We start from the raw sequence: 60889 nt of genomic DNA, 5'->3' as shown, positions 1-60889 counted from the left end.
AAACGGTGTAAGAATCTAAATCTAAAGGTCGCTATGCAAAAAACAAATTGTTATCCATCAACTTTGAAGCTTCATCATTGTCATCCCTGAGCGGTGCTTAAGTTCCGACCTGCCGCAACAGTTTGCCAAATAATATAAGGTCTATTTCTTGCTGGAATGTCTGTTCCCTTCATCTGTTCTGACAATTAAGGGTTTTCTTAATTCATGTTAAGAAAAGAAGAGAATCCCGCCGTGATGGATCATGAGGATGTGTGTTCCATGGAGGACACATTTTTTCGTCTTCTGGACAATTAGATATATTATTTCAGAAAACACTCAGTGTTGATAGAGAAACCTCTTCACATCAAACAAAGCTCGTTCCCTTTGCGGAACGACCCGTGAAGGTCCGGGTTAGAATATTGATCTTCAGTAACCCATGCTTTTCGTAAGAGGCGACTAACGGGATCGGGTGGTCAGACTCGCTGACTTGGTGGACACATGTCATCGGTTCCCAATGCACAGATCGATGCACATGTTGTTGATCACTGGATTTTCTGGTCAGACTCGATTATTTACAGACCGACGCCATATATTTGGAATATTGCTGAGTGCTGAATATGCGAGTTTGTTTACAAATAAGACTGACTGGCTGAGTTTAGTTTTACGCCGCTTTTAGCAATATTCCAGCAATATCACGGCGGGGACAAAGAAATGGGTTTCACACATTGCGCCCATGTGGGAATCGAACCTTGGTCTTCGGCGTGACGAGCCAACGCTTTAACCACTATAGGCTACCCACCGCCCCTTACAAACAAGAGAAAAGTTCGGTCACGTGATATGCAAGTTAGCCTGTGGCAGTGATGTTATGCTAAGTCATCACTGCGCCGGACACTCTCCTACCCAGAGTTCCATGCGGCAAGCCAGCATAGTACCTCTGCCACAGGCCAGAAAAATGTGACGATTCGTCACATCTTGCAATCCATTCAATATAATGTACAGATTTCTTTTACTCTTTTATTTTTGACGAGTCTACACATCTAACTATTTTGACGAGTCTACACATCTAACTTTAAGAAAATATCCAAAACATGTAACACTATTTCGATTTGCGTAGCGATTCTTTGTTTACATAGGTTGTACGGCTCCACGTGCTGTCATCGAAGCTGATGGAGAGCAAACGATGCAACCAGTTTGATATCTAAATATGTACTGTCATAGACCTTACTGTCGCAGTTGTGGAAGGATATATATGTAACAATGTAAAACGTTATGAAGAGCTTGCGCCGAAAATATGCTTTCGTGAGTCCAGTCTCTTCTTATTATGAATATGCGCGTTTGTTTACAAATAAGAGAAAAGTCCAGTCACGTGATATGCAAAATTAGCCTGTGGCAGTGATGTTATGTTAGTCATCGCTGTGCCGGAGTGTGCGCCGGGTGTGGTACTTTATCAGACGATAATATGCACTTTTGCATTACGTCACAATGTAATGCCATTTTAGTCTGCCCCCTCGTAATCGAACAATTTTGCATTACGTCACAATGTAAGCGACGTCTCATGCATTTCTGTTTTCATCGCCTCGTATGGTTAGCCTCCTACAGTAAACTACTCTGTTGCATCCCGTTTCTTGGTTTGCAGTTGCTTCACGCAGCTAACATCACTGGTGGATTCATTACGTTTATGCTTTCCGACGTTTAATATGTCGCAATTCGACTCACAAGTTTTCAGCGACACGGTAACGTTCGCAATGTTTACATTCCGACAATGCAATCGTGGAATGTCGCTTGACTACTCAGCTTCATCTGGATGTACTGATCTAAACTTACGTTGGTAGTAGAAATGCGACGTTCATATTGCCCCATATGGTTTACGTTAATCACAGAGGTAATTAAAATAATTTAGAGAAGATATTTAATCCGAACGTAAACCGTCATCAAACTGTTTATCCTTTTTTTCTGGTAACGTGCGTCTTAACGTAGGGGCTGATACATCAATAGAACAGCGCCAGTTAGCCCTGTGCGAGGAATCTTAATTTAGGTCACTGACACCGTCGTTTGTTTTTCGCCTTAGAGTAATCGTAATTATCCTCAGAAAGTATTGAATTTGGCATTTTAGAAAAGAAATACAGTTCGCGCTACCACCATGTATAGTGTAATAAAGCACACTTTCGCCCTGAACAACTGTGTTATTTAAGGAATAATAATAGTTCAGGCTTACTGATCATTCTTTTACAAACACCAAAGGCGTTTGCAAAAGGACATTGTGTTGACCCAGCTCCAAGCATGCCTAGGAGGGTAAATGGTTTAATAACAGCTAAAGTCTCTTTTTTAGGCTATTTTCCCACTTTTTTTATCTTTATCGAATCGCTCAAAAATTGTTTCATTTGAAAATGAGTACGTCAACACACCCTTCAACACACCCGTCAACACATCCATCACACTCACCGTGATAGAAACAGTTTGATGTTACTCCGCTTTTTACAAAATAAGATAAACTGTGAAGATCGTGGTTAGATCTTCAGCAACGCAAGCTTGTCGTCATAGGCGACTAACGGACACGGGTGTTTTTGGTTGAATATGGGTGTCGACCTCACGCTATCTCACGTCAGTTGCTTCACCTAAGACGATTAGGTCACTTGTGATCACATATTAGGAAGTATTTCACCCAAATCCTCTTTGTCCATACAATTGGCTAATGTGTGTTACATGGACTGCGATGGCGATGGAATGACCAATGTTCAGGAACTGGGTGACCCCCAGTGCATCTGGACACCTTGAGCCACGCCCACAAGGACCGCTGTTCTGACACACCCAGGTATGTCCTTTTGTGCCATGGAACTTGAATGAAGACAATGTTCCTTTTAGGAGATTGCTGGATTTTATACATCATTATACATCATAGCGAGTTCATACTTGTATCTGCTGAAAATCACGACCACTGAATGATTTGTTTGGCAAACATCATGGTTTTTAAACCATATGAAAGCCGGTATGCTCGTAACACTGCCACACTGCCACAAGCAGGGTCAGCCGATATGCAAACAATCTGGATCCGCTTAATTACTTATAAGTAACTTCGACAACGAAAACATGTGCTATTTACAATAGTTTAATCAGCATTAAGTATATAAATCAAAGCTGACAATAATGGCAATAACATTGATCAACATTCCAACACAGGAATCCATATTGCGGGGAATGCAATTGCTTTAAGGTATGCACATGACTTGACACGCCAACAAAGCATTTAGCCACAGAGGGTAGCATCAAACAACGTACATTAGACCTGTCATTTAAAGCAAGTGGCGAAACGAATTTCAACTGACAGAGTGAACGAACCAGAACAAAGATATCCTGGAAACGACGGCTGTTGCAGATGACATGGTCGATAATCGACTGATGCAACCATTGGTTTCCCAAGAATGGAAACACATATATGGAAAAGTGTAAGTTAGAAATAAAACCAGACAACACGAACTTTGTGGAAAGAAGCGAGCCTGCATGTTTGCTTTTCCAAGCCTTGGTTCAGACGCGTGGTCTAGACGACGAATGAATTTCGCCAAGACAGGCGAGCAGAAAAGAAATACCTCTCTCTAATTGAAATTTCTCGACATTCCATCGTGACGAAAGTGCTCAGCGTTTGTTTTCTTAGCTTAAAAATTTACATTTATTTGGAAATGAATTGAATTACACGTATCCAATTCAGCTAATCAGAACGCGAAAATGGAACTGAACACAACAAAATATTTATTGGTGTTTTTTTTACACATTTGCAAGTAGCAAGCTAAAACTGAAAAATATGAAATGTCTTGATTTCAATTGCAAATCGTTTCCCAATATGGTTATTGTATGCAAACGTGTCACTATTTCCCTGCAGACCTTAGCGATATTGCTTCTTATATTGTAAAATACCATCAACTAAATTGTCATAATAAACCAAATTTTGTTTTAAATGGGAAGAGATGAAAAAAACAAGTACATCGCAGCGTATCGATTGAATATTCAAGCGCCACTGATACTTATGCAAATAGGGGAACTGAAAAACTTTTTATACAAGGAAACAGAAAGGATAAGGAAACAGAATCGTTCCTTCTCAACACACTTTAAATGAAATACAGGCATTTCAACACCATACTCAACAACATTCAAACTACATACCAGAAATTATAGTCTTATGGCATGTAAATAATCGAGGCTGGACTAGACAATCCAGTGACTAACATCATAAGCAACGGTCCACACAGTTTGGCTGCAATGTCACACAAGGCAGCCAACCAGTGCACGTCATCCATTAACTCTCATTAACTCGACCGTTCATTAGGTTACCTGGAATCTGTTTCATCCCAGCGTCACAACGGAACACAACAGACTGGGAAGAAAGTTTAGGAACACCTCATCAAGGGGGAGGAAGTCACGGAACACCTGACCAGGCCAGGTAGGAAGTCACGGAACAACTCACCAGACTCGACAGGAAGTCGCGGAACACCTCAACAGGCCAGGCAGGAACTTCCGGAACACTTCACAAGACCGTGGAGGAAGTCCCAGAAGAGTTCACCAGACTGAGTAGGAAATCTCGGAACAACTTACCAGACCGGGCAGGAAGTCCCCAAAACACTCACCAGATCGAGCAGGAAGTTCCGGAACACCTCACCAGACCGGGGAGGAAGTCCCAGAACACATCACCAGACCGCTGAGGAAGTCCCAGAAGAACCCACCAGACTGAGAAGTAAATCTCGGAACAACGTACCAGACCGGGCAAAAAATGTCCAAAAAGAACTTACCAGACTGACGAGGAAGTCTCGGAACACCTCACCAGAACGGAGAGGAAGACCTCGCTAGTTCGGGAGGAAGTCCCCGAACACTTCAACAGACTAGGGAGAAATCCCGGAACACCTCATCAGACTCTAGAAAAAGGCCTGGAACATCTCACCAGACCAGGGAGGTAGTATCGGAACCACTCACCAGACCTGGAAGGATGTACAAAACATCTCACCAGACCGGCGAGGAAGCCCCAGAACAACTCACCAGACCGGGCAGGAAGTCCCGGAACACCTCACCAGACCTCGCAGGAAGTGTCAGAACGCCTCACCAGCCTAGGGAGGAAGTCCCGGAAGAACTCATCAAATTGCAGAGAAAGTCCCGGAACACCTCACCAGACCGGGAAGGAGGTCCCGGAACAACTCACCACGCCGGGCATGAAGTCTCGGAACACCTCACCATACTGGGGAGGAAGTCCCGGAACACCTCACCAGACTCTAGAAAAAGTCCTGGAACATCTCACCAGACCGGGGAGGTAGTGTCAGAACACCTCACCAGACTGGGAAGGAAGTCCCGGAACGTTTGAACTGTCTTGTGACGACGTCCCGGAAACCTCACTAGTCCGGGCAGGTAGTCCCAGAATAACTAACCAGACTCGGGAGAAAGTAGCGGAACACCTCACTAGACTGGGATGGGAGTCTTTGAAAACCTCACCAGACTCGGGAGAAAGTAGCGGAACACCTCACCGGACCGGGGAGGAAGTCCCAGAACACATCACCAGACCACTGAGGAAGTCCCAGAAGAACCCACCAGACTGAGAAGTAAATCTCGGAAAAACGTACCAGACCGGGCACGAAGTCCCAAAAGTATTCACCAGACTGACGAGGAAGTCTCGGAACACCTCACCAGAACGGAGAGGAAGTCCAGGAAGACCTCGCTAGTTCGGGAGGAAGTCCCCGAACACCTCAACAGACTGGGGAGAAATCCCGGAACGTCTGAACAGTCTTGTGACGACGTCCCGGAAACCTCACCAGTCCGGGCAGGAAGTCCCAGAATAACTCACCAGACTGGGGAGGAGGTCCCGGAACACCTCACTAGACTGGGGTGGGAGCCTTTGAAAAAGACACCAGACTCGGGAGGAAGTAGCGGGACACCTCATCAGTCAGGGGAGGAAGTCTATGGACACCTCACCAGACCGGGAAGGAAGTCTCAGAAGAACTCACCAGACTGGAGAGGAAATCCCGGAACGCATCCCCAGACCGGGGAGGAAATCCCAAAACAACTCACTGAATCAGGGAGGAAGTCCCGAAACACTTCGCCAGACCGGGGGGGGGGAGTCCCGGAACAACTCACCAGACTGGGGAGGAAGTCACAGAATAAATCACCAGACCGTGTAGGAAGTCCCAGAAGAACTCACCAAACTGGGTGAGGAAATCCCGGAACAACTCACTGAATCAGGGAGGAAGTCCCGAAACACTTCCCAAGACCGGGGAGGAAGTCCCGGAACAACTCACCAGGCTGGGCAGGACGCCCCGGAACACCTGACATCATCGAGCATTGACTTTGGCTGAACATTTTGTCTTTGAGTTAGAAAGGATGTCATCTAATGTATTTAAATTTCAAAAGCTACGTCAGAACCACGATGTTCTAAGGGAATACACGAAGCTAGGAGAAGGTAAATTTATTCCAATGGAAAGGAAAGTTGTACGTCATCGTCACAGTTTCTTGATTTCGGTCCTGTCCGTGTTATTGTTTCGACGGGATCGATTCAACTTTTCATACAAGTTGCCATTGTTATTACCAGATCTTTCTGCTAAAATAGGATTTGGCTGATGATCGACATGCATATCTGGAATGGTAACGTGTGAATGTGTCCTGGACTCTCTTGCCTCGTCTTCTCTTCTGGTGGAACTCTGATGGTCACAAAGCTCAATATCGCACGTGGAGCCTCTGTAACATATACAATATCTTTAGTATTTACAGTATAAACAGAGACACCCGATGATCCAGACAGGTTTCTGCACAGTGAAATCGTCAGGGTCAGGATATTCTGGATAAGCAGACACTGAGTATACATTGCTGTCTGTATGTATACATGGATGCGTTTTCTGTCCAAAAGGGCTGCAACTGTGCGTGATATCATGCAAACGTCGATACGTGCCACGAATGATTAACGAGTGTGATAGGTGCGTTAAGTCATCACAGGCCGATTAACGAGTGTGATAGGTGCGTTAAGTCATCACAGGCCGATTAACGAGTGTGATAGGTGCGTTAAGTCATCACAGGCCGATTAACGAGTGTGATAGGTGCGTTAAGTCATCACAGGCCGATTAACGAGAGTGTGATAGGTGCGTTAAAGTCATCACAGGCCGATTAACGAGTGTGATAGGTGCGTTAAGTCATCACAGGCCGATTAACGAGGTGTGATAGGTGCGTTAAGTCATCACAGGCCGATTAACGAGTGTGATAGGTGCGTTAAGTCATCACAGGCCGATTAACGAGTGTGATAGGTGCGTTAAGTCATCACAGGCCGATTAACGAGTGTGATAGGTGCGTTAAGTCATACAGCAAGGATCATTCACAGTATTCCAGATTATTATGGAAGTCCCGGAATAACAGCAGTGACGTTAACACACTTCTTGATTTGTGATGTGTAACACACAGATCACTGTGCATATATATAAGCGCGTACAACCAGTAATGAGAACATAGCCAGGCAAGCCCAAAACCTATTGTTTGTTCGTCCCGATTGTCAGCACTAAAGCCGTGCTCTAGTGTTTCTCCAGACTGGTGACCGTTTGACACATGTATCACTTGGAGCCTGTAGAAGTAATTGGACCACTCACCCACGTACTCACTCACTCACGTACTCTCTAACATACTCTCTCGCTCGCTCGCTCGCTCCCTCAGTCACTCTCGCTCGCTCACTTACGTACTCACTGCTAAGCGTACTCACTCCTCCTCAGTCACTCACGTACTCTCTCACTCACTCACTCACTCACTCACTCACGTACTCTCTCACTCACTCACTTACTCACTCACGTACTCGCTCACTCTACCTGTGAAGGTCCGGGTTAGAATATTGATCTTCAGTAACCCATGCTTGTCGTAAGAGGCAACTAACGGGATTTGGTGGTCAGGCTCACTGACTTGGTTGACACATGTCATTGGTTCCCATTTGTGCAGATCGATGCTCATGCTGTTCCTCACTGGATTGTCTGGTCCAGACTCGATTATTTACATACCGCCGCCATATAGCTGGAATATTGTTGAGTGCAGCGTAAAACTAAACTCACTCACTCACGTACTCTTTCGCTTGCTCGCTCGCTCGCTCCTCAGTCCCTCAGTCACTCACGTACTCACTCGCCTAATATACTGACTGACTGAATATGGTTTACGCCGTTTTTAGCAATATTCCAGCAATATCACGGCGGGGACACCAGAAATGGGCTTCACACATTGTACCCATGTGGGGAATCGAACCAGGCCATCGGCGTGACGAGCGAACGCTTTAACCACTAGGCTACACCACCGCCCCTCGCCTAATATAACTATATAAACGTATGTTAAGACACATGAATAATTTCATCAATTGCATTTAGTTCTTTGAGCAGGGATTTCTTAAAAGTATGGGATTTGTTTAATAGCTGATATTGCCAACTTTGAACATGCTGATGATTTAATCTCTAAAAGCGTAAACCATTCTCTTGAGTCGAGTTCATGACTGCCACTATCAAAACCTACTTCATATTATCTATGTAAGCCACCTTCATTAGCTTTTAAACTACTTCTTTCATCAACTGACCAACATGTAATAATAAAACTGTTGCTCTAAATCAATTATGCTCTTATAAAACGTAACAATCTGATAAAACGTTTTGTAGACCCATCGTATTTCACTACTTGTACATAATTTACTGCCTGTATCATGATTTGCTGTTTAGATCACTAATTACTACTTATTGACCATATGTATATTAATAATGTATATGTATAACTCCAATGTATATGGGCCGGAGGCCTTTTGTACAATAAACATCTTTAAACTTTTGACTCTGATTGCCACTATCAAAACCTACTTCATCATTCAATAAAATTCAGTGAAATTAAAAATGTCATAATGACGGAATAAGACCAGTGGACTCAATAAGTTCTAATTTCCTTGTCAGTGGAGAAGATACACACGATAAGGTCTATCACTATTACCTTTCCTCGCGCCCGAACTTCACTCCTGCCTTATATGCAAGTCCAGCAACGCACAGGAGGGCGAGAACTGCAGCAGTTACACCGACAGGTATCATAAGCACCGTCCATATGTCTGTCTGCTCTTCACCATCTGTCAACACATCGTTTAACAGCGTACATTTGTGATCACGTCTCCGTTTATATCTCTGTTTATTTATTACTGACATGGAAATGTAGAGGGATCGTCGTCCAAAAGCGGACACTACTCTGTATACAGTTTGTAGCTGCAATTCTGTGAATATTGATACAACTGGATTGTAACTGCATGTGTTATATTGCTTGTTAAGAACAGCACAATTCCTATTCGAATTAATAATTTGAAAATTTAAACATTTATAACTTTATTTCCATTTTTTCTGACTGAAAAGCGTGTCAAGATCAAAAGGAGTTTGCAAACTTATATTTCACCAGGTTCTGAGGGGACTCATGTGAGATCGTGTTCTACAGTATGACATGATGCATCACCATGTAACAAGGTAAACAACAGGTATTGCGTCCGGTGGGATGTGGCGTGCTCGACCAGTTGAGGTACATGTCACATTTAGATACATAGTGCCTTTTAATACTTTCAATAATTGGTTATATTTAAGATTCGAACCCACACTTTCAGTGTTCATAATGTTGACAACGGGAGCCGTTACAGTCGTTTTGTGTACAGAGGGGTACACAAAATACGTGATCTGGACTACAAGTTGTCCGATGTCATTTTTGTGGAAGCGCGCTGGCTGAGTGGGTTAGATCGCTGAGTGCTGGCAATTAGGTACCTTACTCTGTGAGTGTGGGTTCAAATCCCAGCTGGTACCCATCCCCACAAAGTACTAAAATGTGTGCGTAACAGAAAATGTAATTTAAAATTATATAACATATGCAGCAAATGTCAAGTTATGGGGATGAAGACAAACAGTTTACATTATGTTGGGGAGATGTGTTCCTACTGCCGTGGTGGAATCGTGTATCATGGAAAGAAATGGATGCATAAACTGATACCTTCATTTTGGGGATCGGGGCCGTCGGTGCAGATGTTCGTCTGGTTTCCCGTGATATATTCGAGTGTACTGTTGTGCGATGTCACACCCGCTGTTAATGGAGGTGTTACGCAATTTTCAGCATTATCTCCGCATGAAGTACAGTTCAACGAGAACTGGTCACACGATCCGGTTTTGCAGCTTTGAGGACAATATTCCTGGCAGAATATCCCTGCAAATCCACTCCTACATCCTTCAGAGCACTTGAGTTGACCTTGAAAGTACTCGCAAATTCCGTTTTTACACCTCTCACTACAAACAGATTTACACTTATCTGCGCGCCATTCCTTGCCACATTGTCTCGGACACCTGAAGCATGCCTCATTGCCCATCTCGCACGTGTCCCCACATGGCTGACAGTCCACCTGTACGTCATCTATGGAACAGTATTGATGTCCTGTAAGTATAACAACATTGATTCACTGTCAAAACGGGACCCAACACTTTACTCGTGAAGGAATATATACATTTCGTATGATTACTCGACTGATATTTTCCCAGTATTTCCTTCATACTGCTATTGCAATGCGAAGTGGTTAGAAAGTTAACGATGTGGTTTGAAGTAAACGATCTGTTTATAAGATTATTGCACTTATGTGTGTGTGTGTGTGTGTGTGCGCGCGCGCGCGTGCGTGCGTGCGTGCGTGCGTGTGTGTGTGTGTGTGTGCTTCTGGCTTCTGTGTGATCGTTCTTGTGCGTTCATGCGTGCTTGTTTGTGGGTGAGTGTGGGTGGGTGGGTGAGTGTCACATTTGATATGTAGGTGGATATCCACATTTGGCCGATACACTGATACAAGTAAAATACGGGCGGAAGCTACCTTCTCATTCACTCATTGTCTTGATGACAAAATTCTGTTATTATGTAGTTTCTTCTTCCGTTTGAATATACATGTACATAGGACAGCCACGGATGAGCCTATCGTATTAGTCTACTTACAGACAGACAGACAGACAGACTGACACTTTATTCGGTAATATACGGCCTTATGGCCCATTTTACAGTTAATATATGACGTATTTATAATGTCACGTGAGTGCAAATTGAAGTAAGTAACTAGCAATGAAATATATGTTTTAGCACTGCTGCAACTGAATGTATAACAAGAGGATTTTGAAAGTTTAAAAACTTTACCATTAAGATATTGTTTTTATGGACATGTTTAATATGTGGAAGATATTTCTATCTCAGATCTTTTTCACAAACTAATAATACATGAAATTCATCTTCTATAAGGCCCAATAAACTGTTTGTACATTTAATTAGATCAATATAGCGTTGTTTATACCTTCTAGAAAAATTGACATTTAAATTGTGTTGGGAAAGTCTAAATTTACACATGGCTCTTATCAAATCCTTATTTTCTAATGATGTTAATATTTCTTTGGTTCTATAGCTGACTTAATCGAATTATAATAACATAACAAGGATGAAGATGAAATACTATTGTGCCAGTTTTGATACATATCTTGTAATTTATTTTTAATGAAAATAGAAGTAACTCTTTATCACCGAAGTCTTGCGCAATAAAAAGCAAAGATCCAACATTTGAAACCCACATACAACTGGTTTTACATTATCATCAAGAGTTTTTGATATATTATACCATTGATAAGGATATCGTTGTCGTTCCATCTTTAATAATTTACTTCACTGAGAATGAAAAGAGGATAACGCCCTGTTTGGCCTAAAAAGGCCTTGTTAAAAGCGAACTTCCCAACCCGTAAAAAGCCTTTAAAATAAGATGATTGGACTTTCTCTGTTGCCTAATTATATTTAGTGCCCCATATCCCTGCACCATATCACAAAATCGGTGCAATTTTTCCATCAAAATAGAACATGCTGTAGAAAATGGAACATTTACATTTTTTTTTTTAAAATGTATATACTGGAATAACAGCTTTAGAAGCTCGACAAGCTAGACAGACACGGTTGGGCCTATCGTATTAGTCTACTTAGCTGGACAGAGTTGCGTCCCTTAGGCCAGCCAGAACCTGTGATCCTATTCGTGATAGAGAATTCGAATAGCCGATGCCCCCTGATTTTGTTTCCAGTTTTGTCGGAGCCATACCCATGCCCGTTGGTGTGACCCAAGTGGTGAATACACCTAAGATGTGTAATACTTTGAGCTTTCTTTCCACCCCGAGAAGTCTCACCGTGAGAACGAAAACACTATTTCAAGGGTAGTAAAGTAGAATTCGCTTATAAAACAGAAAACTTTATGGTTTGCAAATTCTTGTTTATGAGAAGTTGTCATGCACAGACAAGAAGCTGTGAGGTCGTATTATTGACTCATTAGCTGTTAGAATGTGGATAAAGCAGTTAGGGTTTGTTACTTACTCAATGCAGGATTATAGCAGATGTATTAAGACTTACCAGTTACCCACTGCAGGAACTGCAGCAGAATCAGCACCTCAGACAGAAGCATTCTTGTTTCAAAGACTTCATTCCACTGCGAAATCAGTTACAACCGGAATGGAATACAGATCCCGTTATAATTTCCTGTTTGGAATTCACAGACTACTGATTTCATCATTAACATAATAAAAACTGCAAACGGCCATTCCAAATCAGTGACACATTCAACGCAACGCAGCATCACAAGGCCTATCCTTTCTCTATCAACCAATCAAGAAATGCCAGTCCGTTAGAGGGCGTGGTCTATTTAATATGTGAATTGTTGGGTTAGCCAACGAAATGATATTTAATTCTTTACAATATATTTACGAAATGCAACTATTTGTTGTACCGATATTTTTAATCTTACTTGGGCGTTATTTGATTTGAACTGAGATAAAGAAAAAACAATGTAATGTATGTCCAATACAATTGACCTTACCACAGAGTTTTTAATTGGTTATGATTCTGCTATGTAACTAAAAAATCACAAAATATAATTCTTGTCATTGAAAAACTTGAGATAATCAGGCGCATGTGTTTTGGAATGGTTCACATCCTGCATTAGTAATGAAAACAACATTGAGAGATCGTAACCAATGTGACAATCTTAAATCAAACCACAAAACGAACATTCCATCACATCAAAATACCGAAACATCCCAGGTTTTTCTGGTATATGCGCATTAACACCTTGTTAGGTGCTAGTTCCCAAGGACAAAGATTAGTCCGCTGCATAGTGAAAATAGACAATATAGTTCCAACTGAAAGTTGTATGTTTGGAGTCGCATACTTACAATATTGCCTTTTACTATTGTTTTCACTACACCATGGGGGACACCAGAAATGGGCTTCACACATTGTACCTATGTGGGGAATCGAACCCGGGTCTTCGGCGTGACTGGCGAATGCTTTAACCATTAGGCCACCCCACCGCCCCTCAACATGTGTAGAACGCCTTAACAACACCCTTTTTGTTGGGGTGTCGGTATCGTACGCCACGTGGTATTTATTTCCTGGACGTTGTTTCCCATTTCCCCTTCAAATATTTACTTCAAATATTTAGTTTAATTCTATGACCTGACAAGTACTCACAAGTCGAGGTCCATACAGATGAGAACTGAAGTTAAAGAACTCCTTTAAGGAGTATAGTTGCGGGACATTAACAAGCTTTATCGACGAGTGACCGAGGCGGTTGGCCCTTCGGTAACCGATGACCACTATTTTTAAAGTGCCAAAAAAAATTGATATTGAAACCTTCGGCGATCAAAATATATATTTGTATTATTACTAGTACAGGTAGTGTATGACGAGGAAACAAACACAAAGAGACTGATAATATATATCTTTACCGTATGAAATTCTCAAAATTATCCTTTCTCGAAACCGCGCACGATTACAGTGCAAGAGCAAACCGCCGTGTTTATCGAAGAATAGTACAAACTGACTTGTAGTAGTATAAGGAAACACAGCCAGACCGAATAGGAGGGTCAAGGGTGTGGGGTGGGGGTGTGCGGTGTGGGCATGGCTTACAGGGAGAAAGTTTATTATATGACCATTGAAACTCTCGTAAAAACGGGAGAAGGTGCAGTGTGTGCACCCCTACGCTATTAGTTGTGTGGTCATTACAACCCTGTGAGTCCTTTATGATCAAAACATCCAGACAAAGTACCGTTGTCAGTGTTCCAAGTTTCCCCTTGTATGCATTCTCTTCCCACAGAGGTTACTCAAGTCATGTATTTCCACGTACCATTCTCTTCCCACAGAGGTTACTCAAGTCATGTATTCCCACGTACCATTCTCTTCCCACAGACGTTACTCAAGTCATATCTTCCCACGTACCATTCTCTTCCCACAGAGGTTACTCAAGTCATGTCATCCCATGTACCATTGTCTTCTCACAGAGGTTACTCAAGTCATATCTTCCCACGTACCATTCTCTTACCACCGAGGTTACTCAAGTCATGTCATCCCACGTACCATTCTCTTCCCACAGAGGTTACTCAAGTCGTATCATCCCACGTACCATTCTCTTCACACAGAGGTTACTCAAGTCATATCTTCCCACCCACGTACCATTCTCTTCCCACAGAGGTTCCTGAAGTCATATCTTCACACGTACCATTCTCTTCTAACAGAGGTTACTCAAGTCATATCTTCCCACGTACCATTGTCTTCCCACAGAGGTTACTCAAGTCATATCTTCCCACGTACCATTCTCTTCCCACAGAGGTTACTCAAGTCATATCTTCCCACGTACCATTCTCTTCCCACAGAGGTTACTCAAAGTCATATCTTCCCACGTACGTACCATTGTCCTTCCCACCATTCTCTTCCCACAGAGGTTACTCAAGTCATATCTTCCCACGTACCATTCTCTTCCCACAGAGGTTACTCAAGTCATATCTTCCCACGTACCATTCTCTTCCCACAGAGGTTACTCAAGTCATATCTTCCCACGTACCATTCTCTTCCCACAGAGGTTACTCAAGTCATATCTTCCCACCCACGTACCATTCTCTTCCCACAGAGGTTACTCAAATCATATCTTCCCACCCACGTACCATTCTCTTCCTACAGAGGTTACTCAAGTCATATCTTCCCACGTACCATTCTCTTCCCACAGAGGTTACTCAAGTCATATCTTCCCACGTACCATTGTCTTCCCACAGAGGTTACTCAAGTCATAACTTCCCACGTACCATTCTCTTCCCACAGAGGTTACTCAAGTCATATCTTCACACGTACCATTCTCTTCCCACAGAGGTTACTCAAGTCATATCTTCACACGTACCATTCTCTTCCCACAGAGGTTACTCAAGTCATTATTGATTTCTTCATCCTGACTATAAGTCTATCCTGACGATTCGTTTTTATTCCATTCTTACCAAATAATCTAACCGAGTAACCTCTGTGGGAAGAGAATGCTTGTATCATTGCTGTTGGGCTGTCCCCTGAGATCACATGGATACACCCTTAAGGCCTAGTGCTGGCACATGGAAAATAATGGTTTTCTTCTCTTTATTCAGTTATATAGATGTGTATTCACTGAAGTGCTCATTGTTATGTATTGTTGTACAGGACCCTGAATCAATATAAAACACGAGAACTATAGAATTATCAGTAACTTCTTTGAGTGGCATTTAGAATCTGGAGTGATGAACAAAGGGGAGAGTTCTATGGATATACAATTAACTTCTTTATTATCAGTGTGAGCGAAGTTTCGGTGTAGCTGCTAACATCGTTCTCAGGCACGTGATCCCCGTTGTTCAGAATTATCAGTGCCGAGTATCTGCAGATACCAATGGTCGTACGAGGCAAACATGGTGGTACGTAAAAAGTGTCAGGCAAGCGATAAATTATGTTGGATTTTAAACGTCCGTGTGAAACCGTGCATGAGGTTCAAAACTGAGATTCAGATCTGGGTTTTTTTTCAGTTTCGGAAGAACAAAAATGAATATATAAATAGTGTGCTGGATAATAGGTTATGTGAATTGATGTGTATTAATTAATTATTGGAGGGAAGTATTTACAGCATCTCTAATATTTATCATATTCTGCGACACCAGAAATGGCCTTTACTCATTGTGCCCATGTGGAGAATCGAACTCGGGTCTTCGGCGTGACTAGCGGACGCTTTAACCACAAGGCTACCCCGCCGTCTTATGTATTTTCAACTCATCGACGCATCAGTATTGGAGTGAGTGATTGAGTGAGTATGGTTTAACGCCGCTTTTAGCAATATTCCTGCAATATCACGGCGGGGGGACACCAGAAATAGGCTTCACACATTGTACCCATGTGGGTAATCGAACCCGGGTCTTCGGCGTGACTAGCAGACGCTTTAACCACAAGGCTACCCCGCTGCCCTGGATATTTTCAACTCATCGACGCATCTTGTTGGAACTCACGGGGGCAGCTGAGAAGTCTTGTGACTCATATCTACATCTGTGCCTAAAACTGGACCCGTGAAGATCCGGGTAAAAATATTGATCTTCAGTAACCCATGCTTGTCGTAACAGGCGACTAACGGGATCGGGTGGTCAGACTCGCTGACTTGGTTGACACATGTCATCGGTTTCCAATTGCACAAATTGGTGCTCATGCTGTTGATCACTGGATCCAGACTCGAATATATTATTTACAGACCGCCGCCATATAGCTGGAATATTGCTGAGTGCGGCGTAAAACTAGACTCACTCACTCATTCACTCGCCTAAAACTGGAGGGTAGCGTCTGTACCAACAGTGCGCCATGAGGACAATGTCTGTTCACCAGTGGTGAATGTTCCAAGCATGTTGAGGTATACAGGTTTCAGCTTGTGTTTGCTACGTGTCTCTTGTAACTGCTCCGAACTTTCACTTGTTTATGTACAATTGCAAGTACATCAAGTTATATGCATAAACACAGGCTGCTCACAATTAAGTTATAAGCCAAGGTTCCACCACCACAGCCCAAGTTTCATTTCAGTAACAGTATGGTGGACAATCGGAGGAAATGACACGTGGCTTGTCAACGGAACCTTCGTTATTATACCATAATGTATTATGGGGGCCAAGTACAATAAACATGATGTTTAATGTACCAAGCATAATCTACGGGGAATGAGATCTGCACTCCTGCCAGGCCAAGGTGGAGGTGATACCGCCTCTAGACGTAGGATATCACCAACGACACGTGCACGATGTGGCCTTGCTTTGTCACCTTGTGTTCAGAGGATGATTATCAAATTGCGGTGACGCATCGTTGTCCATTGAGATTTTGTCTGGTCGCCACAAAGTCATGTGATGGTGTATGGTCATGTGATAGGCACACCCACACCACAAATGAACCTCCACCGAACGGCACTTGCTCCAAGATATTCCGCTGTGCCAAAGTATTGTTTATGCGGCATCAGTTATGAACGAAAGAAATCGAGTTTCGTCCGCCCAGACGACTCTTCCCAAATGGCCTCAAATTCCAGTGATGTCAAGCTTGATACGATGTAACAACGGACGTCTGATAGCTCGTCTGGTCCTTTTCCCGGCCAGTTATTCGGACCGTTCTGGTAGACGAACGACGATGTGGAAGCCACTGTTTTTAACACCCCACCTGACATGAACGGATGAAGTGCTGTGAATCTGAGAGGGACTGTATCCTCTTGAAATTATCACTTACTGAATTTTCATGTAACAATCCTTTTCGCAGATAACAGCGTCCTACATGTAACATTGTGAAAATACTTCCAAAATGAAAACTAACCCAGACAATTGGTTGATACATACAGAAGCAATTTCTTAGAAGTGATATAACAGTACATCACCGGGTGTGATTTGATTTAACTCAAATAAAACTACATATCAATGAAATAACATGCGTGTTTCTCTTTTCATCATGACCCCTTTGGTATCCACAGTAAAATGACTATTTCTATCAGTTGGTCATAATGTCTGAAACAGGACAGGATTTGGGTTAGAACTAGTAGCAAGATGTGACCAAAGGGATCCAGAGGTCACGCTCAGTGATGTCTTGTCATGATACCCTGACGATGCGGATCCAGAGGTCACGCTCAGTGATGTCTTGTCATGATACCCTGACGATGCGGATCCAGAGGTCACGCTCAGTGATGTCTTGTCATGATACCCTGACGATGCGGATCCAGAGGTCACGCTCAGTGATGTCTTGTCATGATACCCTGACGATGCGGATCCAGAGGTCACGCTCAGTGATGTCTTGTCATGATACCCTGACGATGCAGATCCAGAGGTCACGCTCAGTGATGTCTTGTCATGATACCCAGGCGATGTGGATCAGAGGTCACGCTCAGTGATGTCTTGTCATGATACCCTGACGATGCGGATCCAGAGGTCACACTCAGTGATGTCTTGTCATGATACCCTGACGATGCAGATCCAGAGGTCACGCTCAGTGATGTCTTGTCATGATACCCTGACGATGCAGATCCAGAGGTCACACTCAGTGATGTCTTGTCATGATACCCTGACGATGCGGATCCAGAGGTCACGCTCAGTGATGTCTTGTCATGATACCCTGACGATGCGGATCCAGAGGTCACGCTCAGTGATGTCTTGTCATGATACCCTGACGATGCGGATCCAGAGGTCACGCTCAGTGATGTCTTGTCATGATACCCTGACAATGCGGATCCAGAGGTCACGCTCAGTGATGTCTTGTCATGATACCCTGACAATGCGGATCCAGAGGTCACGCTTAGTGATGTCTTGTCATGATACCCTGACGATGCGGATCCAGAGGTCACGCTCAGTGATGTCTTGTCATGATACCCTGATGCAGATCCAGAGGTCATGCTCAGTGATGTCTTGTCATGATACCCTGACGATGCGGATCCAGAGGTCACGCTCAGTGATGTCTTGTCATGATACCCTGACGATGCAGATCCAGAGGTCACGCTCAGTGATGTCTTGTCATGATACCCTGGCGATGACGGATCCAGAGGTCACGCTCAGTGATGTCTTGTCATGATACCCTGATGATGCGGATCCAGAGGTCACGCTCAGTGATGTCTTGTCATGATACCCTGACGATGCGGATCCAGAGGTCACGCTCAGTGATGTCTTGTCATGATACCCTGACGATGTGGATCTTTGCTCACAATGTCAACCACTGAGTTGTCTGGTTCAGGCTCAGCTATGTATAAGCCACCATCATTTGGATGACTGCATTATTTACATTAAAACAAACAAACAAAACAAACAAATATTTAAGTTTGAAACAAGAGTTCTTCTGCATCAAGAAACTAAACTGCTTTTGCACAATGTTATCATTTATGGGAGGAGGGGTAGCCTAATGGCTAATGTGTTTGCTCATCACGCTGAAGATCTGGGTTTGATTCCCAACATGGGTACCATGTGCAAAGCCCATTTCTGGTGTCCCCTGTCAGGATGTTGCTGGAATAGTGCTAAAAGGGGTTTAAAACTAGACTCACTCACTCACTATTATTATTCAACTGTCCAGTTTTCTCATAAAACATTTTGGTATGCTAGACTATGCTGACAAAGCAGAAACAACATCACACATGTTCATGCCTTTGATATATTGATATGACATCCATCACAGTTTATGTACATATAATACAAAACAGAATAGTAAAATAAACAAGGACATAACCAAGTGAAATATGCTCAATATTCTTCTCAATATCTACTAATAATTTCATTAACCTAAAGATTTGGAGTCAAAGAAAATATTCAGATAAATCATTTTCATTACAAAATTCCTATTGCAATCCAGTGAATACAACATTCATGATTGTGTTTCATACAGTACAGCAGAGTGTATAAAAAATAACAATAGTTTTTCTTGATACATTTACCGGTCTGAGACGGCTGACAGCATTAATGCAACTGAAGGAATTCTTTGTCACAGAAATGTGCTGTTAAAAAGGTAAAACTTCCAAATATTTTAATTTGAACACAAGCATCATCCATGCGTTCCAGATGCAAGTTTAACAAGGAGTATCACAGCTACTTGGTCAAAGTGTTATGGTTTCAGCTAGGTCTTGGCCGACCTCTTCCTCCGGTTTGATGTTCTTTTGCTGTTTTGCCTGTAACTCTGCCTCCAACTTCCTCTGTTCTTCTTCTGCTTGCTTTGTCTGAATGTCTGATACTTGCTCCAGAAACTGCAAAGCATATCATTAAAATAATGTATATATGAAAGGCAAGCCTTTGTTATTTTGTTGGTTTTCATATCAAGCAGCCACACACGCACGCACACACACACACACACACACAGAGATGATTTGAGCATGGAATACTGTTGTAATATCGACATTGTTTACCTCCGGTTTCCTTGTATTCTTCTTGTCTATGAATTCCATGAAAGCATTGGAGCCATGCATCTGTGACAACTCGAGGTTCTGGGGAGACAACAGAACCAGAATAATCATCATGGCTTACACGTTCTGCAGAACAACTGGTGTTTTCAGGGTGAAGTATCGGGTGTACTTTTGAAAGTAAGAAACTTGTTTGAATGAAGATATAAGAAATCATCAGTATAACAAATGTAACTCCTCACAATCGTATTACGACATACAATTACTAGCCTCAGTTAAAGACAACAAGAAATGGCCTTAGCAAAAACAATTTCCACTAATTATTAAGCATTGATATAATGGTACACAGAAACTTCTCATTAATACATAACCATTAATAGGTAGCTGGATCAGTGCAACCCAAGAAGATCTGCGTTAGAATTGATCTTCAGTAACCCATGCTTTTCAGAACAGGCTTAATTAACGGATGCTTTTCGGGATCATGTGGTCACGCTCACTGACTTGGTTGACACATGTCATTGTATCCCAATTGCGTAGATCGATGCTGTTGATCACTGGATTGTCTGGCCCAGGCTTGATTATTTACAGACCGCCGCCATATAGCTGGAATATTGCCGAGTGCGGCATAAAACTAAACTCACTCACTCACTGGATCAGTGCAGGAGTTTGTGAGACACACAGTAGTAAATCTGACCTGTATGTAGGACATTTTCAACATGTCTCACATACCAAATCATGGCTTTTCTTCTTGGCCTCAGACATCTCCTGGTTCTTTAGTTCCTTGGGGTCGATGAGAGCATCGTCCCACTGCCGCCTCTGCCATGACTTGGGGTTGAGATACCATGCCCCGTATTTGAACTTCACCCAGCTGGGTTGGTATGTTCCCGTGTACAACTGTCAAGAAAACACTTAACATCAAAACTGACAGTGTTTTTTCAAAGTAATTTCAGTCAAGGGGAAATGAACAACTTCAGCAGTGGATCTACTTCTTTTGAGGAGAAAGAATTCATAATACATACCACATAATCTCATCAATATCAGATCTTTTACTCTACTATCATACTTCTCTGCATGGAATTCTGATTTGGACGAGGTCTCATCAAGCGTACTTTCAAATCAACCAATCAGTGTTTGGGGTTCTCAACTCTCGGTACATGGACCTCCAATTGCAAAATATAAAGATATGATGGTATATTGTTGTTGATATTCTATGTTGTTTTATGTGCATCTCCATCTTTAAGGGTTTATGATCATGGGTGTATTTGTGCTCCATGATGGATTCAAAATATTACAACTGAGGAAGCAAAGAAGCTAAACTGACACATTTGAGAAATCTGACATTTGACTGGAATCTTCTCCCGAATCACTGAGTTTTCACAGTTAACACATATTTCACCTTCTGTGGAGGTATCCTCATGCAGCAAGGTATTGCATCAGTGACAAAAATGGAGTCATAGAGAATAATTTGAATTTACTACCCACGTGGTCAAAGTATGGGTAACTGCATACTAATCTCAGACGTCACACAAGTGTCGTATCACATTGACCTGTGTCGTAACGATTTCATTGATTGATTGGATAACCGATGACTTCTCAATTAGGTCACGTCGTAACAGAACTACTTTTCTCATTCATAACAAACATGTGAATTCCTTCATTCTACAACTTATATGCATTGTTGGAATGTAAACATTGCGAACGTTGCCCTATCACTGTTTAATTGTGAGTCGAACTGAGACATTATATCCGTCGAAAAACATAAACGCAAAGTTTCCACCAGATGTTACCAACTCGTGACCTTCCTATGGTTTTTGACATCGCTTTCGCTCAGTCAGATACCATAAGGAAAGACACTTGTTTCGTATAATTCGTATGTAATGAGACCTCGTGTAGTATTCTCTATGTATGTCTCACATCCAGTAAACTTTATCCATGCCACTTATGAATTTGGAGGAACATTGAACAAAGCATGGGTATTATGTTTACCCTTGCCTTTTCTCCCAAATTTGAATTTTTGGGAAGAGTTAAAGACATATTTCATGGATTCAAACAACATTATATAACAGGAGTATCAGTGGAACCAACCCATCTCTTCTCCTTCTCCTCAGACTGGGGCAGGTTCTTGTTGGTCTGCTGCTGTTGAGGTGCTGCAGCTGACATTCTCAGCTCCTGTGGCACGTTGGTCAGCTCGACAACGTGAATCGGAACAGACAGAGCTGGCTTGGTTTCGTAGCCGCTGGCAAACAGACTGGTGATGGTCGATTCTTCAATGTTGTTGGACTCGCCGCCCAGACTTGCCACCCAGTTGCAGAAGTCATTGGTGACATTGGTGATGTGCTCTTCCTGTGGAGAGAAGGGAGATAATCAAATAAAATTGTTCATCCTCCAGCTTCAGCAGTTTGCATCCCAGGCCTGTCCTTCAATCCACTTCCAGGACAGGAAAATATTTTGCAAACCAATTTTATGGCTATTGGCCTGAAATTATGGTAATGGCAGATTCTGTTGTTAGTAAGGCATTTAATCGTTTAAGTGTGTTTGGTGCTAAACAAATTTACAAGAGATGATTAGGATCATACACAGCAACTTAAATTTGTTGTCAGAGATCATGCAGGAATGAACAAACTCAACATAGATGAATAGATACAAGGCAATAATCTGCTGAAATATTGCAGTTTTCTGTAAAACAAACCTATGATAATATCATTACACTGGGCTTCTCTGGTCAGTGCAAGCGTATTGGAGGAGGATGATGATTCTTACGCTCAATTCAGTAAATGAACTACACAGGCTTACTAGAAACAGTGAACACTGGTTATAAAATACACCCGGGACTCATCATGGATACCCAACATTTTACAAATGCACATAAAGCAATAATATAAACTAAGGATTGAAGCATCTTCTTCTTCATTGGTATTTCTATCAGTGAAAAACAAGTCAGCTCTAGAAAGCCACACCATTAGTTATAACTGTACTTTATCATTAGTTATAACAGCTGTTGTACCATTAGTTATAACTGCACTTTACCATTAGTTATAACAGCTGTAATGTACCATTAGTTATAGCTGGAATTTACCACTAGTTATAGCTGTAATTTACCGTTAGTTATAACTGTAATTTACAACACTAGTTACAGCTGTAATTTACTGTTAGTTATAACTGTAATTTAACACTAGTTATAACTGTACTTCAACGCTAGTGATAACTGTACGCTACCATTAGTTATATTTGGACTATACCATTTCTAATAGCTGTACTATATTATTAGTTACATCTGAAATATACCATTAGTTACATATGGACTATACCACCAGTTATAAATGTACTATATCACTTGTTATATCTGCACTACACCATTACTTACAGCTGGACTATACTATATTAGCAAAAATGTACTTAAATGTAATTTTTTATTGCCAGTTTGAGAAGTCTATTGTCAATTGCTGCAGACTTATATCTGCTGAATATCAACGTTTGAGCAGGTCTAGATACATCCCTGGTTAACATGTAACAAGAAAGTTGATGTTACATAAGCATAAAGGACAGTCACAAGTTGTACTGATCAGATATAAACTTGGTGACAACCCTTTGCAGTCCAAACATTCAGAGTTTGCTCACATGCCAGGGAGGCAGACAACCTACTTGAGAGGGGGAACTGGACCTCTTCTCATTTGTTTTCCTCTTGTCCTTCTTCTCTTCCTTACGAGGCAGCCATCGGTAAGGGTTCCTTACGGCCCCCTCCTCCAGCCTGTACAAACAACACACTCGTCTCAGTGGCAGGTGATGCCAGGAATAGATATCCTCAGGAATATAAAAAGGGGCATGTTTTACAGCTGGTGATTATTGACATAACGAAAGCCATCATTCCTGAATCTATGAGCGCAGGTAGTGTGCTTACTGACTGACTGACTGACTGAGTTTGGTTTTACGCCGCTTTTAGCAATATTCCAGCAACATCTCGCCAGGGGACACCAGAAATGGGCTTCACACAATGTGCCCATGTGGGGAGTCGAACCCGGGTCTTTGTCGTGACGAGCCAATGCTTTAACCATTAAGCTACCCAACCGCCCCTAGTGTGCTGACAGTAAATCTGTACTTGTAAAAGGCTGTAATTTAACCCATGATCATATTCAGCCATTCAGCAACATTGTCCAAGGATTTCATGTAATTATATGCACTATGTTGTATTGAGCTTTCCCTTCAAATATGAGGTGGTCTGTCAGCTAAGGGAAGCAACACTGCACAGCAAGTTGTGCCCCCATGTTGACAAGGCACTGAAGACTCAGAACACAATCTCTGACTCACTCTGTGTCCACACGCTCAGTTGTAGCTGGCTCAGTTGACTTGGGCTGTTCTATCTCTTGAGCACTCTGGGTTGATATTGACCCCTCTGTGACCAGTGACCCTTCCTCCGACCCCATGTTCATTTCAGGGTCAAGGATGTCAACGATATCCTCAAACAACTGTTAAATATTCAAAAAAGATGAAATCAAAAAGCAAATGAAAAGTGAATAAATTTCCATTTAAACAGGTTGCTTACTGCTAATGGCAAAAGCGAATGACACTAGTGATCACACTAAAGAAACACTGTTCGGGAACCTAATAATAATATTATATAATATTTTATAAAAACAACTACAGTTATTTTTTAATTATAAAAGAGAGTCATTTCCATGTGTAACTATAGTAACAGAAGAGGTAATTCAATTGTTAAGGGGGGTCACAAAAACATTAAGTGTCATGTGTGCTGACCTCTGGAGGTACACTCTCCTCCAGATGAGGATAGAGAGCCAGTGGATGCTGCAGCAAGCCATACTCTATCTCCTCAATGTGTTCTCTCCTCTGCTGCTGTTGTGGAGTAATCTGAGAGTAACACACTTGGTACTTGTCAAAGCGGTTCCGCATGGCTGGCTGCTTGACTGGGGAGACATTCTCACTGCTGCCTGTCACATTGGGACCAGGTCCTTTCTCACCCTGTTTAGAACAGAGTTCAGGGTAAGGAGTCAGTTTGGAATTTATCTCTGATTACTTGACAAAACTGGCTTCTTGTTGATAAGCTGTTAGTTGATATTTTTTTCCATGTCAATAAAATGTATAAAAAGCTATTTTAACCATTTCTGGTTCCTTAGAAAAAGAATTATATAACATTGAGAATGAATGTGTTTGTAAGTAACTATTCATCAGGACTTGCACTGGGGCATTCTGAAACTGCAAAATGCAACCTCATTTATGTACCTACTTGGACTCAAAGCATGTTATTAAGTTTCATATTCTGAAAAACTACCTTGTGGTCATGGCAATACCTTTATGAAAACATCGCCTTCGACTGCAGGAGGTAGACCATCTCTGAAATCATCAAGGCCATCCTTGAGAAACACCCAGTTCCTTCCCACAAGGCTCTTGGATGTGTCATTTGGACTTAGTGACTTGATAAACTTGGTTCTTAGTCGCTCCTTGTACCTATTTTATTCATAAAACAAATTTTATAAAACCAATACATGAAAATGTGTAAGTTAGGTTCATCTTTGTGAGGATTCAAAGCCCATTGAAGTAAAGAAAATGACACAGGTCTTACCCGTTTACCTCTTTAGTGAGGAAGGTAGGGTGCTGACTGCTGAGAATGTTTAGGAAATATGTTCATCATCAATGGAAACACATTGAGCCCAACTAAGACATACATGTATTTAGTTGTATCATCAATGAAAATAGGAACAATTACATACAAAAACAATGCTTTTAATCCACCCCCAGGATCAGCCATGAACACAATGTATTACACCCAAAATGTGTCATTTCATTTATATAATCGATACATTAATCAGTGGAATATTCTGTGTGTGCGGTGAATTGCAACATCCCCAGTAACTGCATGACATTATAGGCATCCTAACTACTGCTACATCGATAACAACAAGCGCCTAAAGTTCAGTTTATGCACATTTACAGGGGTTATAGCTAAAACGGCACCACAGCAGAACGGCACCAAAATCGTTTGGTGAAAACGGCACCGTATTGGCGAAAACGGCTACTGATTTCTGAGCTAAAACGGCACCATATACAAAACACAGTATGATGTTGACTTTTATATTTTAGTTTGTTTAATTAAAACATTAGCAATCAACATATATAAAACACAGTATGACGTTGACTTGTGGTTTTTATTTCATTTCATAACATTAGCAAGATTATATCACGTGATATAGCTGGAATATTGCTAAAAGCGGAGTAAAATCATAACTCACTCACTGACCCATTGCATTAAAATAACAAGATTATAAAGACGATAACAAAAGCACCGTCAACATAACACATAACACATGTTCACACGTCAAAGTCCATATTTGGCCGGATGCTTATACAGTGTATATCCCATGAATGTCTTCAGTTTGGGCGATTTGAGTTGAGTAAATGTACTTAAATCATCAAATGTTGTGATGTTTTCACGCTAAATTGGCATGCTTTTCCAATCACTGTCGGCACAGTAGATGTTTTGACTATCGAAACATTCTACAAGCCGATTATCGGCTATGGGATTCACTTTACAATCACTGTCGGCAGGATAGACTCATTCATTATCTAACCACACTGGAATCCGATTATCAGTTAACACAAACTTTCCAATCACTGTCGGCAGAGTAGATGCATTCCAAAATTCTGTATTCAGATTATCTAATGACAAATAAGATTTTCCCAATAATTAAGATTATTATTTGCTGCCGTTTTCGCCATAAGATTTGTAGCCGCTTTCGCCAAGTCGAGGTTCCGTTATGTCCAAATGGTGCCGTTTTCGCCAGGTGCCGTTTTGCTGTGGTGACGTTTTAGCCTGATCCCCATTTACAGTGATTCAGCTTGCTTGTGATTTACCTGTATAAAGCAAACAGGAGAACGCCGAATTCATGTTATATATGTACATTTTTCTGATGCACATTTCGGAAAGATAACCCCCGGAATTTTTTATCATTCTATGCCTAAAATCTATAGTAAGAATATATGGGTTTTTTTATAGAAAGCCTGCACTAACCCTAACATAACGATAAATCTAAAGGTGAGGTGAGGTGAAATTGGGTTCAACGTCGTGCTTGAGAATATTTCGCTCATATGACGATGTGCATGCATGTGTATGTGCGGCTTCTTGTACTAGCCCAGACTTAAGCTGGTTTTATGCTAGCCCACTGAGATACCACGCCGCAGTGAAGCATGAATACCCCACACAGAAATATTATAGTCATACACATTATGCTGACTCCGAGCCGACCAGTCCTTGTTGTACCCATTAATGCCGAGCGCCAGGCAGGGACCAACAACTACAATATTTTAACGTCTTTTGGTAAGATGCGGTCGGGGATCGAACCCGCGACCTTCCGGGCGAACGCTCTAACCACTACACCACGGTGGCGGTCCTATATCTAAAGCTTAAACCTAACCCCTTGAAATAATCATAATAAATAAAATATACATTTCAAGCGGGGGCTACGGGCGAACACTTACCAGGAACCCTTTATAATTCATTAATGAAACAAGAAACGATGAACATCCGAACATTCACCTATCCTGGAGTCTGACTCCAGAGATGACAGAAGCACTAGCTCTTTCGTTTAATGTAGCAAAATCCAAAAACATAATAAAAATTGACCCAAACATGTCAGCGGCTTACAAAGAAAATATTTTACCAGGTCTGATGTTGTATCTTTTTATCTTTTTGGGTGTCGACAAGGGCTAAGTCATATTTAAGTTCAGCCATCTTCAGTTGTGTACTCCATCAGCCATTTGTTTACAGCCTGCTCACTGAAACCGGAAATTGGTAAAGTTGAAATGTAGTCCTTACGCATAAGATGCACTTCAAGGTACTTTAACCATACACTATACTATTCAATGTGTACGTACTATTAAACAGTTGAACTTTATCTCGTCATACGTATTTGTATCGTATTAGATCGTTTATCACTGAAAAATACACCGTGAGTAATTGTGTTTCCATAACAACAATTCATCCGCCAGTACTTCCGGTTAACTTTTCAACCAGAGTTTTGTTAATGCGCACAACATGTATACGCTTAACATTTTCATTGTAGACGGAACCAGGTCTAATATTATCATGACCGTGCACTTCCGTATTTTGAGGTCTCTCGTTCAACATGGTGTAATCAGCAAGTAATGTAAGTCACACGAACCTTCAAGGTGTTTGTCATCAGTAGTCTTTAATGTTTTCAGTCTGTTTTAGTTGGAAAAGTCTACTCTTATCGTTTTTGATGTTCCAAAGATTAACTAATGGACGCAGATTCAGTCGTAAATCACTTCTTTTGTCCTTTTTTCCAAGTGAACATCTAGACAATGCTAGGGTAGTTCAACGGCAAGTTCCTTTGGTTGACAGTCAAATCGGCCCAGCTACAAAATGCCCCAACAAATTTGGTCAAATTACCCCAATTTATTTAAAATGATTAAATATATGCCATAAATGCATAGTTTTTGTGGTTTTGTCAACTTCGATATTATATTCTGCATATAATAGTATCCAGGGTATATAGTAATACCTTAGTATATACCATACTTGTTGACAAAAACTATGCATTTACGGCCAATAAACATATTATACAAACATTTCGTTTTATTCTTGTAATTCTTTACACGTAAAGAAAATAGTTAAAGAATACCTTTTTTTGTAAAAGCATTAATAACATGCAAATAATTGGTATTACAGTGTTGTCTATACAGGAATATTACTTTTGGTCTTATCAATTTACCAATGGAACATTTATCAGAAATATTACTACGTAATATTACATGAAGAATATAAGTCGAAGCTGACAAAAACTATGCATATATGACATATATATAATCATTTTAAATAAATTGGAGCATTTTGACTACCCCCTGTGACAATTTTACCAAAACTCAGGGGCATTTTGTAGCTGGGGCGATTGGACTGGCACCTGTTCCATTTCACCAGCTTTTTCCTGCTTATTTAGTACACATTGTGAATGAGGGATGACAAACTTCTTCAGGTCAGCTGCAGAATATGGGATTTATATAATGAATGTGTCAACCATCTATAAGATCCAGGCTTTTACTTTCATGACCCATAATATTTGATATTCTATTAAAAGTTTCTGAACATTGGAACTTGGAATGGATTCTACCACAGCTACCGTTGAAAAACAAACCAATGGATATATTTGGGATTCAAAACGAAGTTCACTGAGCACTCTAATAATATTTTAATTTACAATTGGGATATGTTAGGAGAATACAAATTACAATGTATATCAAAATGTGTTTATGTCAAACAAAAATAACAATCATCCAATATAATAATGTTGCATAACATTGTGGTTTATAGACACATATTTATTTATTTACCCTCAAGTTGAAATGATTACCTCCCTCTGAATGTAGAATGAGGGCAGTTTTATGGATATACAACTTCTATATTCTGTATAGGCGACATTTTGACACAGATTCTAATGTCGTTGTCAATCATGGATTCTAATGTCGCTGCCACAAACGTGTGTCTCATGTCAGATTCCAGTGTAGGAATGCTATTTGAACTGCTTCTTGTACAGTGTAGAAAATGTAATATTTTCACTTATAATTGGTTCGGATTATTCCAATTGTACTTTATCTTCTCCACTCTACCTTATGTCTATCAAACACCAACTTGACATCATTGTATTGTAGAACCTACGACAAAGTAAATGTCTATGTGCCTTGTTATTTCCTTGCATTTTTTGACCGCCTCCGTGGTATAGTGGTTAGAGCGTCCGCCCGGAGAGCGGAAAGTCGCAGGTTCGATCCCCGACTGCGTCATACCAAAAGACGTTAAAATATGGTACTTGTTGGTCCCTGCCTGGCGCTCGGCATTAATGGGTACAACAAGGACTGGTCAGCTCGGAGTCAGTATAATATTTCTGTGTGGGGTATTCATGCTTCACTGCGGCATGGTATCTCAGTTGGCTAGCACTATAAAAGCGGCTTCAGTCTGGGCTAGTAGTACATGCAGCTGCACATACACGTACACATGCACCTACACGTACACCTCCTTGTGTCTATATTCAATTTCTATCGTTTTGTTCCTTTTCTTATTTACAGAAAAATGAAGTTTTTGTGCTGATAATATTTACAACATACAATCTGAACATGGCACATCCGTCCAGTGAGTTTAATGATCCCGAAGTACTTCGGGACATGTCTACAAATGCTGGGTGATGAAGGTTCCAAACAGGAAGTGAGGGTTGCAGTGGAGACGCTTCTGAAGCTGAGCAGGTGATTCTCTCATTCCATGTTGAGTAACCCTGTCTGTCAAGGGCCAAAGGAGCATGTGACATGAATCTGAGAGGTGGAATCTGATTGGTCCAACGGATGGACAAGCTCAGGATGATGAATGTTGTCTGAACAATCTTGGTTTATTCTATTTCTCCATCCCTTCCAAATCATTATACAATTCTCTTGCATGTTTTGGTTTGAAACAACAATATTTTGCATAATTATTTTTTGTCTAATTACCTATCCAGGAATCTGAGCAGCCACCCGGGTGATGAAAAGTACCGAAAGATCCGTGAAGGAGAACAAGGCTATACATGAAAAGCTACTTAAGTTTGGCGGGGCCAAGGAATTCCTGCTGGCCATGGGATGGACAGAGGTGAGAACTTTCCATGACCATTTTAGTGTTTACTATGCCAAGAGTGTAATGGGCATCCAATTCTTGGGTGTAAGTTTTAACTAATACATGTATATTCATTTATTTTACAGTAGTAGACAAAGCATCTCAATGAAGCACATTTGGTGAAGTGCACTTTTCAGTGAAGCATACATGGTGGTATTTGTGTAATGGTAAAACAAGCATGACCATCAACTTAAGAGGATACAGGATTAAGGACACTTGATGAAAAACAGTAGTAGACAAGCATTTCAGAGAAGCGTGCAGGGTGATATTTAAGTATCATTTGGTGATGTAGTAAGACAAACTTTCAGTGAAGCATACATGGTGATATTTGAGTATCATTTAGTGAAATAGTAAAACAAGCATGACATATGCATCAAATACTAAGAGGGTATAGTCTTGAGCTAACATGATATTACACTTGATTTTCATGGAAAATCATTATACAAAATAGTGTAATGAAATATCCTGTATGACCACTAGTAACAATTTGATCCAGCCAGAACAATACTGTATATAGCACATGCTACACTTATATAAATAAGTATTTTAATTTGAGAATATTATTCTGGTTCATTTCTGTAATAAGTATGGTGCAGTGAGATAACTGTGTTAGCATAGCACACAGTATAGCTAGATATAATATAATAGGAGTAGAGCTTTTTATAGTAGTTATTAGCACTTTATAGTAGGTATTGCATCATATATTTATCTAAGAAGGATGCTACAGTTTTCAATTCCTTGGGCCATTTTGTTCTCTGGAACTTTGTCATGTTGTTTTTTTTTTGGCTATATATCTTTCAGTTGATAGAATTGTTTTTAGTGAATTTAGAAATGTGTCCAAGGATGGTTTTCTATCATTAATACTAGATAAATATATGAATCTTTTTTTTCGCAAAGAATGATATTATCAATAAAAAGGTAGCCAGTGTTAATCCCCAGTAATATAGTAAATTTAAATTAAATAGGATATTAATATTAACAGTGTTTTAATATATGTACTTAAGTCATTCCGTATATATGTTCTTTTCAGATTCTTTTTACAGAATATACAGTGATCATTATCAATTATTTTCATCTTTACTAGTTCTTTCTTGTGTAAATGCTTTGTGAATGCACAAAATAAACCTTGATACATTTTCTATAATTTAAGAAAATAAGTCCCAATATATGATGTACATCTGATTTGATCAATTTATCGTAAAATATTCTACAGCCTTTTGAGTAAATGGTCATTTAATGTGGCTTTCCATGTATGTCTACTTAAAACTCTATTGTAATTATTTCTTTTATCTATTCTTAAAGTCATCAAAAGCATCAGATAAGATCCACAACGGTTCATGAAGTATTTTCTCATAGGCAATTTTAAAGATGATCTATACCTAAGTCCATGCCTGAAACACATCCCTTCAATAAAGGTTATCCACTTCCTTAGATAGATGTGCGGGTTGTGCGAGGGAGCTCTACAGTGGTAGACCAAATCCTGTCTTTTTAATGTTACTCTTTTTATTTTATCAGGTTTCCCATTCCATGTATGCTCTAGGTCTTTAATAAAAGCATTTGCCTGTGAAGATATGAACCAAGGAGGAAAGAGCTTTTTAATAACTGTAATTTTCCTGATAACAGTTATCTAATGTATTCAGTATTTGAGCCATTCTTTCTTTTGTGTTTATAACCCAGAGATTAGTTCAACTTAGCGTTTAATACTATACCCAACACCTCAAAGTTACCAGAAACCCAATCAATATATATTCCCTACAGATAATATCTTTACTATTAATCATAGCCCCTAACCATATTGCTTTGGTTTTATCAACATTAATTTTCAATCCAGAGATTCTATAAAAAGAGAGAGTGTATCCATAGCTGCCTTTAGACTATCCTCTGTGCCATCCAGGAAAAGCTGAGTGTCATCAGCATATTGGCCTAGTTTATATTCCTTACGGTTTTAGTACAACACCCTTGATATCAAAATTCTCCTACGGATCATAATGCCTAGAATTTGGCAACAAAAAGAAAAGATCGGGTGAAATGGGTCCCCTTGACGACAACCTCTCGAATTAGGGAGTTAGACATGGATTACATGTATGTCAGCAAACCATGCTTCTGTACTATTGGAAACATTACACTCTCTGTACTCATGACTAGCCTTTCCCTCTTACTTGATTGGTAATATAACTATAAATAGACCCATATGAATTTATAATTAAGAAACGATACTCTCTCAAATGTTATTGGTCTATTAATTTTGACTATTTACAAACATTTTTCGTCTTTTATGTAAGCTGACTGACAGAATCTTCTCACTATGAAGGGTATCAGGGGTATCAGTTACCATGGTAACCAAACAATAAACCAAGTAATAAAAACTGCTCAGCTAATCCAAAGCTGGCATTCCATGTGGTGTATGAAACAATGTCTCACTGCGAGATATTAGGAATATCCACCTATATCCTGGCTGAAGATGTTTTGGAAGTCTGTGTGTCCATGAGTGTAGTTAGGAGTTAATGGTGGTGTTGGACTGCATATCAACTTGTATTATGTTACAGATTGACGATATGCTGATGTATCTGGAGGATCATGATCTCTCCGTTACAACAAACATCCTGGAGGAACACCTACAGTGAGTCTGGGGACATACACACACACACCCCACACACACATCCCACACACACATCCACACACACACACACTGGTAGTGTTTCCTGTGTTCATGTAGATTTAATAAGGGATATGTTTCCTGTATGAATTCAAAGAATAATTTTCAAGAGCCTGGGTTAGATTTCTGTCCTGTTCCCTGGTGTGTCCTGAATGTGGGAATTTCTTTAGAATCCAACTCAAATGGATAATTCAACTGTTTTTGCCACAAAACATTCTTTTTATCAAATGTTTTTGAGAATATACTGCTTTTTATCTATGAAGTGGAAACAGATTGGAACCAATATATAAACTAAAGAGTGAAATAACCAGTCAGTTATTACACAGCTGTTAAGGGCTAGAAGAGTTATGTCCCTTTGAATATTGGTTGATAAACTTCATCTGCGACAACAATTATGGAGAAATGCTTTATGTCCAATACTGCAGCAGAAATAGAAGAAAAATGCATCAAAATGGTTCTGGAAAACACACAAGTAGCACCTAAAATATGATGGGTAAATCTGTTTGAATCTGCATTTACTGAAGCTAAAGGCTGAAGGAAATTTGGATTAAAACAGGCTATCTTGTACTACCTGTCAAATGGTGATGTAACTAATGATATATGTACCATACATACTGCATTGCTTCAGCACACTGCCACCACCTCAGAGTGCAGCGACCTCCCCGCCAGCAGCGTCACCTGCAGCTCCCACTGAGACTGCAGCATGGACAGAGGCAGAGGTAGAGTACAAGTGTATTACCAGGAATTATACATACATCTATATATCTCCTTGAGAACCTTTCCACCAACTTGATCCAGATCTTTACAAATTGATCCAGACATATGTTTGAAGTTCAACATTGTTTTGTCAGAATTTTGTTGTGTAGAACATTCAGAGAGAAACTTTCTCCTAAGGCCCAAAAAAAATAAATGTTGTGGTTCCGATTTCCTACATTTCAGAACTAGGGTAGGTAGGTAGGTGTTTTTAGTTGTTGTTTTCAAAATATTTTTACATTACTCATATGTCAGAAAATAAATTTAATTATTTTTCCTTATCCTGACTCATGCTTATTGCTTGTCTTCTTCTTCTTGCGAACATAGTGGAACACGTGTATCTCCCAATTGAAGTTCCCTTCAATTAAAAAATCACTAATTAGTACTCACCACGAGTTACCTCCCTTCCACAAGCGCGGGAACGAGGGCGCCACCTCAACCTATGTGCCTCACTCTCTCCTTCTTCGCCCAGTGAGCTGGACGTGAGAGCGTCTGTTTCTCCCAACACACTATATCCTTTATTTATATTTAGTTTAGTACTTCTTATACTTAGTATAGAGGTGTTACTAGTATCCTTATTCAATTTTGCATTGATTATTAATTGTGTTTCTGCTGTTTATTCACGGTTCGCCGTGATTGTTCAGTAGTTTACGTGAATGAGAATCTGCACAGATTGTAAACTACGTTACTCTGCTACTGATCCACATTTAAAATGCCCTAGTTGCATTACTCCATGTTCTTTTGTTTCTCGTAAATTTTGTATTAATTTACCAATTTCTGCCTTTGATAAATATTTATGTTCCGTTTTTAGACGGAAGGCAGATAAATCTATGAAACAAATTTCAGTCATGGCTTATAGATCACAAATTAATGTTCCCTGTCAACTGTTGACTGACGACCCGCCACCGGCTGGTGGCATGCCTGAGTTTCCCTCGGGGGATAAGCGTGGGACGCAGTCCACTATGTCCAAGAAGCGACCTGCATCTCAAGATCTGCCATCTTCTCAGTCTAAGACTAGCAAAGCGTCCATATCATCTCGTACGCTTCGTACACCCAGGTCTACAACTACGTCAAAAGGGAAATCTACAAAATCTAATAATTTTGCCTCTGATATTTTACCAGTCACAGAATTAGCCTTATATGATGATGACATTCGATTATCATTCCAGATGTTAGATCACAAGAAGCGTCCTGTATCTGCGACTGTCACCTCAGCGCGATTAGCACACAACCGGAGATGCCTACGCTGTCACCAGAAATTTTGACTGAGGGTCCCGTCACCTTCGCAGAGAGACAACCCTCATCATCAGCGCCAGACCGCCTCAGACGACCTGGTCAACCAAATCATGAGGCTGATGGAAGACCGTTCTGGTTTACAGAGGCCCCAGAGCCACGGGCCCCAGAGCCCAACCCATATTAAGTCATACAGGGCCCCAGAGCCCGCCTTGGCTTCAGCGTGGGACCCAGAGCCCACAGGCGCCTCCTCGAAGGAGCATCCCAGCCCGGAGCGAGCTCTTGCATAGGAAGTCCCAGGCCACCTCCGCGAAGGAGCTAGAGCCTCACCTATTGCGAGAGGCTTCGCGGAGAAGGAGCGCTTCGCCGAGCACGCACCTTGTAATTCACAGAGGTCGTTCGCGAAGCAAGCGCTCATATGTCGATTCGGACACTGACTCGAGACATTCGCGAAGGACGTGAAGGCTAAGTGGTTCCATTTCTACCTCGCCTAGAAGAGCTTCGCGAAGCCCCCAGCGTTCGCGAAGCCCCCAGTGTTCGAGAAGCCCACAGCGTTTGCGAAACCCTCACCGTTCGCGAAGCCCCCAGCCTTCGCGAAGGATGTCTTCTCCAAGGTCTCCGTACACTAGCCACTCCTCAGTCCGTTCTCCACAGTCCTCTCATAGATCTTCCTATAGATCTAGGACTCCGACATATGACCATACGTCAGAAGAGGAGGATGGTATCATTTTCTCAGATGCTGAGATAAGATATATCCCCAGCGTTCGCCGAGGAAATCTCCTCCAAGGTCTCCATGTACTAGCCACTCGTCATATATAGCTACTCGTCAGTCCGTTCAAGACATCGCATGAGTTGTCTATCAAGTGTATGCCATATGCTGTCTACAAGCCTACGCGAAGACAATTGCACAGGCTATTTACAACACAGAACGTCGCTGTATTAATTTATCAACAGATGAAGAGCCTAATTAAGGATCTTCAAGCCGACTACCTACATCAAGGGCATCAACAACGTTTCGTAGATCTTCACAGGAATCAACATTTCCATATAGATTGCTAGGTATGCAATCCCGGACTACGATACGATTATCTACATGCGTGACCATTACGCAGATCTGCAGACAATTCAATAACGAAATTGAACAGCAGCCTTGTTACAGCGAGTAAAACTCATAATTGTCAACAATTTCCTGAGAAGAAATATGTACAACAAGTTCAGCTTTAACAGTCTACAAGCTGACAACTTGCAAGTTTTATTGAACCTTATATAAGGAAGTCGGAATTATCTTCAAGACTGAAGTTATTTTCGACAGCCTGGAAAATAACCTACCCAGCATTAATATTACAGAGCGAGGTATTTCTCGGCGGAGGTTTCAGCTAGCGTTTACCATTAACCCTCGAAACACGTGGTCACTTTCGGGTAACCGGGTTCGAAGCTACGTGAAGACCGACGATTGTTCTAATATCAACGCACGGCACTATATTATACAAGGTTCCTTTTCCTGCTACACCGTGACATCACAGCTGGGTACTCTACAGAATCAAAATACCTTGTTCTGATTGGACCGAGATGGACAACGCCCTACGCAGAGGTCGATCATAGTTCAAAGTTCAAGACATAGGTTGCAAGTGACAACAATATATCAGTGAACGAGCAAGCCTCCTTACAGTCCAGCTAATCTGAACCTTTATGATTGGGCTGCCTTCTTGAGGTTAGAGACCTCCCCTGTCAAGTAAGGACGAGGGCACGGCAGTCAGGCGATTTTTTACATAAAGTTCAACGATGGCAGTCACCCCTGGTTGTGCACCTACATCGTCAAGGACTTCTCGACGGGATACAAATGGATCCAAATCCGTAGCGTCTCAGACTACAGTTGAATTCATCATCAAGCTACTAACACAACTAGATGGTTAGTAAACCTACTTAAGTTGGACCTAGAACCTTCATGAAGATCTGCTAATTCTAGGTTTTGATTTGTAACTTGCAGAGAATCGTATAATTGTACCGGAGGACCATGGATCAAGATCCAACAGTCATTCCACAAGCCTTACTATCTCCGCTACCACTAGGACAGTGACAGAGCCTGTTGGGGTTACGCACTTCAGCTCAAGACATGACAGGCAGAGGCAGACTACTATTACATCCGTTACAAGTCATCATCAATTCGCATCTAGACGAATCTCTACCGTTCAATTTACCGGTTCAGGTCAAACCTCATCTACTATGGTGGACCAAGAGATCGAATGTTTGAATAGGCGTCTCGTTAATAGAGCTGGAAACGATAACACTTCTCTACCTAGATGTGTCACTACAAGGTTGGGGAGCCCATTTTGCCAACAGGACGGCATCAGGGCTATGAGCAATCAAGAGAGCATATTACACATAAATCTGCTAGAGATGCAAGCAGTAATACACGCCTTAATGCACTGGAGCAACTTACTACAGTATACCCAGTGGATGATTCACACAGTCAATTCGACAGTGGCGTTTTATGTGAACAAACTAAGCTCAACCAGGTCGCCGAACCTATCGACTCTATGTTTTCAATTGTTCGATTTAATCGACAATCTCAACATACATGTCAGAGCATATCACATTCCGGGAGCAAAGAATGTGATAGCAGACGCTCTCTCTCGGCCACACATACCATCGCCGACAGAATGAATGCTCCATACAGAGATATTCACTCAAATTATCAAGGAAATAGGAACTACACTAATAGACCTATTTGCCACTTTCGATTCAACAAACAACTGACAACATTCGTATCGCCAGTTCCAGACCCACTAGCTTTGGCAACAGAAGCACTAAGCATATCGTGGGAAGGACTCAGCGCGTGCAGCTGTTCCGCCACCAGCGTTAATTTCACAGGTTTACTCAAAATCAGTCAAGCGCCAGAGCCTCCATCTGAATTTGGTGTGCGGCCTACTGACCAGCGAACGCGTGGTTTCCAACTCTTATTCAAGAAATCGGACAACCAATACTACATCTTACAGAGTGCTTTCGAATCTGTTAATACATCCGCACACCAAACAAGCGCACGGAAAGCCAGATATATTCCAATTTCACGTATGGATTGTATCAAGGCGTGTCTGAATAACAAGTTATTCAGCCAGAGCGGCAAAGCAGTCTAGCTTGCCCTGCGTAACTCAACTTGCAACTTATACGATGACAAATGGCACAGTTTGTCAATTATGCTGCAAAGGAAGGATTTACAGCTAGATATGCTACTCATCCTCAAGTGGCTGACTACTTATGTTATCTACGTCAGACTAAGATTTTAAAAGGCTCAACTTGTCCACCTATCTTGCAGTAATAGCTCTGTCATAACTGAGAACGGTCAAGTTAACCTAAACCCAGTTACTCGCCTTGCTTTCACGAGCTTTCGATTGGAGGATTAAAGCGGAGTTTCACGCCTCCAACTTGGGATCTGAATATAGTGCTCCAACACCTCACAAGTGAGGTTTATGATCACACTTTGATGATATACTTGGACCCCATGATACGATGAATCTATCACGATGGCCAGTAAGAGCACTGAAAATATTTCCACCGATCCAAACAGGAGGGAAAAATTCAAGAGATTTATTTCCTCCATCAACAAGCTACGCAGACTGAAGTCTCACGTACTACTATCTCCTTTTGGATCAGAACTGTCATACTACGTGCCTACAAGACTGCAGGACTCGACCCTCCAAGAGCTTCTAATCCTCATGATATTAGAGCGCTAACATCTACACTTGCTCTACACAAGTGCTATTGAAATACCGTAATGGAGGGTTATTTCTGGAGATCCGATATGGTGTTTGCCAACCACTATCTGAGAGATATCACCACCGAGGACGTCTCAGGTATCCACCAATTCGGTCCCATGGTCCTCGCACAACAGTTGACAGTTCCTCGGAGAAGATAAGTCAATCTTACAGATTTCTACTTATCTTATAACAGTACTAAATAGCTACATGCTATATATATTTTGCTTAAGTTCTTTTATTATCTTAACAGTACTATGGTTATTATATCATACAATATATAAGCTAACAACTCTACGGAGTTTGTTATTATATATTTAGCTTAAGTTAATCATATCTTAAGCTAAGTACTATGGTTACATTATAAATGTATTAGCTAACAAACTCTACAGAGTTTTTGCTATTATATATGTAGCTTAAGTTCATTATATCTTAAGCACAGTACTATACTCATATCATAAAAATATATTAGCTAACAAACTCGACGGAGTTTTTGCTATTATATATGTAGCTTAAGTTTATTCATATCTTAAGCTCAGTACTATGTTATATCATATAAGTATATTAGCTAACAAACTCTAAAGAGTTTTTTGCTATTATATATTTAGCTTAAGTTTCATCATATCTTAAGCATTATGGTTACATTATAACATGTATTAGCTAACAAACTCTACAGAGTTTTTGCTATTATATATGTAGCTTAAGTTTATTCATATCTTAAAGCTCAGTACTATGTTAGCTAACAAACTCTAAAGAGTTTTTTGCTATTATATATTTAGCTTAAGTTTCATCATATTTTAAGCATTATGGTTACATTATAAAATGTAATAGCTAACAAACTCTACGGAGTTTTTTGTGGCTATGTAGGTAGCTTAAGTTAATTATATCTTAAGCACAGTACTATACTCATATCATAAAATATATTAGCTAACAAACTCTACGAAGTTTTGCTATTATATATATAGCTTAAGTTTAATTCATATCTTAAGCTTAGTACTATGTTTACTTCATAACAGTATATTAGCTAATAAACTCTGAGGAGTTTTTGCTATTATATATTTAGCTTAAGTTTAATCATATCTTAAGCTCAGTACTATGTTTATATCATAAAAGTATTTTAGCTAACAAACTCTAAGGAGTTTATGCTATCATATTAACAAGCTTAAGTCTATTAGTCTTAAGCATTGTATTAATGTTATATATAATTTTATCATAATAAGTAAATTGTAATTACCTTTATATGGCAGCTGATAAGTTAGCAGCAGGAATTCATCAGTTCAGTGCCTTTATGAAGTTCCCATAGGGTTATTACAATCATCACAGTTCAAATCACTAATTATTAAAATCCAAAGTATTATATATTCCCACCTCCTTTTCCGTCGGATTCTACAAGCAATAAGCATGAGTCAGGATAAGGAAAAATATGTAATTTTTAGAGTAAAATTGATATTTTATACTTATCCTGACTCATGAGGTAAGCCCTCCCATCCTCCCCACATAACACTTTGGATTTCCCTGGGAATTCAAGTGTTGGGCTCAGTATATGAGGAGAGAGTGAGGCACATGGGTTGAGGTGGCGCCCTCCTTCCCGCGCTTGTGGAAGGGAGGTAACTCGTGGTGAGTACTAATTAGTGATTTTTTAATTGAAGGGAACTTCAATTGGGAGATACACGTGTTCCACTATGTTCGCAAGAAGAAGAAGACAAGCAATAAGCATGAGTCAGGATAAGTATAAAATATCAATTTTACTCTAAAAATTACATTATTATGTGGTGAGTAACATTGTTCGGCTCGGCAGGAATATTTAGGGTCGGTTGGGAAATCGGAACCACAACCTTTTTATTTTTCCTTATCCTGACTCATGCTCTTTTGCTTGTCTTCTTCTTCTTGCGAACATAGTGGAACACTTGTATCTCCTTAATTGAAGCTCCCTTCAATGTAAAATCACTAATTGGTACTCACCAAGAGTTGCCTCCCTTGCCCTTTGCGCGGGAACAGGTGTCGCCACCCTCTGGCCTCATGCTTCACTCTCCTTCTTAACCAGTGAGCAGGATGTGAGAGCCTGTGTCTCCTTACACACTATATCCTTTGGTTTTTCTTAGTTAGTTACCTCTTATAGGTTACTATAGAGGTATAGCTAGTATCCTTCATTAATTTGTATTGATAATTAATCGTATTTCTACTGTTTATTCACGTGAGTTCGTGATTGTTCAGCTAGTATTACGTTGATGAAAATATGTACTATTTGTAGATTACGTTTTTCTGTTGCTGACCATGCATTATGCCCTAGTTGTTCTACGCCTTGTGCGCGTTGATTCACGTTGCAGTTACTGCATTAATCTATCTAATTCTGCTTTTAATAAATATCATCTTTACGTCTTGAGATGTACCGCAGATAGGTCACGCAAACAAGGGTTAGACATGGCCGATACATCGGATTCCCCATCCAGTCAGCTGCTGTCGATCGACCCCCTCCCGTCTGGTGTTCCGCTAGAGATCCCTTCGGAGGAGGGGCGTGGGATGCAGTCCGCCGCCTCCAAGAAGCGTCCTGCCTCCCCAGACATCCCGTCATCGCAGCCAAAGTCCAAGAGGGCCTCGACGTCTTCTCAACGCAGACTTCGTACCCCCAGGGCAGCGTCTACCTCCAAGGGAAAGTCTACGAAGTCGTCAAGAACTTTCTCAGCCGAGATCGTTCCAGCCACCGAACTGGGCCTCTACGATGATCAGCCGATCATCATCCCTGACGTACGCCACAAGAAGCGACCGGTGACAGCTACAGTGACATCAGCAGAGATCGCCATGCAGCCTGATGTCTCTACACTGATGTCAGACGACCTCCCTGAGGGCCCAGCCGCTAACATCGCAGAGAGGGCACCGACTACTTCGTCGCAGACCATCCCAGATGAACTGTTGTGGCAAATCATGACCATGATGGAGGGCCACTACAGACGGGAGAAGCAGCCAGCCCAGGGCCTGAGCCTTCGCGAAGGCTCCAACGCAGACGACACCCCAGAGGCATCCCCCGTCAGCGTAGCAGCCACCTTCGAGAAGGAAGTCGCAGACCACCTCGACGAAGGACCCAGATCTACAGCCTTCGCGAAGGCCTTGGCGAAGGCGGGAGAGATCATCACCTTCCTCGGCTTCATCCTTAGATGCGGACTCAGACCACCAGACCTCACGGAAGCCTTCGCGAAGGTCAAGTCGCCGTTCCCCAGGACCGGCCGCAGAGGAAGCTTCGCGAAGGCCTTCGCGAAGGACACCTGACCCCAGATCGTCATCGTCCAGAAGGACATCGAGGGACTACACAAGAGCTTCGCGAAGCTATCAACATTCTCCTCACAGGTCTCCGAGAAGGTCATCCCATAGGCGCCAGATCACCAAGGCGATCTCCTCGCCGTTCACCATGCCGATCTCCTCGCACATCACCCGCGCCGATCACCTGCGCGGTCACCACACAAGTGTGCACACAAGTCTACAGTCAGGTCTCCCCAAAGCGTCACCCGACATAGAGATAGCAGCACACAGTCCACCATCAGAAGAGCATCAACCTCTCATCAGCGTGCTGGGATAGAAGATGATGGAGGCATCATTTTCTCAGGCGGCTGAGATCACGATATTGGATGGTAAACAACCTAGATCTCTCTTCACCTTCCAAGAGTGGCAACTTCGGCGCGAGACATACCTGATGAAGGAAGGCGATGCAGGCGCCGTCACCCTACCTCCGATCGACCCGATTGCTGCGGTGCCACAGAATCTAGATACAGCCTTCCATAAAGCCACGAAAGTTCAGACACCACATCTGCCGAACTTTCAGCCAAGAAAGTTCTCAACGCACAACATGGACCCCTTCTTCAAGGCACAAGACATCGATGACAACTACAAGCTGATCAGCGATGTCAAGAACAAGAACTACAAGATTGACGATGCGCAAGCTGGTGCAGATAGAAACCATGACGAGGCGCATGTTCTTTGGCCTAAATAGATCTAGAACGATCAATGAGACACTTATCACCAGATTTAAGTAATCGACCTCTGAAGATGATAGGATGATCTACTCGGCCCTACTGATGCAAAAAAGAAGGACCAGCAGTTCCTAACAGATCATCTCACATCTGTCTCAGCAGCGCTAACCTTAGCTCGTCGTCAAGGCCTCCTCGCTTCCTGCAGCTGGGGTGAGAACTTTACAGCTCCAATCTATACAGCCCGTGGTCTTCCCCATCCATCTTTGGCCGGAGGAATAGACAAAGTCTCCAAGGAAGTCACTAAGGATTCCAGAAAGTCCTTATGATTAAGTCGATGGACACGCTAGCCAGCGTCATCAGGCAGACTTCACAAAGATACTCAGGGAGATCTAAATTCACTGGACTACAGAGAGCACGGGATAGGAAGATGGCCAGCTCCAGGGGAAAAGATTCTTTTCGTCGCCCATATGGCAACTATAGAGGAGGGTCAGGAAGAGGCAGGACACCCAGAGGTTCCCGCAACTATAAACGCTGAAAGACAGGTTGAACGACTGGAGTCTTCACAGCCCCAGCCAAGTGGGTCCAGTACACTGGGAGAACTGAAGAATGTTACAAGCCCTCTCCAACATTCTGACAGTCAATCCCTCACAAGTTAGACTTACAGGCACAACAACTACCAAAGTTAAGAGAGGCTGTTACATCACTCCTAACCAAGCAGGCCATAGAAGTACTAGATCAAGTAAACATCGAACCAGGCTTCTACTCCCCAGTTTTCCTAGTACCCAAGAAAAACTCCAAGGAGAAATACAGACTCATTTACAACATGAGCTTTTTCAACAGGAATTATCTCGCCAAACCCACCAAAGTTTCGCATGATACATCTACCTCAGTTACGACAGTTGATTAAGCCCCATGGATTACATGGCCAGTATAGATCTGCAAGATGCATATCTACACATCCCGATACATCCCGAATCCAGGAAATACCTACGACGATTTACACTAGGCGGGCTACATTACCAATGGAAAGTACTCCCATTCGAATATCATCAGCCCCTGGCTATTCACAAGGATAACGAAACCTATTGTCACCTATCTACATCGTCTAGGGCTACGCCAGTCGCGTTCTACCTCGACGACGGGGATACAAGTAGATCAAGATCCACAGCGTCTCAAACTACAGTTAAACTACATCATAAAGCTACTAACACAGCCTGGATGGTTAGTAAACTTACTCAAGTCGGACCTAGTACCATCGCAAAGATCTGCAGTTCCTAGGCATTCGATTTATCCGCGACTCTCAACCGTATCGTCGTGCCAGAAGACCGTTGGCTCAAGATCCAACAGACCATTCCGCCAGCTCTACTCTCTCCGTTACCACTATGACATTGGCAGAGCCTGTTGGGTCTCCCTCACATCAGCCCAAGACATGACAGTCAGAGGCAGATTACAGTTACGTCGTTACAGGTCTTCATCAATGCACATCTCAACGACCTACAACCATTCAGTCTACCGAAACATCTCAGACCTCATCTACTATGGTGGACCAGGAGGTCGAATGTCTCAATGCGAAGGTATTTGTTTAGCAGAGCAGGAATTCAAAACCCATCTATATGTAGACGCAGCGTGCGGCTCCAAGGTTGGGGAGCTCATCTCGCCAACGGACTGACATCAGGGTTATGGAATCAGCAAGAAAGCAAGCTCCATATAAACATGTTAGAGATGAAAGCTGTAATCAACGCCATACTTCATTGGAGCACCATTCTACAAAATCGCACCTAATGATTCATACCGACAACTTCGACAGTGGCGTTCTATGTGAACAAACAAGGCTCAACGAGATCACTGAACCTTTTGACTTTAAGCTTTCAACTGTTCGATCTAATCCACGATCTCAACCTACATGTCAGAGCATGTCACATTCCACGAGCCAAGAATGTACTAGCAGACGACTCTCTCGGCCACATCAACCGTCACCCGACAGAATGGATGCTCAATCCGGAAATCTTTGCACAGATAATCAAGCAAATAGGGAGCCGCTAGTAGATCTATTAAAGCCACACGCTTCAACAATCAGCTACCGACATTACGTGTCACCAGTCCCAGACCCACAAGCATGGGCAACGGACGCTCTAAGCATATCCTGGGAAGGCCTCAATGCGCATCGCAGCGTTTCCGCCGCCAGCAATAATACCTCAAGTGTTACAGAAAATCAGACAAACACAGAGCCTCCAACTTCACTTTGGTCGCCCTACTGGCCAGCCAGAACGTGGTTTCCCATTCTAATTCAAGAAATCGGTCAACCGACACTAGAGCTACCAAGCTCAAATCTATTAGTACATCCACACACCAAACAGATGCACGGAAGCCCAGAAGTATTCCAACTTCAATATGGACTGTATTAAAATGTGTTTAAACAAGAGAGGATATTCTACCAGGGCGGCAAAAGGTCACGCTTGCCTTTACGCATAATTCTACACGTGGCAATGTACGGCGACAAGTGGCACAGTTTCGAAAATTACGCAGCAAATAAAGGGATTTACAGCGAGAGATGCTACTCATCCACAAGTGGCAGATTATTTGTGTTACTTTACCAAAACAAACATTTAAAAGGCTCGACATTGTCAACATATCTTGCAGCTTTAGTTCTGTGATTACTATGAGAACGGGTGTCAAATTGACTAAGACTCCAGAGTTACTGGCCTTACTATGTGCTTTCCGATTGGAGGACCAAAGCGGAAGTTCCGCCCCAGCTTGGGATCTGAATATAGTGCTACAACACTTCACAAGTGAGGCTTATGAACCGTTGGAATCGACAACCTTTGAATTTCTCTCACAGAAAACGCTTTTCCTGTTATCTCTAGCCACGGCAGCCAGGATGTCAGAAATTCACGCACTAGATTATGAGAGGATACAGTTTGATGACAATCAAAACACAGCACACCTGGGATTAAGATGGGATTTCATCGCCAAAAATCAACTACCAGGTCAACCAGACAGGTTATTCCATATCCCTGCACTATCCTCGATTCTCGGATCTCAAGATACACTGGACTTATCTCTATGCCCAGTCAGAGCTCTCAAAATCTATTTACAACTTTCCAAAACAAGGAAGATTTCTCAAAGCGATTATTCATCCCTTATCGGCAACAACTCAGACAGAAGTCTCTGTACCACCATATCTATATGGATAAGAACTGTCATACTTCGCGCCTACAAGGCAGCAGGCCTGGACCCTCCAACAGCATCAAATCCCCATGAGATCAGGGCATTGGCTTCCACTCTCGCCCTACACGGTAACTGTTCATTGAATACAATTATGGAAGGATGCTTTTGGAAATCTAACATGGTGTTTGCTAATCACTATCTGAGAGATATCACCACCGAGGACGTCTCAGGTATTCACCATTTCGGTCCCTTGGTCCTCGCACAGCAGTTGACAGTCCCTCGTAGACGTTAACACATAGTCTTACGAGATTAATATGTATAATTTATACATGCATTATCTAGCTTATAACTCTACGGAGTTCTAGGGCTATGTATATACTTAGCTTAGGTCTACTCAGCCTTAAGCTTATACTGATGATTATGTTCAGTTGTATAGCTTCTCTATCAGAGTCGCTTTTATATCTTTATTTGATAATATCATAGTATATTATTATTGTAATACCCCAGTATGGCAATATATAAACCTATGGGTTATAATAGAGGAAATATCCTAAGTCTATGCCTTTACGAAGTTCCCGTTAGGGGGTTATTACAGTTATATCTATATAAATCACTAATTTTATAAATCCAAAGTATTCTGTTTTTTTCCCACCTCCGTTTCCGTAGGATTCTACAAGCAAAAGAGCATGAGTCAGGATAAGGAAAAATATGTAATTTTAGAGTAAAATTGATATTTTATACTTATCCTGACTCATGAATAAGCCTCCTCCCATCCTCCCCACATAACACTTTGGATTTCCCTGTAAATTCAAGTGTTGGGCTCGCAAAATCAGGAGAGAGTGAAGCATGAGGCCAGAGGGTGGCGACACCTGTTCCCGCGCAAAGGGCAAGGGAGGCAACTCTTGGTGAGTACCAATTAGTGATTTTACATTGAAGGGAGCTTCAATTAAGGAGATACAAGTGTTCCACTATGTTCGCAAGAAGAAGAAGACAAGCAAAAGAGCATGAGTCAGGATAAGTATAAAATATCAATTTTACTCTAAAAATTAGTTTTTTAGGCCTAAATAATATCCTGCCTTGGTGATGTTTCAGCTAAAACAACGAGATGAAAAACTAGAAAAAGAGAAGAAAAGAAGAATGGAGGAATATCAAAGAATGAAAAAAGAAAGGGAAGCAATTAAGAAACAGGTATTACATGTTTTAGCCTAAGCGAATTATGCAACTCTGAATAAAACAAAAATGAACTTCCAGAGGATGGCTCTCATATGAGATAGAGAATTCACTTTCAAAACAAAGCTATGGTCCAGGGGATCCTGGGGATCCACCACCGAGGTCTGGAGGATGTAAGCCTGGCTGGTCATGAAGGGATTTCCATGGCGACACAGCCATCTCAGCCTGAAGTTTTCATCCTAGAGGTGTGATAATTTCTTTGTGAACTGAATCACATTATTTGAATTAGTTATTTATATCATAATACATTCAGTCCTCAAATTTGGCATATGCACAAAGGCTATGGATCCTTTTTCAGATTAAAGAGGACAGAAAGGACACCCAGACAAGGGAAGTCAAGGACTCGGTATGTACAATGTTTGTGCCGTCCATATTGTTCATACCTGATGCATTGTTGTATAAGGTTTGGTTAACAGTTATGAAAATACTATGTTCTTTTGTGCCGTCTTCTTATTCTTTGGCAAATACAAAACTTTCATTAATCAATCAAAGGATTTAGTTGCAGAATGTATACAGGCTTTTTGAAAGTATTAGTTCTTGAAGTATCTTAAATGTCTTAAGATATTATGTTTTTTGCAGCATGCAAGACAGCTTAATTTTGGTGCCAATGTAAAGAAATTTGAAAACAGGGTAAGGTTTTAAAATCTCAACACAATGATGTTTAGGGACCCTTCATAATTTATGGCTTGGGGTGTATGTGTGTGTGTGTGTGATGATTTTAGGGGGGATCCACCCATTTTGTTTTGTTTTGTTTGTTTGTTGTTGTTTTTTTTGGGGGGAAGCAATTTTGTACATAAAGATATTTAAAGGTCACATGCAACCCAAACAAGCAAACATAATTAAATAACAATTATCACTTAATCATGACATATAATATACATTGCTGATTATGAAATAACATATAAACAATATTATAAGTGTTTAAAGTAAATCAAAAGTGCAATATTTTGTACTTGGATTTACTTCCCAAGAAACGAAGCAGCCGGGATACCGAATCCAGTCAGAGCGGGTGGGTGTGCACTCAAGTGTAACGGCTGGTTTGTTTGCAGATGCCATCACGGCTCATTGTGTGTGTATATAGAGATGTTGGGTAACTTGGGTTTGTAAATACATGCTCATTTTTAGTGTATAACATTTTGCAATCAACAGACATCAAACCATATCATGTGTACAAGTATCCAACCTGCCTGTCTTTGTAATTACATAATGTGATTGAGACCGAACTCGGGCCATAAATCAATGTGTTTTGTTTATGGTGTATAGCCTGATAGGTGTTAAGTTCAAATTGCATGTGGTCAGTGATCGAAGTTGTGTATTGAATATTGTCATTAGCAGACAGGCAGGCAGACACATAGGTGTCAATAAAACAGACATTGAGTTTTTGTCTGTGACAACAACATATCTATATCACAGTTAGAAATTCTGTCAATGCTAAATAATGACATTGCTTTTTAAGTATCGAACTGAGAAAGTGACTCAGTAAGAAGAACGTGTGGTGGTGAAAAGACAAATGAAATTATATGAACAGTTAAATTGGTAATCTACTGTCATAACATATAAAAAGCTCAGCCTGTGAAATATTAACAAAACATTAGAAAATTAGCTCACACCAAAGCCTTTACCGAGTATTCACGGACAACCTGCTTCCTAGCTCGCGAACCTATTTCACTGCACATGTGCTATGAGCGCAGCCCAGCGCCAAGGCAGCCCAGCTGTTGAAACCACCTTTTCCCCAAGTGCTGTGGAAAATAAGTGAATCGTTTGAACTCTGATTTAAGCTTGTTTTTTCCTCGCCGATATTTTCAAGTTTTTAAGTTGAATTTGCATTTTTGATGATTTGTTCCGGTAAGTCCATACCGAAGGCATCAGAATCTGCAAAGTTGTGTTTTATGTTGCATGTGACCTTTAAAAATTATGCTTAAAAAAATATTGGAAGGGGAGGGAGGTCATTGCTTTTGTACATGACATATGGGGGGTGGGGTTTGTTTGTCCCTTACTTTGTACATAAATTTTGGGGGCATGCTTCTCCATAAAAGTCATCATCACCCCAAAGCCGTAAATTATGAACGGCCCCTCATTTGCTATATTGTTGGCAAATACTGATGCATTTGATAACAAGTGACCAGGAAGTGGTGGGTTCATCTAATATACATGTCATTAGTTCAATATGAGTGTTGTAGAAGACTGTCATTAGTCACCTGATCCATATGTAAATACTGAAATCTTCCAACAAGTATGCTGAGAGGGTAGTTTTGCAGTGACAGGTTGTTTAAATTCTAGATTCACCCTAGAGCTTTGAGCTGCGACCTCACATTAAGCTCATGGAACTGAAATAGTGAACATGATCAGGTGGTCGGTATCGTTGATTTCACTGATGCATGTTTTCGTATCCCAATTGATGCACAATTGTCTGGTCCAGACTTGGGCATATTGTGACCACTGTTAACTAGATAAACTATAAACTGTTACAATGTTTATGTTGACAGGGTGGCGGATGAGGGTAATCTGACTTCCACAGCTGAGCGCCAACTTTAGTTCCCAGTGTCATCTTGTCAAGTTCAAACCTTCATTTCATAAGGGATACCACTGTCTCTAATCTCTGTCTTCTTATTGAACATCTCGCACAGTTTAATTGGACAGATAATTTTAGCATCGTGTGACTGGTAAAGTGCATAATTTATCTTCATTGGTTGGAGATAATATTTTGGGGAAGGAGATAACCCACTGTCTTAAGATTAGAACTGGTATGTTAGCTATGATAACTTCTGTCACAGAATCAGTGTCATTTATTTGCATTTTTAGTTCAGTTATTGATTGGTGGCCCCGGTTCTATGTTAATGACGACACTTGTCACAAGCCACACTGATTGGCTGGCAGGTGTCTGATCCTCGGAACTGGGGCTCTGGGAATTATTTGTGCGGTCTGTCTTGGGAGTCTGAAGTGTTCATATACTGTTGAATATGTGCAGTGAGGGGAGTTTATATGGTATAACGTGGTTGATGTGTACCAGATGTGGAGATTGTTTTCTTTGGGCTGAATGGATGTGAATATGTAAATAGACAGGTTTATCTGGCCATTAGTCAAATACAACACAATTCCCTGTACAGTGTTGTGCCACAAACACAATCTAATTCTCTGTGTCAATCTAGGTTACTCACACAACATAGTTTTCCTTACGGATCTGTTACACACACAACACAAGTTTCCATGTGGATCTGTGTTACACACACAACACAAGTTTCCATATGGATCTGTGTTACACACACAACACAAGTTTCCATATGGATCTGTGTTACACACACAACACAAGTTTCCATATGGATCTGTTACACACACAACACAAGTGCCCATGTGGATCTGTGTTACACACACAACACAATTTTCCACATGGATCTGTGTTACACACACAACACAAGTTTCCACATGGATCTGTTACACACACAACACAAGTTTCCATATGGATCTGTGTTACACACACAACACAAGTTTCCACATGGATCTGTGTTACACACACAAACACAAGTTTCCACATGGATCTGTGTTACACACACAACACAAGTTTCCACATGGATCTGTGTTACACACACAACACAAGTTTCCACATGGATCTGTTACACACACAACACAAGTTTCCATATGGATCTGTTACACACACACACAAAGTTTCCACATGCATCTGTGTTACACACACACAACACAAGTTTCCATATGGATCTGTGTTACACACACAACACAAGTTTCCACATGGATCTGTGTTACACACACAACAAGTTTCCACATGGATCTGTGTTACACACACACACAACAAGTTTCCATATGGATCTGTTACACACACAACACAAGTTTCCACATGCATCTGTGTTACACACACAACACAAGTTTCAGTATGGATCTGTGTTACACACACAACACAAGTTTCCACATGGATCTGTGTTACACACACAACAAGTTTCCACATGGATCTGTGTTACACACACAACACAAGTTTCCATATGGATCTGTTACACACACAACACAAGTTTCCACATGGATCTGTGTTACACACACAACACAAGTTTCCATATGGATCTGTTATACACACACAACACAAGTTTCCATATGGATCTGTGTTACACACACAACACAAGTTTCCAGTATGGATCTGTGTTACACACACAACACAAGTTTCCATATGGATCTGCTACACACACACAACACAAGTTTCCACATGGATCTGTGTTACACACACAACACAAGTGCCCATGTGGATCTGTGTTACACACACAACACAGTTTTCCACATGGATCTGTTACACACACAACAAGTTTCCACATGGATCTGTGTTACACACACAACACAAGTTTCCACATGGATCTGTGTTACACACTCAACACAAGTGCCCATGTGGAACTGTGTTACACACCACAACACAGTTTTCCACATGGATCTGTTACACACACAACAAGTTTCCACATGGATCTGTTACGCAAACAACACAACTTTCCACATTGGTCTGTGTTACACACACAAGACAATTTTCCACATAGATCTGTTACACACACAACACAAGTTTCCACATGGATCTGTTACACACACAACACAAGTGCCCATGTGGATCTGTGTTCCACACACACAACACAAAGTTTCCACATGGATCTGTGTTACAAACACAACACTAAATTTCCACATGGATCTGTGTTACACACACAACACAAAGTTTCCACATGGATCTGTTTTACACACACAACACAAGTTTCCACATGGATCTGTGTTTACACACACAACACAAGTTTCCATATGGATCTGTTACACACACAACACAAGTTTCCACATGGATCTGTGTTACACACACAACACAAAGTTTCCACATGGATCTGTGTTACACACACAACACAAGTTTCCACATGGATCTGTGTTACACACACAACACAAGTTTCCACATGGATCTGTGTTACACACACAACACAAGTTTCCATAGGGATCTGTTACACGTACAGCACAAGTTTCCACGTGGGATCTGTGTTACACACACAAATCTATTACACACAGCACAAAATTTCCACATGGATCTGTGTTACACACACAACATAAGTGTCCACATGGAGTTACTGTATGGTGTGTTTAGGAGGAAACAGTGTAATGCATGTCAACAAATACACCTACTCCAACAAAAACGATTGCCAGAGATGTTGTAACTTGGACTGACTGTTGTCATAACATGTGCAGTGTTGTTTCTGATGAATTAGTGAATAAACATGGCATTGTATGAACATCAAAGTTCCAACATTTGCACAAATGGAATGATATGTTTTGTCATTAAATAAATATACAACATTTTAATGATATCCCTCTTAGTGTTGTTACTGGCTTGGATTTTGACTGCCATACATAAGATAACATGCATGCATGAAAGCATGAGCCTGTGATATAGCCCGTGTAACGTAAAGTGCAATAATGTTATACAATTTTAGACTGGTGATGAGGTCAGTACCTGGCAGATATTCTGGGTCAAACAAGTCAAAGGAACCCAAATTCCCGCTTTAAATAGCGGTAATATTGGCTTTCTTGTTGGTGCTAACCTTAACAATTGCACTATTAAGACTGTTGATGGACCAAAACCGAACACTGGCATACTTTGACATGTTGCAGGCTATGGTCTTGTCAAAGGCCAAGGTAGAAATAGCGTCACTTTCTGTTGTGACGTCACTTGAATTGTTCGATGACGTACTTGCATTCGGGCAGTCAACCCCGTCAGAAGTTGATTTGGATAAACTTGCAGTCAAATTCCTTCATTGTTTCCTTTTTCTTTTCAAAACAAATTCCATGTGTTTTAGCAATAATAACGGTAATGCTATTTTTGAGGGCATTATCATTTGCAGAAGCCGTCGGTCTTTTTCAACTGCCCTCCTTCGTCGGGCAGTTAATGGAAGACCTCGGGCTTCTGCAAAATGATAATGCCCTCAAAATAGCATTACCCTATACTGTCGACGGTTACGTGACCGCCTCTAGACCAAACAGGTTGCCGGAAAAATATGCTTGCATAATAAAAAAATGGATTGACAGAAAACTGAAACCTTCACACCTGGCATGGTGTTCAGGGGCTCGTAACTCGAAGCAGTCGTTAATTTGTCAAGGATAATGGTTAAGCATGCATTATTTTACCGTTATGTAAACTCGTAACTCGAAGCAATCCTTAAAGTTAGGACAATCTTTAAAAGGCAAGTTGGCCACTGTGTTTAAGGTGTACTCTGACCAACCATTTGCAGTCTAGTCGTAATCCACATGAACGTATTAAAATGGCAATTGATCTCTACGTGAGAAATGGGAACAAACAGAAGAATCCATAATGTCAACCGTGTGTTCCGCTACAGAAATACCCCCGTTAGATACTTTGAATGTGGGCCGGTGGGGTAGTCCTTAGTGGTTAAAGCGTTCACTTGTCACGCTGAAGACCGGGTTCGATTCCCCACATGGGAACGATGAGTGAAGCCCATTTCTGGTGTTCCCCGCCGTGATAGTGCTGCAATATTGCTAAAAGCGGCGTTCAACGAAAGTCACTCACTGATGGTGAAATGCAAGCAGGATTCAGACTCAACAGACCACAGATTTTTTGATTGTGTAATTTAATAAGAGATGATATTGCACGTCCTACATGTCGGTCAAAGTGTATCACTACGGGTGCGGCGTAAAGCTAAACTCTTTCACTACGAGTGGTGACAGCGCTTCGTTATGCAACTGGGAGTTTCTTGTCCGTCTGTGCAGATGTACAAGGTTTGTCAAAACTGGCAGCATCAAGATGTGTCCACGTAGTCTCAACATCATTGTGCAAACATGCCAATGAGTATTTTAATTTTCCCAAAACACAAGTTTAAAACAGAAAATGAAAGCTGCTTTTAACCAGATAGCTAACTTTACCAATGTGCTTGGATCTATAGACGGTTCCATAATCCCAATCAAAGCGCCAACAAAAGATGAACATTTGTTTGTGTCTAGGAAAGGATACCATGGCATACATATTCACATTGTGAATGGGGCCTCAACTGCAAATCACAAACTAATTTGCACAATGGCCTGGCTACACTCACGATTCTCATATTTGGATGCTTGTCGTAAGAGGGACTAACGGGATCGGGTGATCAGGCTCGCTGACTTGGTTTGACACATGTCATCGGTTCCCAATTACGCAGATCGATGCTCATGCTGTTGACCACTGTATTGTCTGGTCCAGAGTCGATTATTTACAGACCGCCGCCATATAGCTGGCATATTGCTGAGTGCAGCGTAAAACTAAACTCACTCAATCACTCATATTTGGAATGTGTGCAACCTGAAGCATTCATTTGAACAAGGCTTGGTGGGAGATGGTTGGTTGCTAGGAGCTAGGGGAATCCCATTGCCTTTAACCTTGCCACTGTCCATATTTCGAGTTACGCTCAGTTACGGAAAATCTAACGAACGCCTTTTAGGGATTATTTAGCGAATGCTTTGTGACACAATACTTCAATTTTTTAACGACCCTACTGAACGTCCAGGTATCATAAAATAAATAAAGGTGGGATTTAAAAGCAAAACCTTCTAATAAAGGCTGTGAAATGATGTTAATATCGCTGAATTAAAAACTTCCTGAAGCAATAACAGATTAGGGAGGATCATTTTGAATGTTTTCACAATTATTAATTCTCGTGTCTTTTTTTAATTTATCTAGTTTCAACGCACAGTGGCAAAGAAATTTTTAATATACAAATCTGATAAGTTGGGTACTTCTCAATGCTGACCATTGTAAAAGTTAGTATTATAAGGATAATGCTATATTTTGGGGCATTATCATTTTGCAGAAGTCCGAGTTGTTCCATTAACTGCCCGACGAAGGAGAGGGCAGTTGAAAAAGACTGAGGGCTTCTGCAAATGATAATGCCTCTCAAAAATAGCATTACCGTTATTATTAACTAAAATACATGGAATTTGTGTTGAAAAGAAAAAGGAAACAGTGAACAAACTTCTGACGGGGTTGACTGCCCGAATGCAATTACGTCATCGAACAATTCAAGTGACGTCACAACAGAAAGTGACGCTATTTCTACCTTGGCCTTTGACAAGACCATAGCCTGCAACATGTCAAAGTATGCCAGTGTTCGGTTTTGGTCCAACAACAACCTTAATAGTGTAATTGTTAAAGTTAGCACCAACAAGAAAGCCAATATTACCGCTATTTAAAGCGGAAATTCGGGTTGCTTTGACTTGTTTGACCCAGAATATCTGCCAGTCCAAAGCCAATGTCGAATGAACCGTAAGCCCAGGCACCCACTATGACGTCACTTGACAACAGAACTGATAGTGGCAAGTCGTTAAGGTTGAGCGGTCCAATATCATTTTGCATGCACAGCTTGCGGGAATGGTACTGTTATAGGAGCCAGAATCTCGTCCCGATAATGCTGTCCGGTACGATTACCGTCGACAACATGCAGTGGAGTACGTCCAGTAGGCGTTATCCCTGCCCAAACCATGACCGATTCCCCGCCAAATCGGTTATGCGTGGCCACAATTGCATCTGTGATTCGCTGTCTATTTCGACGATAAATCCCCTGCCGACCATCATGGAAGGACAAACTGAATCTGCTTCTATTTGTGAAGAGCACACGAGACCACTGACGTTGATTCCAGCGGCCATCATGTCTATTCAAACGCGCTTGCCTGTGACGCGGTGTTAGGGATGGACGATCTCCAACTGCAGGTCGCCAACAGCGGAGTCCGGCTGCCCTTAAAAGTCGCCGAACGGTGCTCATGGATATCCTTACATTGTTAACATTAAAGTGTGTTGTCTAAAGATCTGCTGCGTTACGGAATCTGTTAAGTAATGCAGTTAATCATGTGCCGATTATTTCGGACTGTTGTGACTCTGGGGCGACCTGGTCGACGTGCATATTCCACGGACCCATGGCGACCCTTTCAGCAAGTGCCCCAAAACGTCCCATTCTAAGCTGGTAACAGGTAACAGGTAACTGAACAGTGAACGATGGTGAAAAAGCAGCAATGCATGTGTATTGTCCTCCACTTTCCATGGATAGAGCGACTTGCACGTGCAAATCATTGATATTAAGTGGCAGGTGGATTTCAATATTGACAATTTGAATTAAAAATGTGCAGTTTGTAACAGAATGTATCGGACCTTAAAGAACGTAATAATGACATTTCAACGACCTTATGTGTTTTTCCATACTGTTAGGAAAGTTTGTAAAACCTTCAGTTGTATATATTTCAAACAAAACGAAGATTTTACAACTTTTAAGAAACACTGTTAGCAATAGCTTGACCCTTCATTAATGACGCCGAGTATAGTTACGCAGTATACCGAGGTTAGAAAAGAGAAAGTACGACTAAGTTATATGTAACACGCAGGTCGCACCTTTAACACTCGTGACTCCTGATGTAAAATGTTTTCGTACAGTTGGATACTTGTTGCAGTAATGAAACAACAAAATGTAATTTTTGTTGAATACAGGTAGTTTGTTTTTAAATTTCTACAGCAATATTTTGTCATAACTACCAACTGTTTCCATTTGTGTCAGTTCATATGTGGTAAGCGGCCAGTTGGTTGATTTGGTTGAAAGTTGGTACTAAAACTATCTCTTTGTTCTCGATAAGTACATGATGTATAATGAGTACAGTGAGTCCAAGTGATCAACATAATGGATTGTCTGATAAATACTCACCAACAAGACTGGAGTTCCCATCAACTTACTTCATCAACATGTATGCGTGCGTAGTTTTAATAGGATGCATTTATGAATTACGGCCTGTGCACAAATAGTGATATATTTATGTTTCATAATTTACCATAAAATCAAGTTGAATTATTATATAATTAGCCTTACACATAAAGGTATCTCGTTGCAAAGTCAAGGCCATGTTTGTTGTGATTAAAGGCTGTGTGAACTGAGAGAGGCACGACTAAGATATATAACATGAGCAGGCTTCCAGATCAATCAAAATCCATCACAAAATCCTCAGATTTGCCTGAGATGATTTTTCTTCAGTGTAAAGAAGGCTAACAATGATGCTTCCAGCTTGACCTTAGGTATAGTCGTAGTTGTCTGTACGATATGCTCTGGAAACCACTGCAACATATTTAGAGTTCTTTATATAGATCCTATCCGAATACCCATATACGTCTCTCAACATCGTTTCCTGCAGTTGATCAGAGTTTCGAAAAAACACGCCAAGTGGTTGGACGGATTTGGATCTATAATTGTACATACATTATTTAACACTGCTCTTCTCTGAATGGCAAACACTTCAGAAGGAGATCGTACGACATTCCACCGTTTAACTCACTTGCCCTTCACATACTTTCCTGTTATCTGTCATGAAACGTGTCCAGCAGTCACTTATGAAACAGAGGTAATCCATTTCTCCTATGCCCCTCGATACCAATCACCATCCTAATACAAGAGAATATCCAATATGAACTTGATTTTAACTTAGGACATAGGCATTCGGGGTTTGCAAGGTGAGCTTCACAGTTGAGCTACATCATTACTGTCAGTGACGCAAACGGAGCACAGAAGCAATCGCCTTCCAGGAACATGGACGCCACGTCAACCGCTGTGATTGTGGGCTGGTTCTTGGTCACCATTTTTCAAAGATGTATTTGCGGAAGAACGTATTATTACAGGATGGAAAGTCTGGACAAAAGAGAAGTCACAGAAATACCATCCAAAATCTACACAAGCATATCTGATGTTCGCCAGTGTGCACGTCTTTGTCGCCAACAAGACTGCGTGTATCTCAGACATGATGGCGACGTCTGCAGTTTGTATGACGTTCTCATCGACGTCGGTTTATCACCAGCCCCTGACGCAATCTACTTTCGCAGTACGTTCACGTGCTTTGTTTAACGATGACATAAAATATTCGCGGAAGAACGTACTGAAAAAAACAGGAATCATAAATATTGTTGAGGATATTCTATACAAATTCGTGCCCACCCTATCTCACTTTCACCGTATTAAGTTTATTAAAGGCATTCAGAAGTTGGACGAACATGAATACATGACACACATCTATGGATAACAACTTTTTTTTATTCTTTATACGACGTTTCACAGCTAACTATTCCCCATTCATCAGGTGAATGCTGAGTCAGTGATCATGATGGTGATGGTGATGATTTCGTTTAATTAGCCAATGAGATTGGCGGTATAACAATCTAAGACAAATACATCACGCCCCATATCCACCAATGAGATTGGCGGTATAACTGACTGACTGACTGACTGAGTTTGGTTTTACGCCGCTTTTAGCAATATTCCAGCAACATCACGGCGGGGGACACCAGAAATGGGCTTCACACATTGTACCCATGTAGGGATTCGAACCCGGGTCTTCGGCGTGACGAGCCATGGCGGTATAACAGCGTGACGAGCGCCATATCCACCAATGGCGGTATAACAGTCTAAGATATCCACAAATTGGCGGTATAACAATCTAAGACAAATACATTACGCCCCATATCCACCAGGATAAAAGAACATACGACCTATGTAGAAAATCTGACATGAAATTTGCCTTTTCGGAACGCCCCATCAAAAATCCCGACCACCATATTACCTGGCAACAAACCAAGATTCTACATACCAACATCAACCACTGGGAAAAGAGGACATTTCAAGAAAGACAGACAGACAGATAAAAATCTATTTTTTTAATTTAACATTTTTATTTCCCAGTACATGTTTACATGATAGTATAATTATGAATAGATGTTCACATATACAAGGCATACATAAGATAGTATCTACAGGTTTGGGATAGGGCCTTAATTAGATGGTGTTACATTGATCATTCTTTATTTGCAGATATTACATATAGATGAGTGGGCATAACTACATAATACATAGGTAGGCATCGGTACATAATGTTGTTTCGTATTGTATATGAATTACAACTTGTGTATGTCTGACTGCATCTGGTAACATGCAAGGTATAAGTCATTTAACATTACCCATTATATCTCAACAGATGTTTACATGTACATAAGTATACATAGTACAGTGTGTGAAAACGTGTACTGCATGTTTGACTGTTTCTAATCACCTGAAAGGCATAAATCATATTTACATTAAAGTGTACTCTTTAAAGTTTACAATTAAGTATTGATCTACAAGTCTAAAAAGAGCGTGTGGAAAGAGGTCCAAAATGTAAAAAAATTTGCACTGATTGTTGTTTGTAAAGGCGATAAATTTACACGCTTGAAAGTAACTTAATATTTTTCTTTTTGGATGCTTTTAAAATTAGGTTTTCTCCCTTTTCTGCTCATATTGTAAATATTTTGATTCACCATGAGACAAATGACATTAAGTGGATTATTATTTCTCCCCTTAAAACCAAAAATAATACTTTCTGGTGTTTAGTCAATGTATCCTTCAGCCAACCTTTCTAACCATTTAGCCATCTCTTTCCACACTTTGCTTGAATGTGTACAGTCGCATAATAAATGCATAACACTCCCAGGCACAAACGAACACATAGGTGAATCAATGTAACCAATCTTATGCAAGTGATTATTAGTTGTCAAAATATTCTTAGTTATCTTATACTGAAACCATTTTAGATCGACGCTTTGAGTACATCGATTAGCCATCAAATTAATATTTTCCATTCCTTCTGTTGGCAGTCTTTATTCAATATTTGTTTCCCATTTTAATTGGCCATTTGTTTTATTAAAATAAATTGACATAGTGTTTTATAGAAATGTTTGCCACTAACTATTTTGTAGATAAAAAAAGGTAAAATAGGGTAGGCAAGTATGTTCTCCACATATTTAACGGTGAAATTCCTCTTTTTAATATATCCAATGATTGCTCTTTTAAGTCCTTGGTATGTAAGAAAATCAACTTCTATATCATATTTATATAATTCAGTTCTTCCAAAGACAGTTTGTTACCGTCCACATTTACTATATTTCTCAAGAATGTTATTCCCTTTTCTTCCAAGTTCCTGTGATATACTGCTTTGCCACCAATCAAAATATTGTTATTGTGCCAAAGTGATTGATTTAGGACCTCTGTATTATTAATTTCATTCTGATAACAAATTGTTAGATAGTCAGACCATGCCTCCACAACCTCCCTCCAGAATCTATTTGAAACATTGGGTACCATACATTTGTTAATATAAACACCATCAGCGAAGTATAGTTTCTGAATATTTGGAATACATAGTGTGGCATTTTCTATGCATGTAGAATTGTCACATAACAGTCATTTAAAATGGAGTCTTGAGGTGAATACAGAAAAGTTCTTAGGG

General features: G+C 41.1%; 2 protein-coding genes and 1 long non-coding RNA gene across 3 annotated transcripts; 2 read left to right on the top strand and 1 right to left on the bottom strand.

Moving 5' to 3' along the window:
• Positions 1-19438: 19438 nt before the first annotated feature.
• LOC124269674 (protein FAM47E-like) lies at positions 19439-28378 on the bottom strand. The gene is made up of 10 exons (XM_046704709.1): positions 28363-28378; positions 27862-27976; positions 25495-25651; positions 24944-25165; positions 24497-24654; positions 23834-23939; positions 22277-22534; positions 20921-21085; positions 20198-20275; positions 19439-20038 (listed from the first exon to the last, which is right to left on the bottom strand). The coding sequence occupies exons 2-10, from the start codon at positions 27930-27932 to the stop codon at positions 19892-19894; spliced, it is 1362 nt and encodes a 453-aa protein (XP_046560665.1). The 5' UTR covers positions 27933-27976; positions 28363-28378; the 3' UTR covers positions 19439-19891.
• A 1991-nt stretch (positions 28379-30369) lies between these two features.
• On the top strand, positions 30370-30738 carry LOC124269676. The gene is made up of 2 exons (XR_006896569.1): positions 30370-30451; positions 30700-30738. It is a non-coding gene; the product is annotated as an uncharacterized LOC124269676 (long non-coding RNA).
• Positions 30739-30750: 12 nt separating this feature from the next.
• LOC124269675 lies at positions 30751-50387 on the top strand. The gene is made up of 7 exons (XM_046704710.1): positions 30751-30827; positions 33398-33471; positions 34136-34226; positions 47468-47563; positions 47904-47951; positions 48185-48235; positions 50092-50387. The coding sequence occupies exons 1-7, from the start codon at positions 30813-30815 to the stop codon at positions 50101-50103; spliced, it is 387 nt and encodes a 128-aa protein (XP_046560666.1). The 5' UTR covers positions 30751-30812; the 3' UTR covers positions 50104-50387.
• The last annotated feature ends 10502 nt before the right edge of the window (positions 50388-60889 follow it).

Source organism: Haliotis rubra, unplaced genomic scaffold (genome assembly GCF_003918875.1).
Source record: "Haliotis rubra isolate DU_JTF1 unplaced genomic scaffold, ASM391887v1 Scf1463, whole genome shotgun sequence".
NCBI lineage: Eukaryota > Metazoa > Mollusca > Gastropoda > Lepetellida > Haliotidae > Haliotis > Haliotis rubra.
This window is presented reverse-complemented; position numbering and strand designations above follow the sequence as displayed.

Coding starts and splice junctions, on each gene's coding strand:
- LOC124269675 (XM_046704710.1), top strand. Junction 33,472..34,135: donor ATCCTGGAGGAACACCTACA/GTGAGTCTGGGG, acceptor GCATTGCTTCAG/CACACTGCCACCACCTCAGA. Junction 34,227..47,467: donor CAGCATGGACAGAGGCAGAG/GTAGAGTACAAG, acceptor GTGATGTTTCAG/CTAAAACAACGAGATGAAAA.
- LOC124269674 (XM_046704709.1), bottom strand. CDS start 27,932: ATGGCTGAACTTAAATATGACTTAGCCCTTGTCGACACCCAAAAAGAT. Junction 25,652..27,861: donor AAGATACAACATCAGACCTG/GTAAAATATTTT, acceptor TGAATAAAATAG/GTACAAGGAGCGACTAAGAA. Junction 23,940..24,496: donor ACTGAGCGTGTGGACACAGA/GTGAGTCAGAGA, acceptor TTGTTTGTACAG/GCTGGAGGAGGGGGCCGTAA.